General features: G+C 44.7%; 1 pseudogene; it reads right to left on the bottom strand.

Annotated features, from left to right (window-relative positions):
- Window positions 1–33,896: 33,896 nt before the first annotated feature.
- On the bottom strand, window positions 33,897–59,636 carry LOC116872975 (annotated as a pseudogene).
- Between the last annotated feature and the right edge of the window lie 12,453 nt (window positions 59,637–72,089).

Here is a 72,089-nt window from a genome sequence, read left to right as displayed (position 1 = left end):
GATATCACATGTATGTGGAATCTGTATTTAAAAAAAAAGCCAATTTCATAGAAACAGAGAGTAGAATAGTGGTTGCCAATGGCTGGGGGGAGGGTAGGAAATGGGTGATCTAGGTCAAAGTGTAGAAACTTCCAGTTATAAGTAGAAGTTGTTCTGTGATCTGATGTAGAGTCTGTTGACTATCGTAAATAGTGTGATATTATACACCTGTGAAACTTGCTGAGGGTAGGTCTTAAGCCTTTACATCTCTCTCTCTCATGCACGCGCGCGCGCACACACACACGCACACACACACACACACACATTAACTATGTGAGGTAACAGATGTGTTAATTATCTTGATCTTAGTAATCACTCCCTAACATGTATGTAGATCAAATCATCCCATTGTACACTTTGAATCTTTATAATTATGTTTGTCAGTTATTCCTCAATAAAGTTAAAACATTTTTAAAAAGAAAAAGAAAACAGGTAATGGAAGTCAAAGGATTTTTGTAAAACAATATGCACATGTAATTTGGCACCTCTTAATTTTTTTAAATCCCACATGCAGCCCACAAATCATCTAAAGTAATTATTGTTTGGAGAGAGTACGGCCAAGGGTGGACATAGGCTTGGTTCTCCTTATTCTGAATGACAGTTCTGCAGAGTTCACACCAGAAGGGAAACAGTAATGGTTAAATACTTTAACTTTTTAGAAGATATTTATTTATTTATTTATTGAGAGAGAGAGAGAGAGAGAGAGAGTGAGCAAGGGGAGGAGCAGGGGGAGAGGGACAAGCAGACTTCAGGCTGAGCGTGGAGCCCCAAGTGGGGCTCATGACCCCGAGATCATGACCTGAGTGGAAATCTAGAGTTGGACGCTAATTGACTGAGCCACCCAGGTGCCCCACAGTTAAATACTTTAAATGAGGTATATCAGGGATGCAAATATGAAGCTTCTGAACTTGTCATAGGCAACACTGGGAAGTACACACCCAGCTGGAAGGAGCTTTGGTCAGGCTTTCAGGCGGGGTTAGTAAAAGGGAGGAGGGGAGGAGCTAGCTCCTTGGCGTTCCTGTCTCTGCTTGTTTCATTTACCTTGTTTACCTTGACTTTTCAGAGGTAGTGATCCTGAAGATTTGGGGGCATGCTAGAACTCAGGAGAATATCCTTGGACAATAACCTGTTCACACCTGTAGGCAGGGCTGAAGACTGTACTGGGAGGAAGAGGAAGGGTTCACATCATGAGCAGAGATGCTTGTAGGATGTTTCTGTGGGTAAACAGAGTGGTGTGCAGAGTGCCCTGGGCCTCAGCTCCCTTTGACGCAGGCCTTTAGGACCACATGACATACCTGTCTGCTTTTTTAACTCCTTGCTTGCATGTCTCTTACACTGTGGGTGTAAGGCTGTGAGTTTTATGTGGTTAGAGGCCAACGTGATCCGTATCCTGGCACACTTTTAATGAATAAATAAATGAAAAGTGCTAAAATGCTCAGTCCACAGGTCATCGTTTTCTGTGGTTGTATCCTTGTGTGCGCTGTTCCAGGGGACCCATAGTAAAAGCAGAGAGGGAAGGGGAGAGGAGGGAAAGAATAGGGAGATAATTAAAGAAATAAGGACAATAATTCCTATCCTTCAGGGGTTTGCAGCTTCCATTGAGGAAATCAGATACACTCCTACAATGCTAACCATTTGCTCCTCCAAAACATAATGAGCTTCATCCTGAGTGTCTCATTGCTGAAGCACCCACAGCCGGCCTGGGAGCAAGCCTGAGGCAGCCTTTGGAAAAACAAACCCGGTGGTGCAAGGGCATTCTGGATGAACTTGAGTTGGGGTCCCTCAGGGCTCAATCTGGAGGGAGTGGGATTGGAGAGGGCCTGCAAGCGGGCACTGGCCCTTCTCTAAGCTTCAGGTACACTGGGAAACTGGTAAGACAGCATCTCTGCATCCAGCTAAGATCGATGTCTCTTCCTGCCCATCTCAAGCTGTCAGGGACCCTTTTCCTTAGAGCACATTCAGGCGGCACAGTCTTGCATTAATTTAGAGCTAATTGTCAGGTAATGAATTCGATTTGGCTCACCATATTGAAATCCCTTCTGCTCCCAGCTGAACACCAGTAAATCATTTGCATCACAAATCTCTTTGCTGGATGCTCAGCTTGGCCAAGCTGTTGCTCAGGCCCTATCCTGTCTCCCCACATTCCTGGATCTTTGAGAGCAGATGAAAATCATCACATCTCCGTGTTCAAGATGCAAAGCTGGATCCACCCAAATGGAGTTTGGTTGTGTATTTTTGAAAAGTCTAGAACAATGGTTCTCAAAATGGAGTCCCCTGAGCCAGCAGCATCAGCATCCTGGTAACTCATTAGACATTCAAGTTTTCAGGCTCCATCTCCCAAACTAACTGAATCGGAAACTGGGGTGGGGCCAGCAGTCCATGGTTTAAGAAGCTCTCTGGGTGATTCTGATGCACAAATTTGAGGACCACTAGTCTCCCTAGAACATTCCCTTGGTCCACCAGCATGTCCATGTCAGAATTCTTCTCAATTCACTTTAACTCTCTGCAAGGCCAGCTTCCCCTTCTTTATCTCTGGATTTTTTTTACGGGCTTCTGAATTTATTTCTCTTCCACTTCTGTTTTAGCTAGAAATAGATTCCATTATGGAGAGAAAAAAGGGACAAATATAAGTGAGTTAAACAAGATAGAAGTTCTAATGTAAAGAAGTTGGGGATAGTGTATAGTCAAACCCAGCACACTCTAAGCCTAAGGTGGGTAATGGTTTAGTGAAGACAAAGAAAAGACCAGAGATAGGAATCCAGATATAGTTTATTGGGAAAACTTATACACAGGGGGTCCAGGAGTTCCTGACTGGACAAAGCATCCACTGCTGGGATCTACATGCAGTAAGCTTTTATGGCATAGCAACCTCACCTTCTCCTCCTCAGGTGGCTGGAGTTCCAAAGAGATCAGGGCCTGCCAACTTGAAATTCTTCATTAGAAGGGAGATGCTCCGGGTTGGCCACCCCCAGCGCCCTTGACCTTGAGTGCTGAACAACATGTTCTTCTGCACCTTCTGCTTGAGGGGAATATAAGGGAAGATAGGATCCCTACATTCTCAAGATAGTGATTAACAAGGGTGTTCAGGGTGTGGTTGTACAAAGTGCTATCCAGCACGTACCATGCAGATAGGCAGTCCAAAACCGGCTGCTCTGCCATCGTTAGCATGCCATCTCATGGTCCAGGATGGCTGCTCAGGATCCAACCATCATATCTGCACTAGAGTTGGCTGAACAAGGAAGAGAGAAGGGCATAGTCATTCCTTTACAGACACTTCCTGGGTGGAAGCCATCTTATATCTCATTGGTCGAAGCTTAGTCATTTGGCCATAACCACCTGCAAGGGAGCCTGGGAAACGTAGTTTTTATTCTGGGTGTTCCTGTGCCCAGAGAAAAGTATTAGGAAATCTTTTTATAAGGAAATAGGGATCAGATATAGGCAGAGCCAACTAGCCACAAATACGATCTGTGCTACAACCTTTGAGACATGACTATGTTTCAGAGTCTTTGGGCAGGTTCTTTCCCATGTTTGTCACACACTTAAATGCCTGCTTCACAACACATGTATTTCAGGAGACAGTCCTCTGTCACCCTGAGCATTTCTTTCTTGACAACCCCCGTGCCTGTAGCCTACTACATTCAATCCCTACTGCCTACTGATCCATCTAATTCCCGTGAAACTGTGACCCATGGTTAGTCTGTAGATGCCTAGAAACCACTGTTTGGGCACTGTCTTTTGCTGATGGAGCTTGGATGAGTCCCTCAACTCCTTCAGTACCCAACTCCTCCCCTGTAAAGTGAGGGGATTAGAGATGGTCCCTGAAATGCCTCCTGGCTCTAGCATGCCATGCCGCTCTTTTTTTTTTTTTTTTTTAATTTCCTTTCCCAATGTTTATCACTGTCCTTAGGGTGAGAAGGCAGTGAGCCCTGACCAGCTAAGTACCAGATGAACTTGGCAGCATTGGTTACAAATGAAGGTATGGACTGCAAAGCTGGGAAATACAGCTTGTGGCCTGATTTGGCTGATGGCTTTTGAGAAATCAGTTCTGGAAATGAGAAATGTGATTTGTGTAAAAATTAGGGGAGGTCTTGCAGAGCACCTGTAAAAGGTGGGTGCTGATAGGGAGCTCATTGATCTGATGTTGCCCCCCCCTTGCTCCAAGCTCCATCCCTGCTTACTTCTAACTCCATTTTAAAGGTTTGAAAAACAAACAAAAAGTAACCCTGAAAATAGAGTTTCCCTGTGACCCTGCCATTGCACTACTGGGTATTTATCACAAAGATACAGATGTAGTGAAAAGAAGGGCCATCTGTACCCCAATGTTTATAGCAGCAATGGCCACGGTTGCCAAACTGTGGAAAGAACCAAGATGCCCTTCAACGGACGAAGGGATAAGGAAGATGTGGTCCATATACACTATAGAGTATTATGCCTCCATCAGAAAGGATGAATACCCAACTTTTGTAGCAACATGGGCAGGACTGGAAGAGATTATGCTGAGTGAAATAAGTCAAGCAGAGAGAGTCAATTATCATATGGTTTCACTTATTTGTGGAGCATAACAAATAACATGGAGGACAAGGGCAGTTAGGAGAAGGGAGTTGGGGGAAATTGGAAGGGGAGGTGAACCATGAGAGACTATGGACTCTGAAAAACAATCTGAGGGGTTTGAAGTGGCGGAGGGTGGGAGGTTGGGGGAGCCAGGTGGTGGGTATTAGAGAGGGCATGGATTGCATGGAGCACTGGGTGTGGCGCAAAAACAAGGAATACTGTTATGCTGAAAATAAAAAAATATATATTAAAAAAAAAAAAGTAACCCTGAGGTCTCCAGAGAGGGGAAGTATATTTGTTTTAAGTCTTACAACCAACCAATGAAAAGACAGAGTTGATAGTGACTTCCTGTTTGTGACCCAAGGGTCACCAAAAGGGCATTGGTACACACATATACATGTATCCTCACTCTTTTTATTCTAAATGAATCTGGCTGGAAGTAGTTATTTAAATGAGATACACTGGACCTCTGCAAACCTCACTTTTCTCATCTGTTAAATGGAATTAAAAACCACTTTCACAATTCTTAGGAGGATTAGCTGAAAAAAAAAGTACAAAAAGTCCTTGATACTTTTGCAGGTGTACCATAAATGTTCTCTCTTTTCTGGAGATATGTATTTAAGTGGACTCTTAGGTATGATGTCCATAAGCAGACCTACCACAGTTTACTTGAACATCTCCTTAGGTGAGCAATTACCTTTAGGACTCTACCCCCTCCCTTCCCCCCAACAAACACTGAGTCCAACCTGAGATAAATTGACCTTTTTGCCTGTGATCCGAGTAGGGGAGGACAAAGGAACAAAAAATGATTGATACTTCTATGTCTTGAGTGTGTCAGATGCTTTATATGGCTTACTTATCACAAAATTCTGATATTCGTTCATCGATCTGTTTGGAGCAAACTTAGCGCTAAGGTTGGGAGCAAGATTTGGATTCAGGTAGGTTTGTTGTAATCATTTCACAAATGAGGTCATGGAGGCCACGAGACACAAGCAATCTGCCCACATTCTGTGGGGGGTGTTGAGTGAACACCAAGGACATGTCCAAGTTTGACAGAGAAGGAAGAGTTTTGTTGTGGGCTGGGGAGGGAGGGAGAGATGGGGCCGAGTTGGGGGTATATGAGGGTGAGGGGATCCAGAGGGCCTGTGAAAGGGCAGGTGGCTACTTCCTAGCTCTGGTGGGGGCCACTCTTAGTCTTAATATTCTTAGTCATCTGTAAAAATGAATTGTCTTTCATAAAGCTTGTTTCTTGAAATTAAAAATTAATCTTAAGTAGAGAAGGGGAAATCCTTTCTTTGAGCACAGAATGCCCAAAGACACTTTTCTGGATATTCTTCAGCAAGCCTATTACATACTGCTAACCCTAAGAGATGGTGTATTCCTATAAAATATGTGGATAAATCAAATGTCTGCCAAAGTGTTCATTTCCCTCATTAATATCCCATAAGCTTCAGGATCATGTTCAGACCCTGAGCTGGGACCCGTGAGACTTCTGACTACTACATCAGCTGGCCACCTGCTCCGTTTGCAGTCTCCTACCCATCCCCATCCTTCATACAAGCAGTGACCTCTGCCCCTAGACACATCTTGTCCTAACTCCCGCTCAGTCACCTGGGGAGATCAGCCTTCCAGCTCTGTCAGTGAACTGGTGGTGCCTCTTCTCCGTGCCTACCTCCACTGGAGCACTGACAACTGCATCCGAATTGGCTGTTGGTGTCCTTTCCCCTTCCCCAGGGAGCCTGAGTCTTACCCATCTGCAAATCCCTAGTACCTGGAGCCCAGTAAATGCTTACATTGAATTTAATTGATTATTTTGCAATCTCTAATGTGAGTATCAATCATTTGCAAACTGAATATTATGGGGAGGGACATAGAAAATGTGTGGCAAGTTTCCCCTTCTCTGGGAATCTAGTCTTCATGGTGACGTGGAATTGACCAAGAGAGGAGGACCCACAGTCTGCCAGGTGTGTGGCCCAGACCACTGACACCTGCAGGTTTAGGGGTGAGGCCAATTCCCAGCAGTGGGAGCCATCAGATAAGCAGAGTCTTGGAGATGATTTGGGTTGGGTCAGCAGTGATGGGGGAGGCGCAGGAGTGATGGTGGTGAAGGGGAGAGCTGGTTGAGATCAGTGACTAGTGGCATAGTGCCAAGGGGTGGGAGGGTGCAAAGGCCTCAAAACCAGAACAGGATTTTGATATCATGAGAAACAGGGAGCCATGGAAGGTTCTCCAGCAGGGAGAAACAGGATGAAGTTGTGTTTTAGGCAGGTGAGTAAGGGAAAGTGGTGAGCAGAAGAGACTGGGAGGAAGAGGTGAGAGGGGCTGCTGCCATCTGACTTGCCCCACATCTGCTCTACCTCCTGCCTCTTCCACACAGCTAATGACTGCATGCAGCCCACCATGGGCCAAGGCACCTCTTCTTGTGTTCACTCTTTCTTAGATTTATTTGAGAGAGAGTAGAGAGAGCGTGCAAATGAGCATGGGGAAGGGCAGAGAGAGAGAGAGAGAGAGAATCTCAAGCAGACTCCCTGCCAAGTGCAGAGTCTGATGCAGGGCTCCATCCCATGACCCTGAGATCATGACCAAAGCAGAAACCAAGAGTCAGACGCTTAACTGACTGAGCCACCCAGGTGCCCTCACATTCTTTGAAAAGGTTTTCTGGTGCTACTTACTGTGCTCCAGTTCCTGTGCTGGTGCCGGGGTTGTAGACACCTGCCGCCGAAGACCCTGTGGCTGAGGACAGATACTACATAAATACATGTGGCCACCTGATGACTTCTCACCTATGCTCTTATCATTTAAAGACATCATTGTGTTATGTATATGAGCTCTAGTCCTCTGCTCCTCTACCCTCTGGTCTCCCCACTCCCTTTGATTTGCTAGTTTTCTCCAAGGGGCTACCTTCTAAACAGCGTGCACTGAGCTGCGGGAAGTGGAGGTGCTCTGAGACATGGTGGGGAGGATCCTTGAAATGCTGACGGGGTCAAATTCCTTACCCGTCTCCCTCCCCTGCCCTTGGGTGCCTGCCCACCGACTGCCCTCCACAATCCCCAGCTAGGACTGTCTGCACATGCTGGGCTTCAGGACAGAGACTCTGCTGAGAAGCCCTTTGAGGTCTCAGTCCCCAGGTGCTTGATGCTAATCTCTTGTGGCTCCCAGAGCCCACTGACTCCTTACCCTCCTTGTCCTTCTTCATTTGTCCTTTGGGCCTCATTCCTGAGACTAAGGAAGGAAGTCAGAGGCACAGAAAAAGATGCCAGGACCTCCTGTGCTCAGTCCCCTGCATGCCCACCCACCCAGCAGCACTCCCTTGAGGTTAAGACTCTCCAAAGAAGCTATGGTCAAAGCACACCCCCTCCCTCTAGGGTATCTTGACCATGTTAAGAGTCAGCCATTCAGTTACTGGTTGGAAACAATCTTTGAAAGAACTGGTTGGTCTGGGCAGAGACAGACACAGGTACCAGGGATGACTGAGCACGTCCTACTTACTAGGCTATGCCACAGGCATTGCCTGCTCGACCACCATGTAACCTGGATATAGTGTTCCTTACCCAGCCCAGAGGAATTTGGGAATCTGGGCTAGGGTCAGGATTCAATTCATTATATTAATTTTGTACATGAGCCATTGAAGGCTCAGAGAGGGGAAGCTACTTTGCTGTGTGCACACACATCTTGATAGTCTGGGCTTTGCTGCTCTGCTGAGGGCCTCACACTGGTGCAGAAATGCAATCTCCTAATGGCCTTCCAGCCTGAGAATGCTCCCCCAACTCTGCCGGGGTTTCCCAGTTTTACCTACACAATTGTGCCCCAGAGCACCTCTTTCCATGTGTGGCCCTCCTCCCTTGCAGGCGCTTGCTAACTTAAGCCTGCACGGAGGCGGCACTGGAACATTCTCTTTTCTGTGCATGGCAGTGGGAAATAGTGCAGAGCAAACATAGACCCCTGCAGAGCCACAGAGGAGACTCATTTAAGTTGGCATCAGTTTTGCTAGCTTTCCGCTGAAATATTTGCCAATCTGGCCAAGATTTTGAGCTGCCTGGAGTCCGGGAACACCTCTTCTCTTTAATGTTGTCCTTGACTGAGATCAAATTGCCAGAGGTTGCAGAGGCTCCATTATGTGGTTTCGGCTCCCTTGACGTTGGGGTCCAAGCAATGTGATACATGTATACCATGCTTTGCTTATGTGGTTCCTTGTTCTGTCCTTCAAGCTTCAAAGTTGCTAGCTGAGTTGAAGTCTGGCATGGCAGAAATGCTGTGTGCCAGGGTCCAGGCACTGGGGTCCAGGGGCTCCCTCTTGGTCGGCATCTTCCCTGGGGCTCCTGGGGCTGTTGACAAAGTATATTGTCTTGGTTGTTGCTTGTGGCTGCCATGTGTGGTGAGCCAGGCTGGGCCTTATCATCTCTAGTTTGTAGTTCATTGACATACCCAACTTGCCAAGGCCATCCACAGACCCAGGCCCTCTGTTCACAGCTGAGCTCTCTCCCCACTTTGTCCTCTCCACAGAGCCTTCCACGACCCTAGGTTCATGTACAAGCCAGCCTCTGTGCTCCCTACCACCTCTCGTTAAAGGGATCATGTAATATGACAGAGATAGGACCCCGAAGGGGACACAGGCTGTCTCTGCCATCCCCTAAAGTCATCTCATTTCACACAGGTCATCTTCGGAGCTGCCCACCGATGGCTTGCCTACCCTCACAGCATGCCTGTGTGGGCTTCTTGGTCTTTCTCCTCCCTGCTCTCCCTGAGCAAATCTTATAATGCACCCATCCTCTCAGATTCTACTGGTGACCAGATGAGCTAAGAAGGTGAGGTAAATTGTCCCAAAGACTACCCCTCTTGCAGGGGGTTGATGGTGGATTGGGGGCAATGAGCAGCCCCGGGCTTCTGTGTATACCCTCCAGCCCAGTGCCCGTTTCTACCCTGCATCCCCACAATTTATTTACACAAGTACCTCCATGCTCTCACCATCTTGGTTACTTCTGGGGAAGATTGGCCATTTTTGTAACTGTCATTGCAGAAGAACATCTTTGTGGTACCTCAGGGTATCTGAACTTGTGGTTGAAAAGCAGAGGGCCAGAGGATGGGGCCAATGTGCTCAGGCCTGGTCCAGTTATCCCTTCCAGCCCAGGCAGGCAGTGGTGCGGATTCTAGATCCAGGGTGTCTGGGTTTGAACCTGGCTCTGCCTCTCCCACGCTCCATGATGTTGGGAAAGTTACTCATCTTCTCTGTAGCTGATGAGTAAAATGTGGACATGCTAGTACCTGTGTCTGAATGCTGAATGAATTAGTGCTTACAAAGCACTTAGACCAGTGCCAAGCACATGCTAAATCCTCAAAACATCCTAAAAAATGTGAGCTATTGTTATAATTCTGATTATGCTGCTATCTTGCTGTTGCCATTCTTGGCCATCTTAATAACAACACATTGTATGGATGGTGCATCTCAGTTTAAAAAGTGTTACAGTATATATACTATCTCCCTTCTTCAGTGTGGGTGAAGGTTATGTGCAAAGTCAAGGTCACAAAGTCAGGGAGGAGGCAATGCCTCGTCTTAAACTTGGTTCCAAGTCCCCCCCCCAAATATCTTTATATTACTCAATGCTACCTCCTATAGAATGGGAGGGAAAGCTATGAATGACTCAGTAAGACCACTCCTAATTGTAAGAAAAACACCTCTGAAGATATCTCATTTTGAGGATAGCATGTTTGGAAAAAAAATAATTACAAACGAAATCTGAAGCCCATCCCAGAGCCAGCTGTAATTCTTTGCCAGCCCTTGGAGTTCAAAGAAGGAGACTTAAGGAAGGTCTTGAGGAGAATTACTTAATTTAGAGCATTGGAAACCCAACAATTATTTGCTTAAAAATAGAATTTGCTGAAACAACTTCCAGCTTCTTATTCTTCTCACTGTATAATAGAGTAATTAGTAATTTGTGTCACTCCAGTAATTTTTCTCCTTCTCATAATCACCAACAGTGATACTGTTGCCATGCCGGAGTTCTAGTACACACATACATACACACACAACACGACACACTCCCTCACTCCCACACTGACCCACTCCCACACATACACTGACACACTCCCTCACTCCCACACGGACACACACAGATGCAACTCCGACACACTCCCTCACTCACACATGGACACACACACACACACACACAACACTGACACAGTCCCTCACTCACACACTGGCACACTCACACACATACACTGACACACTCCTTCACTCCCACACGGACACGCTCACACAGATGCAACTCCGACACACTCCCTCACTCACACACACACACACACACACACACTGACACACTCCCTCACTCACACACAGACACACCACACCGACACACTCCCTCACTCACACACTGGCACACTCACACACACACAGACACACTCCCTCACACACACAGACACACTCCCTCACACACACAGACACACACACTTCTATCTGATTCCTGGAAGAAGGTAGATGTGAGAGTCTGTGTTGTGCTGTTGTGGATGTTGGAGTGAAAATTCTGTGACCCCCATAATTTATCCCTTATTGTATGGATAAGACACTCTGAGTGTGGTTTTCAAGAGAAGTAGAAACAAGAGCGGAGAACTGTCAGAGTATTTCCAAATATCATACAGAAGCTGTCATCGAGCACAGTGACTACCTACATTTGCGCAGCTAAAAATCAGGACGTTGGTCTGACAGATGGCTTTGTCCTGAACTATGGGTCTTATGAAGGTACAGAAAGCCCCCACATTTATTTGTACATTTGTTAGATTGAAAAGGATGAAACTATGTAAGAATATGGACACTCCAAGAAAGTCCAGAGCAGAATTATAAGGGAAACTTACATGAGTTTTAATACCTACCATGGACTACATCTATAATCAGCTGTTAGAAATCAAGCAAATAACTATTTGGAACAAAGCAACGATAATAGGGATTTTATCCCCAAGTTTATCTGACTGAGTTTTTAAGAGGCTTTAGGTGACTGTGGGAAAGTGGAGAGGTAGTTTGAAAGATTGTTCCTTTTTATGTAATAATCTATTGTATTCAGATTACTACACTATGTAAATAGTACTGTTGCTAACACTTATTGGCTGTTCATCATGTCCCAGGCACTGTACTAAAGATTTACCTGCATTTTATATATGTCCTTTAATCAATTTATAAGTTAGGTATTAATATTATTCCCGTTTTATATGAGGAATGTCACAGAGACCATGTTGCATGCCCAAAATCCTTTCTTCTCTTTTTTTCCATTGAAACAAAACCCAGGTTTTACTTAGTGTGGCGGTATGCCATGCGAATGGCCTGCATTTTCTGCCCTCACTTTGAAGCCATATGTAGCCACGTGACTAACTTCTGGCTGATAGGATAGAATGAGGACAGGGTCTGGAGTGTTGGAGAGCTTATCACCTAAGGTATCTGACTCAGGGGTGCCGGGTAGCTCGGTCAGCTAAGTGTCTGCCTTTGGCACAGGTCATGATCTCAGTGTCCTGGGATCAAGTCCTGCATCTGGCTTCCCGCTCAGCAAGGAGTCTGCTTCTCCCTCTCTCTCTTCCCGTCCCTCATTTCGTGCTCTCTCTGTCTCTCTCTCTCTCAAGTAAAAAAATAAAATCCCAAAAGAAAAAAAATGTATCTGACTCAGCCGGGAGGCGCACCCTTCGTATAGTCTCTCTTGTTTTACACTTCTTGCAGCTGGGACAGCCAACACAGTGTTGTTTCCACTAGGGGTCGAATTTCACAGTTCAGCCCCATTCCACTAGGGGTCGAATTTCACAGTTCAGCCCCATTCTCCTGTTGAGAATTACTAGAAAAGCTAGACAAAATATGTCTTTAAAAATCTGTTTGAAAAAATCTGAGAAATCACAAGTCAATGAAGAATTATTGGGCCATGTTGTTTGAGAAGAGGGAAACCCAGTGAGGTGAACCTGGATCTTCTGGCCAGTTTTCTCCTGTGAATGACCAATCCAGTCGACGTGGTTGAGGGCTAAGATGCTGAGCGGAACTTCTGGAAGACTTAGGGAACTAGGCGCCTGTCAGGGGTGGGAGGCTCTGCTAGAACCCCACGATCTAGATGAAGACCATGAGTGGTTACATCATTGGAATAACATGAAGCAGGACTAGTCTGTCCCTGGCGGGCACTGAAACCAGCTTTGGGTCACCTCAGTCCCTGTTTGAGTTGATGCAATCTAGGATTGGTAGTGCCCCACATCTCCTGCCGGAAGCAAATGTAAATTCTGTCTGAAGAAAACACATTAGTAGAAGCCTCAAATTTTCTCAATCAAACAAAGCAGGGGAAAGGATGGAGAAAATTTTGACTTCCAAAGTGGCAAAGTAAGAACCTCCAAAAATGTGTTTCTGCTTAACAATGATAAGAAGGCTGGCAAAAGCTGTCATATATTGCATCTCTTGCCATAGTCCTCTGCAGCACCCAGCAGCACCTCAGAGCCCCACACAGTGATCATTATTTAAGGCATATTATGTACCTTGCGGGGTGGATGGCGCACCATCGTTCCAGGGTCATGTCTTCGAGCTGGGTCTCAGTCAAACACTAAACAGGTTGTCCTTCTATCAGATCTCGGAGCTCTTGTGAGGTCTAGGTCCTTTCTTCCCTTAACTCAGCACTTTCCTGGAAGTGTACCTTTACTGGAAGTGTACCTAGCTAGAGACATTGCACCTTGTCTCTAGATATTGGTTTTGGGGGGGGGGCATGTGCTGTCTTATAAGAAAGAAGTCTGTACCATCTTCAGAATATCCTGCATAAGAAAACCCACAGGTCAACGAATTAACCACTAAAGAGGGTAGATTCTGTGTGGTCTACTTAGCTCCATCTTGGAGGATGGTCTAGGGAAGAGTCTGTGTGAGACAATAGCAACATGTCACAAAGAGGAAGAAAATGGCTTGGCTCTAAAAATGTCATATAAAATCCACATAGTCTATATAGTGTTTTGAGTGGTACCAGCCTGTTTCTTCTGAATTTGGTAGAAGTTACGGTTCTTAACATATACAAAGCATATATCTCTTACTGCATCTCCAAGGACTCCTGCTTGGAAGGAAATCCTGGATACTTAGGAAGCTAAGAGAAGGAAGATCCCCATGCTCACATCCCTGGTGCTCTGTTCAAGGGTTCATATGGATCTAGTAGTCCATTGCTCTCTCTGTCCTTATCATTTCCTCAGAGTTGAGGCCATGCAGAGGAGTAGAATAGAAGAGGGAGACACAGTATATTGCACTGTTTTCATAACAGTAATAATGTGAGTCTGCCCTAATAACTTAGCCCAAGGTATTTGGGATGTTTACTCATTCACGTTTATTCCTGTATTTCTGCTTTCCTTTCTAGGACGGGTACTAAAGAGGGGACGGGAGTGGAGGAGTATGGGCAGACTTAAATGAGCTTATACTTCGGTGGGAGGGAGCTTTCCTCATCTTCTCCTGTTCTCTGGGGGTGTGGTGACAACATAAAAAATATATGGCATTAGATCATAGAATAAACATCAACAAATAACAAAAGCAGACATGGTATAGGCCATATTTCCTTACCATAATGAAATCATCTCGGAGATCACAGAAACACTTCAAGCACTTGGAAATTTAAAAATTCTTCCCCCAAAATTACTAAGTGAGAGAGGACATTTTCAGTGTGCAACAGTTCAAAAGTAAAAACATTACCTTACATTTGTGGGATACAGTCAACACTGTTAATTCAAGGCATAGGCATAGCTTTAAAAATGCTTTTTTAAAAAATTAAACAAGAACAATAAGATTAATTAATTAATAAACTGAAGAAACTAGAAAAATAGTCAACTATTTTTTCTAGTCAAACTAGAAAAACAGTCAATCAGACATAAGGAACTCAGCACTTAAAAATATTTTAAAAATTCTTTTTTCAAACAAAACTAGTAGACAGATAAAACTAAGAATGCATGTAAATAAATCACAAAATAGACAATTTGTGGCTGACAGGATGTTGGCAAGAGAAAATGCAGAGGTAAAATACACACGAGAAAGGAAATGTATTAGCAGATACAATAATTTCGAATGATAATTAAAAATAACTTTATGCTAATGTGTTAAAAAACCTACCTGAAATGAATAAGACTGATCCAACAACAACACAAAAATAGATAATCTGATTTGATTAACAAGAAGAAAAAGAAGTGAGCCCCGAAATATGCTCTGCTTTTAGGTGATTTTGCTTTTAATTTTTAAAGGAGCAAATAGGGATGCCTGGGTGGCTCAGTGGGTTAAAGCCTCTGCCTTCGGCTCAGGTCATGATCCCAGGGTCCTGGGATGGAGCCCTGTATCAGGCTCTCTGCTCAGCAGGGAGCCTGCTTCCTCCTCTCTCTCTGCCTGCCTCTCTGCCTACTTGTGATCTCTATCAAATAAATAAATACAATCTTTAAAAAAAATAAAGGAGCAAATAATCCCACTGCCATTCAAACTATTCCAGAGTAGAGAAAATATTAAAACTTACACATTCACTCTACAAAACAAGCATATCCCTAACAGACTTCGAGAGACGTATTATAAAATAGAAAGTTACTAACCATTCTCACTCTATGTAGATGCAGAATTTCTGAAGTGCTCACAAATCAGTTTCAGCAAGTAAAGAAGGGCACTTTATGGTGATTCTGTTGGGTAATTCTGGGAATACAAAAATCATTTAATATTAGGAAACAGAAGATTATATCAGTCAGCCCAAAGAGAAAATCTCCATCATCTCGGTAAATGTCTAGAAAACATATCAGGAAAGTTCTGTACCAATTATGAAGGAACAGGTATAGTAAACTAGAAATAGAGGATTCTTTAAGTGATAAAGAATATTTATATTAAACAATGGCATATATCATAATTAAAAGGAAAACACCAGATGTATTCTAGTCAAAATCAGAAATGAGATAAAAATACCTTGTCACTATATTAATTAATTAATACTATTCTGGATATTCTAGCCAACACAAAAAAATTAGGAAACAGAAGTAAGATGGGTGACCAGAAAGGAAATAAAAAATGCTGCTGCATGCAGTTAATATAATTGTCTACCCAGAAAACCTAAGAGAATCAGACCACAAACCATCAGAACTAATAATAAATTGGAAAGACGGGTGACTATGAACAAATATACAGAATAAGCACTTTCCCATTTTAACATTGATAATCAGTTTAAATATATTATAGAGAACACAGTCCTACCTAAAACAATTACAAAGGTTTAACACTCTAGGAATGATTCAATAATGAGTAAGTTTCCACTGATGAAGATAAAGGAAGAGCAGAATACAAAACTTCCAGACCAGAAGACTGAATATTGAAGAGCGGCAGTTCATTCCCAGGTTCTGTTAATAGGTTGAATTAATCTTCAGCACAAATTTCAGTGGGAGTCATTTTCACAACTGAAAAATACCTGGAAAAATAATAGATGAACATAGTTAGCTGTATTTTTAAAGAAAAGTACTGATGGGCCTATTTTTCTTTCAGGGAGCAAAATATTTTGAAGTGAAGTGGATCTAAATTAGAGTTTTACTGGGAATTGATTTAGCCAGTTATATCAAACAGCTTTAACTCTATCACCCAGTAATTCCACCTCTAACCTAACAAAAATTTGAGAGGTGTGGATAAAGTTTTTTGTACAGGAATGTTCATCATGGAGGTATTTATCATACTGTTTCTAAAATCTGCAAAAATTAAATCAATGATGATCTCATTAAATCAATGATGAACACATGAAAAAATACACATTATTCCGCCATTGTTATGAAGAAGAATCTTTAATAACATGCAGCATATTGTATTTCCCAAAGACGGCCATCTTCCATCCTGCATGTTCTTCTGCTATACGACCTTGGAGGGATGGAGCCTATTTCTCATCTCCTGGAATGTGGTCGGGCCCTGATCCACAAAACTGCGAGCAAAATTAAATTATTTTAAACCATGAGGTTTTGGTGTGCTTTGTTATACAGCAACAGACAAGTGGGAAAATACGTAAAGGTGTTTTAGGTCTATTAAATGAAAAACATGTTACAAAACAATATACACTGTGTAATTCTCTTAAAAAAGTAAAGCATAGTACGAAGAATGATTCATGCCAAGATGCTAGCAGTAGTTATTTTGGATCATGGGATTAACTGTGCTTCTCATTTTCTTCTTGGAGCTTGCCTGATTTCTGAAACTTCTACAATGACTATATATTGTTTTATAATAAGAAAAAGAAACCCCAGAAGATAAAATCATGGTTTTGAAGACATTTTGATGAGGGATAGGCTCACCAAACAACATTGCCTGAAAAAATGTGCTGCAAACACTGCATGTGAGGTTTTTCCTATTCCTTGGACCTTGTGTTTTTAAGAAGGAAGTTTGGCAGGAAAATGCATTCAGCTTTTCTCTCCATGTTTTTTTCTCATTTGCTTCTCTGCATGAGAGAAGGAATGATTTACTTTGCTGGTGAGATAAATGCTCTCAGATTGCACTGCTCCTAATTCCTCCTTTGGTGGAGTGTGAGAGTCCAGTGGCTGCTCCCCAGTGGACAGACCTGGACAGGTGGAAAGTGTGTACGTGGGAGCTGGGGCCAGTTGTGCCTCTGAGATCTTGCTCCGCACCTGCTCTGGAGAGCAGAGAGTTCGAAGCAGCAAAATCATCCCAGGGGCAGCTAACTGGGGAAGGGTTGGCCTTAGGAAGCCCATTCCAAAGACTGGGGTGGGCATGGGATGAGAAGTAGAAGTCTTCTTTGTCCACAAACCCCAGCCATGTTCTCTCAGCTTTCTCTGCCAGAATCCTTACCTAAAGCCAATATTTATTCATCAAAGGGAAGAAGAGTGATTGATAATTAGCTTCAAAATGTAGCAGTAGCTATAAATGAACCCAATCTGCTTTTACATATTTAAAAGCTATGTATTTATAGACAGATACAAATTGTTTATATTACATATCACAAGAATTACGGAAGAAAGCACATAAAAATACTAAAAGTGATCTCTCTGGATGTGGGGATTGTGTATTTATTTATACTCTCTGTAATGTACAGTGCAGCATAGATGACCTTTATAATCAGAAAAAAAAATCATTATTAATTTTTAAAACAAAGTGTTATTCTCTGAGATTGCTTTATAATCTTGTGTGTCTGGGCTCTTGAGACAGTGGTTGCTGTGCTACCTTCAGGGTCATGCAAACTCTGCCTCCCAGCATCCTTTGGGAATGCCAATTTTCCAAAATAAAATCCTAGGATAATCAGAAGAGGCATGTAGGCTGGGCCTTTTATAGTTTTGGGAAATGAAAATGCTTTATCTTCTACCATCGTGTGAACCATTTACATCATTTGGAGAACATTTGTGTTGACTGGTTATATCAGTCTGGAAAACAAACATAATTAACAGAGAGAATTTAATATAAGGATTTACTTAAGCAGGTGTTAGAGAACAAAAGGCAAGAAGGGAACATTGAGGTAGCGCAGAGTTGTAATAACTGTGGAAAACGGCTGCCATCTCCATGGCTGGGGCAACGAGGGAAGAGGCTAAGAATTGGGAAGTAGGGATCTGCAGGGCTGGGCCCCCAGAGCACAGGAGACAGCATAATGCAAAGATTTAGGAAGTAATGAGTTTGGGGTACCCATTACCTTTGTTGGTTCTCAAAGTGTTTTTGTTTTTAAAAATTCTCTTATTTTCTTTTATCAAAGTAGAGTTAACACACAATGTGACATGAATTTCAGGTGTATGATGGTATTCAACAACTCTGGAAGTTCGGCTGTGCTCACAAGTGTAGCTGCCATCTGTCACCATACAACATGACTATGGCATCACTGACTCTGTTCCCTGTGCCGTGCCTCTTATTCCCATGGCTCATTCATTCCATACCTGGAAAACCTGTTCCTCCTTCTCTACTTCACTCATTTTTTTCTCATCCCTCTTCTCCCCTCCCTGGCAATCACCAGGTTGGTGATCTCTGTATTTACTGGTCTGTTTCTGTTTTATTTTTCATTTGTTTTGGTTTTTAGGTTTCGTATGTAAGTGAAATCATATATTTGCTGTCTGACTTATTTCACATCAGCATAATACTTTCAAGGTCTTTCCATGTTGTCTTGAGTGGCAGGATCTCGCTGTTTTTATGGTTGAATACTATTCCATTGAATGTATATATTATATAGATTTTATCCATTCATCTTTTAGTGGACATTGTGGTTGCTTCCAGATCTTGGCTGATGTAAATAATGCTGGAATAAATTAATGTAGGTGTGTATATAACTTTAGTGTTTTTGTTTTCTTTAGGTAAATACACAATAGTGGAATTAATGGGTCATAGGGTATTTCGATTCTTTCTTTCTGTTGTTTTTTTTTTTTTTTGAGGAATCTGTGTACTGTTTTCCAGAATAGTTGGACCACCAACAGTGCACAAGGGCTTCCTTTTCTCTACAGCCTCACCAACACTTGTTATTTCTTGTTTTGTTGACACTAGCCATTCAGATAGGTGTGAGGTGATTTCTCTTTGTGATTTTCCCTGATGATGAGGGATGTTGAGCATCTTCTCATATGTATGTTGGCCATCTGGATGTCTTCTTTGGAGAAATGTCTATGCAGGTCCTCTGCCCAGGTTTAATTGGAATAGTTTTTTTTTTTGTTTGTTTCTGTTGTTGTTGTTGTTTTTATTTCTTTTCAGTGTTCCAGAATTCATTGTTTATGCACCACACCCAGTGCTCCATGCAATACGTGCCCTCCATAATACCCACCGCCAGGCTCACCCAATCCCTGCCCTGCCAAACTGCACAGATGACATGATACTTTATATGGAAAACCCAAAAGACTCCACCCCCAAACTACTTAGAACTCATACAGCAATTCAGTAATGTGGCAGGATACAAAGTCAATGCACAGAAATCAGTTGCTTTCTTATACACTAACAATGAAAATATAGAAAGGGAAACTAGAGAATCAATTCCATTTACCATAGCACCAAGAACCATAAGATACCTGGGAATAAACCTAACCAAAGAGGTAAAGGATCTGTACTCAAGGAACTACAAAACACTCATGAAAGAAATTGAAGAAAACACAAAAAGATGGAAGACCATTCCATGCTCATGGATCAGAAGAATAAATGTTGTTAAAATGTCTATACTGCCTAGAGCAATCTATACTTTCAATACCATCCCGATCAAAATTCCACCAGCATTTTTCAAAGAGCTGGAACAAACTTGTATTTGTATGGAACCAGAAGAGACCCTGAATTGCTAAGGAAATGTTGAAAAAGAAAAACAAAACTGGGGGCATCACGTTGCCTGATTTCAGCCTACAAAGCTGTGATCACCAAGACAGCATGATACTGGCACAAAAACAGACACATAGACCAGTGGAACAGAGTAGAGAGCCCAGATGTGGACCCTCAACTCTATGACCAACTAATCTTCGACAAAGCAGGAAAAAATATATAGTGGAAAAAAGACAGTCTCTTCAATAAATGGTGCTGGGAAAATTGGACAGCTATGTGTAGAAGAATGAAATTCTACCATTCTCTTACACCGTACATAAAGATAAACTCAAAATGGATAAAAGACCTCAACGTGAGGCAGCAATCTATTGAAATCCTAGAGGAGAACATAGGCAGTAATCTCTTCGACATCAGCCACAACAACTTCTTTCAAGATATGTCTCCAAAGAAAGGAAACAAAAGTGAAAATGAACTTTTGGGACTTCATCAAGATTAAAAGCTTCTGCACAGCAAAGAAAACAGTCAACAAAACAAAGAGGCAACACACAGAATGGCAGAAGATATTCACAAATGACACTACAGACAAAGGGCTGTTATCCAAGATCTATAAAGAACTCCTCAAACTCAACACACACAAAACAGTTAATCATGTCAAAAATGGACAGAAGACATGAACAGACACTTCTCCAAAGAAGACATACAAATGTCTAACAGAGCCATGAAAAAATGTTTGTCATCATTAGCTATCAGGGAGATTCAAATGAAAACCACATTGAAATATCACCTTACACCAGTTAGAATGGCCAAAATCAATAAGACAGTAAACAACAAGTGTTGGTGAGGATGTGAAGAAAGGGGAACCCCCCTCCACTGTTGGTGGCAATGCAAGTTAGTGCAGCCACTTTGGAAAACAGTGTGGAGATTCCTTAAAAAATTAAAAATAGAGCTTCCCAATGACCCTGCAATTGCCCTACTGGGTATTTACCTGAAAGATACTGATGTAGTGAAAAGAAGAGCCATCTGTACCCCAATGTTCATAGCAGCAATGGCCATGGTCACCAAACTGTGGAAAGAACCAAGATGCCCTTCAGTGGACGAATGGATAAGGAAGATGTGGTCCATATACACTATAGAGTATTATGCCTCCATCAGAAAGGATGAATACCCAACTTTTGTATCAACATGGACGGGACTGGAAAAGATTATGCTGAGTGGAGTAAGTCAAGCAGACAGAGTCAATTGTCATATGGTTTCACTTATTTGTGGAGCACAAGGAATAACACGGAGGACATTGGGAGATGGAGAGGAGAAGGGAGTTGGGGGAAATTGGAGGAGGAGACAAATCATGAGAGACTGTGGATTCTGAGAAACAAACTGTTTTTGTTTTTAAATGCCTTTTTTATTTTGAAATAATTACAGACTTACAAGGAATTGCAAAAACAGTACCCCTGTACCAATTGTGGCATATTCCAGCTTTCCCCAGTAGTGACATTGGTACATCATTAAACCCAGGAAATAGATTGGCGTGATATGATTAATTTGATTATAGACCTGGACCAGTTTTTGCATTTACTAATTTTTTTATGTCTTTGTATATAATTTTATGACATTTTATCACCTATAGAGATTTGTATAACCACCACCACCACAATCTAGATATGAAACTCGCCCATCATCGCAAAGAAACTCCCTCTTGTTGCCCCTTCATAGTCACACTGTCATTCCCCTTCTGTAGCCCCTGGCAACCATTGTCTGTTCTCCAGATTTCTATAATTTGTTTAATTATGTTACTGATTGAATTATGTGTCCCCCCCCCCCCAGCAATGTATTTTGGAGTTCTTACCTCCAGTATCTCAGAATTGACCTTATTTAGAGACTGGGTCTCTACAGAGGTAATCAAGTTAAAATGAGGTCAGTAGGATGAACTGTAATCCAGTATGACTAGTGTCCTTCTAAGGGGAGGTTTGGAGACATACATGACCACAGGGAGAATACCACATGAACATAAAGGCAGACACTGGAGTGATTCTTCTCTAAGACAAGGAATGCCAAAGATTGCCAGCAAACCACCAGCAGCTAGGGGACATACACAGATTCTTCCTCCCAGCCCTCAGAAAGAACCAATACTGAAGACACCTTGATCTTAGACTTCTGGCCCCTGGGACTGTGAGAAAAGAAACTTCTGCTGCTTAAAGCACCCACTTTGCAGTGCCTTGTTACCACAGCTCTAACAATATAGCTCTGACTAATACAGTAAGTTTATGGAATTTAATTTTTAATAATAATCATGCTTAAAATTAGCTTGCAAAATTCTTGAAATTCTCTTGAGCGAGCTGGCTCCAATATGCCATTGCAAATAAGGGAGCACAATGAGGCTCATTCTGGGAATGTGGAGAAAACTGGAATTGGAACCAAGCTGCCACTTCCAGAATGGAGAAGCTCTGCTGGCGAGACAGTGATAGGATCAGGAGATGGACAAGTAGGGTCAGGTCCTACTTCCTCCTGCAGCCACCCAGAGTCCTTCTAGCATCCCCTGTCTCCTAGTCTATTGAGGATCTAGCTGGCTAAGCAGGGAAGGTGGCTTTGGGAGCCCAGGCACCCTTATCACAAAGCATAGAACAGAGAGTAAGTTTGGAGCTGAGAGATAAGAGCTGAATATTCAAACACTGGATCTTTTTTTTCTTTTAAAGAAGACTGTTCTAGAGACTAAAAGACTGGAGAATAAAAGTCTCTTTTATTCAGCTCAGCTATCATTATGGGTTTTCTCTGGACCATGAAGCTGCTGGCCAAGGGGACAGATACTGCTGTCTCCTTACATTCATATTTTATAATTTATTTTGAGAAACTTTATCACATGTACCTTATTTTGAGCGGCTTATTAAAAAACACTCCTGTTTCAAAAAAGAAGTGTGCTGCCTTTCACCTTGTGTCATATTCCCAAGGGCGGATTGACTGTATTCTCTCAAGAAGTTTACTTATTTTGATAATAAAAAAGGTATGGGAAAGTAGGATTTGGTATATGAAAATTTAATTTGCTGAAAACAACTTTTTGAGAACATATGTGTTCTTTAAATACAGTGAGATTGCCTTGTGATGCCTAGAAATCCACCACTCCCCTTGAAAGGAAAAGTAACTTCTTAGCAGAGTTTTGAGGGCAAGGAAAGGACTAATTCACTTCTTGGTAGGCTGGCTCCCCGTGTGGGTTAATTCTTTCCTTACTAAGTAGCCTGAGATGAGTGGAATTGCTCTTCCTGGCTCCCCAGGACCAGCCCAATATCTTTCCTGCCAGCTCTGAGCATAGAGCAGTCCCCCAGCACATCCCACTAATGATCCAAACCGCTACCACAGCATCTGTGCTTACGACTTTTAGACACACCAGTGAGAAGGATTCCAACCTGGGAGAGGCATTTCTGCAAAAGCCCACATCTTTCTTATTGCACACCAGCCACTTCATTACCTTCTCGGGCATCTTATTTCCAGCTTGTCCCTGAAAAAACAAATGAAAGTTTAATACCCATCCCCATTATACATGTAATGCAGGGTTATTGCAGAAATCTTCAGAAATATAGAAAATTCTGGAAAATAAAATGCAATTTGAGGTCATGTGGCTTAAGTTTCATAGGAAAAGGAATCAAATTTATGTGTTTGCTCTAAAGATGATGTGATCTCCACCCCCCCCCCCACCGCCCATAGAAATGTATATCTTGAGGGATAGTGAGCAAAATGTGATTTCAGTAGCCTTTTTGCTCCCTACCTTTGTGCCAGGGGAGAGCTTAGAACTGCCTCATGGACCCAGCAGGGAGTCTCCAGGTAAGCCTGTGAGACTTACCTCTCCTTCCTTATTCTCTCAAGACTCTGGTCTTTGACAGTTCAGTTTTGGAATGGTGGCATCTTTTGGAAAGAATCCTGCAGGTGGCCATGATGCCAGGACAAAACCAATTAGAGAAAGTGGAATACTTTGTCATAATGGTCACCACTAAGATCTTGGTTGGGATGGCGAGCCATAAATATCACTCCAGTGGGTAATTTGGGGAAGTACAGTGATGGGGAACTCATTGGAGAAAGGGACTGTGGGAGTGTCCATCCCTGCCAGTGTTTTCTACCTCCCTTACTGGGGTCCTGGACTGTAGGTGTGGTCCCTAACTTCCCTCCTCTCTCCCTTTCTTCCTTCTACCCCCAATGGCAGGAATTAGCCCTTCTTTGGTCTATCTCCAGGCAGGACCCACCATTCATATGTAGATCTGTTCCCCTGTCAAGGCTGGCTTGAGACATCACCTGCCTGCCTCACCTAAGAGAAAACTGGCTCTGCAGGAAGGGGAGGGGAGGAAACAATAATTAACATGAAAAAAATATTTTTTTTTTGGATGGGATTACTAACTTTTTTTTTTTCCTTTTCAGTGTAACAGTATTCATTGTTTTTGTACCACACCCAGTGCTCCATGCAATACGTGCCCTCCCCAATACCCACCACCTGGTTCCCCCAACATCCACGCCCCACCCCTTCAAAACCCTCAGGTTGTTTTTCAGGGTCCATAGTCTCTCATAGTTCACCTCCCCTTCCAATTTCCCTCAGCTAATATGAAAATTTTGACGGAAGTTTTTTGGTGTCTTGCTCTTCAGCAAGGGATTGAGAGATGGTATAACAGCTGTTAAAGCAACGACTTTGGGTCTAGACATGGGGTCCAGTCTCAGACCTGCCAGTTACTCGCTGGTTGACATTCGCAAGTTATAACCTTCTCATGCGTCAGCTTCCTCATGTGTAAAAAATGGGGCAAGTGCCATTTTTGCCGTGTTTTCAGTGTAAAAGAATAAAAGTTGTAATATGCGTGGTATTTAATCCCGCGCCCCCACACAGAGCTCGTACAGTAAGTGGGAAGCAGTATTTAGAGTGGGATTCCAGGAAAGGAAGCGATGTCAGCATTTACCCACACCCTTCGGAGGGGTGGGGTGCTGGGGCAAGGTGACCAAGGGTGCAAGCCCAGGAGATCCACCTCTTGTAGAGAACCTGAGAAGTGACTGACTGGGTTTGGAGCTGCTGAATGTCATATGGGCACATGTCCTGCCAATTTGTCTTCGGCTGCGTCCCTGAGGTCTGATTTCCCAAACCCCATTCCCAAGCCTGAGCCATATCCCTGGGAGGGAGGCTGGAAAGAGGAGAAAAAGAGATTATGGGAGCAGATACTAGAGAGAGATCAGAAATTCAAAGGGCAGTGGGGTCCTAAGAGGCAGCAAAGTCCTGCGAGCTTCCAAGGTAAACAGCCAGTGCAGCCCAGGGTGGGAGGTGGGCAGATTTAACTCCTGCTCTGCCTTCACCTGGTGGTGTGACCAGGAAAAGTACTTCCTCCACCCCTTGCCTGTGAAGTGGGGATGATGCCATCCCTGCACCTGCCTTTCGGGGTCATTCTGAAGATGAGAGGGGAGGATCGTTGTGAATATACTTTAATCAGAAATGTCCTATAAAAAGTTTTGTGTTACCATAAAAGAAGTGACTGGTGTGAATAAATAGCCTCTTTCCTAACTTTACACCTAAGCTAGGTCCTTGGGCTTCTCTGAGGAAATTGCTGTTATCACCCAGAGATGCAGATTGGTTTTAAATGTGGTATTGAGCTCCCTAGTAGCTTGAGAAAATGAAGAACAGAGGGCAGGGAGGAGGAGAGAGCAGAATGTAATATGTGCAATGTTTTGTTCTTTGTAAAATATTTGTATTTTATAATATTTTTGTTCTTTGTAAAATATTTGTATTTTATCAAATGTTTGCTGAGCACCTACTTTGTGACAGGTGCTCAGTGAAGCAGGCACTGCACACAATGGTAAAGAAGGGGCTTATTCCCTGCCCAGCAGATGAACCAGTAAGCAAAACCACAATACCGAATATCCTCTTTTATTCCATCTCAATCACCCACGTCTGCAAGTACAGCCTAGACATTGGCATCATCTGAATCTGCCCCACCTTCAAGAGCAGTGATTTAAAACTCCTAATCTTCAAAGTCACGATAAATATTTGATCACTAAACTTCGTGGAGCCCTGACATTGCCTAGCAGTTACCCTGTACCTCCTGGTCCATTTGCCCTTCCCTCTCTCAGATGACCGTTTTGTGTTTCCTTCTCTCTTCTCTGTCCCCCTTCTCCCCGTCCCTCTCTTTACTCACCACGGATGCTCTTTTTTCGCATTTCACTGAGAAAATGAACACCCTTGGCAGAGAATTTGCAAAAGCTTCCACCCACATACGGACCTGCCAACCCACATTGCTGTCTTATTTCCCACGTTATGGGTCTCTGCCAGCCGCACACCAGCCCTCCCACCTGAGGATTTGCTCCCTTCCCCTGTCCTACTCAAGAACAATACTATAGCAGTTCTCATCCCTTGGTCCTGAATTACTCATTTGTACTCACTGTATTCATTTTGTTTCTCTATCTTGCTGACCATTCCCATCCATGTTCATTTATGTTGGCACTGCTTCCATTTAAAAAACCTTCAAGTCTGTTTTGGGCCGCACTCTCCTTTCCAGCTATCACTCCATTATCTTCTTTGGTTTACAGTGAAATTCCTAGAAAAGTTGTCTATACCCACTGGTTCCCATTTTTCTCCTCTGTGGGGTACTGTGCAAACGAATCTTCTCAAGGTCAACAGTGATGTCCACACTATGTCCACAGTGATGTCTACACTGTGTCCACGGTGATGTCCACACTATGTCCGCACTATGTCCAGTGGCCATATTCTTTGGTTGTCATCTAACTGGACCTATCAGCTGCATTTATTGTTTTTAAAAGATTATTTATTTATTCATTAGAAAGAGAGAGAGAGAGAGAACAAGGAGGGAGAGTGACAGGCAGAGGCAGAGGGAGAAGCAGGTTCCCTGCTGAGCAGAGACCGCCCCCTCCCCACAATGTGGGGCTTGGTCTAATGACCCTGAGATTATGATCTGAGCTGAAGACAGATGCTTAACCGACTGAGGCACCCAGGTTCCCCTCTCAGCTTCATTTAATTTGGTGGTTACATCTCTCCACCTTGAAGTGTTTTCTTCTTTTGGCTTCTGGGGCAACCCCTTTCTTTCGGCTCTCCTTTTTCCTCGCTGGTCCCTTCTTCTCAGTCTCCTTCTCTGGCCTCTCCCATCTTCTTGCCCTCTAAACCTGGAGATGTCCCAGGGCCTCATACTCAGACCTTTTCTTTTTTTAACCCTTACACTCAAGGTGACCTCATCTAATCCCATTGGCTTTAAATATCATCTATTTAAGTATCACCCCTGTGCTGATGGCTCAACATTTCCTACCTCTAGAACTGACTCTCTTTGGAACACCTTACCCTAGGACTTAGGCACCTCCAGCTTAACAGATTGGAATCGAGGTAGTGATCTGCACCCAAAACTTTCTCCTCCCACAGACTCTTACAAAGATAAACCTCACCTTCTCAGTTCCCCAGACTCAAAACAATGGAGTTCACCTTGAATATAAGGCCACTATTCCTATTCACGAGGGCTCCGCGCTATGAGCTAATCACCTCCCAAAGGCTGTATTGGGATTTAGGATTTCAGTATATGAATTTTGGGGAGACACGAATATCCAGTTCTTTGTCTACACATCAGTGAGTCTTTAAGTTAGAGCTTCTGCTCACATCCTTTGCTGGCTCTTGACCCAAGCATGTGATACCCCTGCTTCTCTCAATCTTACCATATTTCCATTTCCATTTCCCAGAGATATCTCAGACTCAACAGGTTAGGACCAACTCATGCTCCCTTCCCTCTGGGAGCCCCTGCCCAGTTCATGTCTAATTTTCTGTTTTTCATTTTTGGTGTTCTCTGTTTCAGTGAGTGATCCTGCAGTCCACTAAGTCAGAAATCGAGTTTTCCTTGAGACTTCTTCTCCTTCATTATGTCTATCAAATCCACCATAAATTCCTATCGATTTGATTTCTGAATCTCCTCCCAGTGTGTCCGCTTCTCCCCATATCTGCCAGCCCCTGAGCCTGCTGTCATCATGGCTCCTCAGGCTAGCCCCGAAGTTCCCTACTGGCCTCTCTGCTCTTCCGTGACCTCCCCAAGTACTGTGGTTAGAGTGATCTTGCGCAGAAGCAGATGCCATCATGTGAGTCCTGACCTCTAACCCACCTCCTACTTACGACCTTGAACAGCTCGCTTTTCCTCGCGGGATTAAACCATGTTCCTTAGTTTGGCCTACGAGGCCCGGACATGGTGTTTCCTGGCTAGCTTCCTGACATCACGCACCTCTCTGCTTCATTCTCTGCCACCGCTGCCCTGACCATCCTAGAATTTTGCTCTGCCTTGCTGAAAGATCTTTGCATCAGTTTTTCCTTCTGTCTGGAAAGCTCCTCTCCTCCCTTTGCCTGGTTAACCCCTGCTAGTCCCTCAGATGCCAGCTGGAGGATCCCACATTTTAGTCCAGGGCTGGCTTCTTAATTATATTCTGAAATAGAGCTTTCTGGGCACCTGGGTGGCTCAGTTGGCTAAGCGTCTGCCCTTGGCTCAGGTCATGATCCCAGGGTCCTGGGATTGAGTCCTGCATCGAGCTCCCTGCTCAGTGGGGAGCCCGCTTCTCCCTCTGCCCCTCCCCCCTGCTCATGCATGCTCTTTGTCTCTCTCTCTCTCTCTTTCAAACAAATAAATAGATAAAAATAAAATTTTAAAAGAGAGAAATTTCTTTGTAGTACTCATGCCACTTTGTATTATACACTCACAGTTGTGATTTTTTAAAAAGAAATTTATATATGTTTCCTTTACTCCAGTAAAAGCTCTATTAGAGTATGGGCTGTATCTGATTTTGTTTACAGCTACATCCCCTGGGCCTACCTTAGTGTCTGACACAAAGAAGGTGTAAAAAGTATTTTCAAATGATCAACTGAGCATAAATTATAATACATGCTAAGAAAGAAATTACCAGAATGCAGAGGTAGAAAATGTAGCTAATTAGGATGGTCAGGGAAACCTCTCTAAAGCCATAACATGTAAATGAGTTCTGAAGGAGGAGGAGGAGGCAGCCAGGGGAAAAGTGGGTGAGTGTATGTATTTCTGGGGAAAGGGCTGAGTATAATCAAAGGCCATGAAGTAGAGAATTCTGTATCTTCAAGGGAAGAAGGAGGCCGGAGTGGCTAGAGTGTAGTGGCGGGGGGAGACAGCCACAGGATGAGCTGGGAACATTAGGCAAGGCCCAGATCGTCTAGGATTTATTGGTCATGATGAGACATTTGTGTTTCATTTGAGGAATAATGAGAAGCTATTAAAGGTTTTAGGGAGGAGACATGCCCCCTGACCTAATTTCTGCAGAGATAATAGACTGTAGATGTGGAGGACCGGGAGCAAGAACACCCAGCGAGGATACCCTCCAGGTGAAAGCCGGGCTTGGGATGAATCACATATTAGGAAGCAAATGAAAGAGAGGTGGATGGAGTCAAGAAATACTTTGGAGGGAGAAACGAAACCAGCAGGACTTGGTAATGGATTGAATTGGAGGCAGAGAGAGATTATAATTAAGGAGGTGTCCTCCTGTCCTTACTTAAACAGTTATGTGGATAGTGGTACCATTTATAGAGATGGAGGAGTGTGAAGATTTGAGGGGAAAAATCGAGGATTGAGTGTCAACTTTATTAACAATGAGATGCCCATGAGATATCCCAGGGGACATTTTCAGGAGGTGGTTGTGTATGTGCGTCTGGAACTCAGAGGACCGCTGTGGGTTGCAGATCTAAATTTGGGGGTCACCAAATTATGATCGTCATACCAGTAATTTTTTTATATTAATTTTGGTAATACCAGTGAGAACGCATGTAATCACCTATGAGCATGTGAGGACCAGAGCAGGAGGCTAAGCCCTGGGAAACGCTAACGTGTGAGGGTCAGGTTATGAGATGCTTACAAAGAAGACTGAAGAGTGACCAGGGCGGAAGAAGGACACCCAGGGGAAGTCAGGCTTGTGTCAACAAAGACGACGTTATTGCCTGAGCCAGAGGAGGCTGAAGGGCCAAGTTCTCCAATGTACTTAATGCCACTCAACTGTACACTTAAAATGGCTCCCATGATAAACCTTAGGTACATTTTACCACACACACAGACATGCAAAAGTAGCGATTTGTGTGAGTTATGCTGGCTGAGAGTGTGTTGTGTCAGGAGCTCAGAATGCAGAAGATGAAGGGGCTGAATGGGGCCAGGAGTTAAGGCCACAGTCCTGGGCACACTCAAAGACGAGAGCCTAGCGCAAGTCCATGAGCAGCCGCAGGGCGGAGGGGGAGCCCTGGACACTCTGGTCTTGAACCCGGAGAGGTACCCGGCCACTTTGTCAAGGCTCCTCCCTTCTCATGGCAGTCTGCTCTCTTGATGCCAGGATAGGGATGCCAGCCTGGGCTGCTGTCCCCTCAGAGGCCCCTCAGGGAAACTGCATGGCCACATGGCCGGCCCGTGTCTGATGACCATGAACCCAGAGCAGTGAACAAGCCCTGAATTTTCTCACCAGCTGCTCCATCATGGCTTGTGTCGACTTGAAATAAATCTGCATTGCTGGTGCCCAGAGACTAGGGAGGCCTTCCAAACTAGACATGCCTCCCACACAGTGAGAGGTGGGATGCGGAGAGGGGTACGGAGCCTTCCTTCTTCACTGGATCCGGAGAGGCAACTTGTGTTTCAGAAAGGAGACAGACTTATTCACTGATTCAACATATATTTATATTATATTTATATTATATGAACATATATTCAACATATATTTACTGCAGGCCGACTCCATACCTGGCACTGCCAGGCACTGTCAAGATTCCTGCCCTTAGGGAGCTTATATTCTAATGAGACAGACAGACTACAGTAGGCAAAATACATAAATGAGTTACACCACCCGGGTGTAAGTGCTATTCAGACGAATAAAGCACAGTAAAGAGATAGGAACTGTTAGGAAGGTATTATTTTATGCATTAAATTAAAATTGCATAAAATGAATATGCATGATATTAATTTTGCACAAAATAAATATCATGCATTAAATAAATGCACAACTAGTATAATTTCATGTAGTGATCAGTACTTTCTTAGTCTGTTCTAGCTACCATAATAAAAGGCCACAGACTGGTTGGCAAAGGGACCACAGAGATTTATTTCTTGGCGTTCTAGAGGCCGGAAGTCCAAGAGTACGGTGCCTGCGTGGTAGGGTTCGGGCCAAGGCCCTCTCCTTGGTTGGAGATTCTTGACTTCTTGCTGTGTCCTCACAGGGCAGGAAATGCAAGGGACTTGGGGGCCTCTTTCATAAGAACACTAGTTCTGTTCATGAGGGCTCCGCCGTCCTGATGACCAAGCACCTCTCAAAGGTCCCACTTTCTGATACCATCACAGTGGACATTAGAATTTCAACACAAGCTTTTGTCAGGGGGAGACAGACCTTCAGATCATAGCAAAGACAGTGAAGAAATTAAAGCAGGGCAAGGGACTAGGGAGTGCCACTGGGGAAGGGGCATCTAGGGTAGATAAGGTGAACTAGGAAGGACACAGTGGTACATCTGAACAGACACTGAAGTGATAGGGACATCCGTCCCAGTGGCAGGAATACCAAGGAAAAGGCCACGAGGCAGGACAGGTTGTAGTGTGCCTGGGAAAAGCGAGGTGGCCACAGAGGCTGGGCAGAGGGTGGGGAGGGTAGGAGGAGGATGAAGAGCTGTGGTAGGGAGAGGCAGGGGCTGTGGAGAGCAGGTTGGCTTTATCCTGATGTGTTGGGAGTTTTAAGTACGCATAATCCAACTCACATTTGGAAAGGCGCCTTCCTTCTGCTCTGTGCAAGTTCACGGTGGGGAAGCAGGAGCAAACGTAAGCAGGCTCTTAGAACAATGTGGCAAGAGGTGGTGGAGACTTAGTCTGAGATATTCATGGTGAAAGGGATGAGAATTGGTCAGATTTAGGCATGAAACAACTGCAAGAAAAAAAATATAAAAAAAGGTAAGTTGACATCGATCGAGCCGTGCCCCTCACCAGCTGCTCCCCTAAACCCCTTAATTCTCGTAACGACTCTGAAAGAAGGTCTCCTTATCCCTGGTTAGTGTCTGGGGAAGTGGAAGCTTATGAGGGGAAGCCCTATGGCTAAGGATGCCATGTGTAATTAGTGCTGTTGTCACTGAAACCCCCGTTGTGTTGACTCCAAAGCCCATGACTTTGGCTTTGGTACTGCACTGTGTAGTATCCCTGACAGGTCAGTGCAGGGTGGAAGTGAGGCGGGAGCCATACCTGGCACAGCAGAATGGGCGTAAGGGTGAGGAGCCAGATGAGGTGTAGGCAGACAGCTTGGGGTCTGCTCCTCCTGACCCACAGACTGAGGTCTGCAGCCTGTGGCATGGACTGAAGTCCTCGGGACAGTTCTCTCCACGGGCTCTGTGAGGTCACAGTACTCACAGCCCTGCTTGGGTCCCCAGGTATTCAGAGTGGACGAGAGAGATGTTCTCCCCATTTTTACTTCAGTCAGAGCACCATGAGGGCTCTGGGGGCATGGGATACCTGGTAGATGATTCCTTGGGTCTGGATTTCTAGAAACACTTGCCTAGGGGCATTTGACAGTGTTCTGAGCTTCTGAATAAACTCTGGTCAGTGAAATTTGAGTCACTACTGTTTGTATGACCTCAAAGCCAGAATATAAAATAATTTTCAGGTCACATGGTCAGAGTGTCAGATTGCTAATGGTGGTTTAAGATCATTTAACACCACAAGGTCAGGGGTGCCTGGGTGGCTCAGTAGGTTAAAGCATCTGACTCTTGATTTTGGCTCAGGTCATGATCTCAGGGTTTTGAGCCCTGTGTCAGGCTCCGTGCTCAGCAGGGAGTCTGCTTGTCCCTTTCCCTCTCCTTCTGCCCCTCCCCTCCGCTGTGCTCTCTCAATTCCTCTCTCTTTCTCTTTCTAAAATATACAAGTAAATCTTTAAAAAAAATAAATAAAACCATGAGGTCAAATCCACACACATATATGCCTGGAAAAGAAGGTCAAAATCTTTTTTAGACCCAATTGCATTCCACACAGCAGAAAGGAGGGGGTAACATTCAGGCGACAGCCCCCCTCAGTGACTGGAAACATGTGTGCAAGGCTGTTACAAGAATTTACCCCTCAATGGCTGAAGTCATGGGAGTGGCTAGGACTGGCCCACAGGAACAAGACGTCTGCCATCTCTTACCGGCCGGATGCCCCAAACCTCCGAGTAAAAGTCACACATCAGTGCCTTGTGTGGAAGCATCATCTTAGTAATAACTTGCATTGAGCATTACCAAGTCCATTCACATCCCCAGTGTCATGTGCCGCCATCACCGAGTCCCAGAGGAAGCTGAACAGGTAGCTGTTACTGATTTACAGCTCTGCAAAGGTGCCCAACAGCATTCGTCATCAGGGAACCATAATCAAAAGCACAGTGAGATCCCGCATCACCCCATAGCGTGACTATGAAGACAACAGCAATAGCAGCAGGAAACCACGTGTTGGTGAGAATGTGGGGAAGTGGGAACCCCGATGCCTCGGTGGTGGGGTATAAAATCGTGCGGCCACTTTAGGAAACAGTCTCGCAGTTTCTCCAAAGGTCAGTAGAACCCACTGTATGAATTCAGTAATTCCACTTATACGTGTGTGTCCAAAAGAAATGAAAGCAGGGACTCGAACACAGCCTTGTGCCCCCATGTCCACAGCAACCAAGAGCTGGAAAAAACCCAAGTATCCACTAATGGATGGATAAACAGAACAAGGTCTACTCATATAGCGTGATAATATTCAGCCATAAAAAATTACAGAAGGTTCAATTTATTTTTTTAATTTTAATTTTAATTTTAATTTCTAGTTCTCTTTTCGTTGACTATCAACACTTAAAAACAAGGAGGCTTGATAAAAACAGGCAGAGAAGCTGTTTCCTGTTCTCTCTCTCAAACATGAGAGACATAACGAACAAGGTCCCATGTGTCCATCATCCCAACAAGTCTAGGATCACAAAGCACCATGATGAAGGGTATAACCCAAAGCCACAACAGTGTTCTTCAGTCACTTTTTTTTAGGTTATCAATGCATTTCTAGGGTCTCTTGATTTCTTAGCAATGATTCAGAATCCCTAGAAGAGAAATGCCACATATAGTGAGAATGTCCCAAGCTTCCGTGCCATGTCATTTTTTTGTTTGTCCAACATCAAAACTTGTCAGTGCCAGAAGTTTGCCTCCAGAGCCAAGGTCTGTAGAGACTTTCTCAGACTGGCTGAGGAGCGACCTGCGTTTGCTGATAATAGGGCCTCATCATCGCAGTCAGCTTTTCTCCAAGTGTCCTGAGAGCACTTAGTATCTCCACTTTCTGTTGGGCGTTCAGGCCTCTTTCCAGCTTCCCTACCATGAGATCTCCATCCATCTCCATTCACCTTGTCTGGAGCCGACCCGACCATTTCTTTGCAAGTAATCTGATGATGTGTGGGGTCTTAATGGCCTGGCTGACAGCTGCTGGATGGCAGTTGCATTCCACTTGGCTTGTCTACTGGAGTCATATTTCCAGACATGATTTTCTTCAGTGACATCATTAAAGTGGCTTAGTTGTTCCAGAGTTTTCTTCCTATTCATATACATCAAGTTCCTCTCTTGTCTTAGTATCCAGTGCTGACCGGTCCCAAAGTGCATGAAACTCCTACCATTCACGTTTCAAGTGTCTTGAACTTGAGGAAGGTGAAATTGTTCATCAGGGCTACAAGAGGCTCGAAGTTCAAACTATTGAGGGTGGAGCTGGCTGTGGGTTCCAGCCTGGTGGACACTCCCGGTGGGAGAACTTCCCAGAAGGTACAATTTTAAAATGACTCTATTTCACTTTAAACTATTTAGAATTCTTGGGGTGCCTGGGTGGCTCAGTAGGTTAAGCCTCTGCCTTCGGCTCAGGTCATGGTCTCAGGGTCCTGGAATCGAGCCCCGCATGGGGCTCTCTGCTCAGCGGGGGATCTGCTTCCCCTCTCTTCTGCCTACTTGTGATCTCTCTCTCTCTCTGTCAAATAAATCTTCAAAAAAATTATTTAGAACTCTTATTCTTAAGTAGAAAGCAAGAAATTGGTCAGAAGTAATAAGATCAAGTACCAGCTTCCTTCTTACTCCTTCAAATAATTGTTTTCTGGCTTGTTCTTCCATGATTGCCCGTCTTCAGAAGCACAGATCACAAGTCATTGAAAGGCCAGCGGCTTTTGCATGGTGCCAAATATATGTACTGATGGGAAGTTTGGAAGGGCTAAGAATTAATCAGATATAGTAAGCCTACTAATTAAGACAATCAGAAACACCAATTTAGAATTAGACACTTTGTTTCTTGCCACCTGGAAATGGCTGGGGATGGAGCTTGGGACTGTCAGCCACAGGAGTTCCAAGTGTCCTCAAACTAAGGAGCCCTTTTACAAACTCTGTTCACCCTCTGAACCCCTTCTGGTGTCCCACTCCCATGTCCCCTCCAGGGGTATTTGATGTCACCGTGCTGAAGCAGGACCAACCACTGGGCCAGGACATCTTGTCTTCTCTTACCTGGTGGTACCTCAGTTTCCAAAGCATCTCACCCACATCTCCATCCCGTCCCGCTCCATGGAGAAGTCCAGTCAATAAGGGATGGCCCATCTGAGCTGGTTGTTAAAAGTATCCAAGGATACTGCTTCATACTTCATTGTGAATCACTGTTTTGTCCCAAAGGTGTTAGATATCACAGGGATGTTTTGTTTTCAGAGGGTATAGCTTGGTAACTCACGTCGGTGAATGTTATGGAGGAACCTGAAACGAGGATTTTCTCTCATCTTTCAGGTTTCACGTATTCATTCAACAAGCATCTCAAAAGTCCCTTCTCTATGTCAGAAACTCTGTTAGGTGCTGGAGTTATAAATATTATAAAGAAAATGGCTGTCAGTGTCGGGGATAGACCATGGTGATACATCTTGATGAAGGCTATAATAATGACATAATGTGAACATTTATCAGAACTTTTATTATAGGGGATGTTAAATGTCCTTGTCTTTTGAGTCTCTTGAATTTAGGAACTTAGGAGGAGAGCAGAGATCATTGGCCTGTCTGCACTGTGTACTGGGGAGTGCCTAGAACCAACCAGGCATGTAGAGGGCGTTCAGTGAAAATCCGTGGAATGAATGAATAAATGAATACATTTGAACAGAGGGCCCAGGTCCCGAGCTTGGTGAAAATAGATGGGACTGCAGTTTTGCAGGGAGTCAGGACTTTCCGTGGCCTGTGCACGTGTGCACTCGTTCTGCCCGTCCCCTCCACTCTAGCAAAAGTTCCCCTCGCCTGTGGCCCTGGTGCTTTGCCCTTTGTTATTTTCTTCCATGTGCCTTTCCGCTCCTGCCCATGTCCCTTGTCTTTGCTCCCCTTTGCAGCAAACCTCAAGTAGGTTGTCTACACCCGCTACCTCCACATTCTCGTTTCCCCACTCTCTCCGGTTCACTTCAGTCTGCCCGCCAAACCTGCTCTTGTAAAACCCACCTCTGCCCTCTGTGTTGCTGACTTGTGACTCTGAGCATGCATCTTGCTTCCATAATAGCAGTGTCGACAGGGATGATCTCTCCCTCCTCCTCGACACCGCCTCTCCACCTGGCTTCCACTCTGGCCTCATTTCTGGCTGCTTATCGGACACTCCTTGTAGACTGCTCTCCTCCTCTGCTTCCCTCCTTCCTTCTCTTGAGTTCCTAAAACTGGCCTGTCCAATAGCCCCCTTCCGTCCACCCTTTCTCCTGTCCCCCTCAACTCTCTCTGTCCCTTTTACCCTTCTCTACTTTTCCCTTTTTGCACACACTTAGCCAACCTCTAACATGTTACATAATTTACTTGTCACTGTGCTTGTCGTGTATGGATACCCTCTGCCCCTTGCTAGAGTGTAAGGCCACGAGCATGGGCACATTTGTGTGTTTTGCTCACTGCTGTATTCCAAGTATGGAGATCCGTGCCTGGCATATAATGGGCACTCAGTAAATAGTTGTTGAGTAGTATTTATTACGAGTGGCCACTTATTAGTGAATGTTTTCAGAAACGGTGATTTTTGCTCCTCTATGTCTCAGATAATATATACTAGGCATCAGGGAAGGCTTCACAGAAGAGCTGACATCTGAGCTGAGTCTAAACCAGTGGAGGAGAAATTCATGGGGCAGGGAAGGGCTGAGGGGAGGCAGTCCAGGCAGAAGTAACTCTTTCTGGGATGTAGGGAAGAGTTTGAGGCATGAGTGTTAGGGTTGGCTTTAGTTTGGCATGGGCCAAAGGGCCATGACGGGGAGAAGCTTAGAGTGGGTCGCCATTGGGGATGGCCGTGCTGTGAGGGCATAGAGGTGCCATTCACAGATTTCCGGGGATTGAGGAGACAGCTTTCCACTCCGAGTAAAGCAGACTTGCTTCTGTCACATCATGCCCAAAGGCTTTTCAGAGAAGTAATACAGGATCCTCTGTACTTTTCCTAAATACTTTTCTCATGACTGCCCCACCAGAAATAGCCGAGCTGCCTGAGATCTGGCATGTCTGACCAAGATACTCTGGGCCGCAGTGCTTTCTAGAGGCCCCTCAGGTGGCAGGTCCTAGCCTGTGCTCCTCAGCCCCAAAGCTGTGAATAACAAGATGGTGAGATTCAGAGCCGCAGAACCCCACCCCAGCAACACTGGTGCCCTCCTGACCCCTGGAGGCCTCTAAGACCTTCCTTCCCTATACTGCCTGGGGGAATGGCTGAGACCTGGGAGCACAGAGAAGCGTTTACATTTCTCCCCACCTAAGGTATGCAACAGCTTTATGGGCCCTGAGTAATGATGTACGCAAGAAGCTTCTGGTCCAGGAGGAGAGGGTGGTCCCCTGCACTAAGCAGCATGGTGATAATACCTTCAAAGAGGGGAAGGAGTCCGGAGGCAAGAGTGTCCACTTCCAAGTGGAGAGATCAGGGAAGACTTCATGGAGGCAGTGGCATTTTGTATCATTCTTCATCAAAAATCAGTGGGGAGATGGGAAAGAAAACTCCACAACAGGAGTGTGTGGATATTTATGGGCAGATGGCCTCTAGATTAGCACCACTGTGAGCAATCTATTAATTGTATAAATTAACAATTGTTTCTCAGGCCCCCAAAAAACCCAGCCCTAGCAGATGTTGTCAAATATATCCATTTTGTCCTATAATCTTTAAATAATCTTTTCATAAAGTGCCAACTGAAGTAAAGACCTAATCCATCCTCCCCCGGTAGGAGGGGAATTATCTTTCTGATGGTATAAAATAATCCTTTTAGGTGACATGAAACCAACTCTCAGCCTAAATCCTTTCTTTTTCCTCCCCCACAGGTGCCATCATTACTGTTAAGAACTCCATTTAAGAAATAAGCAGGGAGACTGGAGGGGTTATTTTGAGTCCCGAATAGTATTTAGTTGGAACACAAATCTTCTAAAATGACAGCCTGGCTTCTGAGTGGCCCTGCTGAGGATCATGCTGCTCCCCATTGGAGGGGAGCCCCCATTTCCTGGGGGAAGAGCCAGGGGTCCCGGCCCACTCTCCAGAGACTGGGCCCTAATGGGCCCTAATAGGGGCTTGGGACAGTGAGAGGTTAGGTGTGGGAAGTGATTCTAGACGGCTGCAGGGGAGAAAGTATTGGCACTAAAGCGTTTTAGAGGTGGTGGTAACAGAGATAATCCACTTACTGATGCGCTCTTTGGAGGGGAAGATGGCCCAGCTGGGTGAGGAGGACACGCAGCTTAGAATCAGAGACTCCTAGTTGAAGTTCTACTCTGCTGATTACCAGTTGTGTGGTTTGGGGACATTCTTTTCCTTTTTCAGAATCTGCACAATGGGAACAGCATTAGGAAAGCCCTTTCTTATAATATACAGGTGGGAGAAAGCTACATAAGCAGTAAATGAGGACTCCCGGGACAGGGAGTTTAAGAGTCATATTGGAGGTCAGCATACTGGTGAGGTCTGGAGCTAAGGGCTCCTTCAAACCTGGGATCCTCTTCCTGTTACTCCGGGCGTGTATCCACTTTGTAGGGTAGCTTTATTAGGGCAGAACTGAAACTAAGAGTTGATTCTACTGTCTTCTGCTTTCTTTTCCTGGTCGTATCATGCAGACTCCGGATGGTAATGTAATTAGTCCATCTATTATTTTCTCTCCTATACCTAATACCATCTGTCCATCTAGTCGCTGGAACGAGATTATTGAGCACATGCTATGTGTCCGTGGGGAAGGACATGCTGTGTGAAGTATTGGGCACTCAGAGGAGAAAGGCTGCTTGTTCAGACCTTGAGAAGTGCATAGATGAACCTGTACCCGAAGAGCATATGGTGCCATGTGATCTTGTAAGAGAGGTTTGCATCAGGCATATCATTAGAGCTATTTTCTTGTTTTCAGGAGGAGGGTGAGGAGGGTGGGGAGAGGCTACACACAGCACTGAGAGGGAGAGCAGCAGAGAAGGCTGCTCTCTCACTCTCAGTAGGTGGGTCCTGATGGGAGTGTGTGCATATGTGCATGTTCCTTAGTGTGAGTGTGGGGAGGCGAAGGGGGGAAGGGCATTCCAGGGAGAGGGAGCAGAAAATGCAAGTACATGTTGGATCTGCTACCCTGGCTCAGTGTGGTCGAATGGGGTGAGGTATCCGGCCATGAGTGGCAGACATACTGGCAAAGTGGCAGGTGCCAGAAGGCAAAGGTATCTCGTGGCCTCTGAGGAGTTAAACTTTATCCTGAAGCTCCTTTTAAATCCTTCTAAACAGGGGAGTGACATTATCAGATTTTAGAAAGATAATTCTGGTGGCAGTGTGCAGCACAGATGGGAGGGGAGAGAATTGGAAACAGGGAACCCTGTTCTGCAAAGATTGTGATAATCCAGGCAACGGATGATGAGGGCCTGAGTGAGGGCAGGTGCGTAGGAATGAGGATGAAGTAGATTAGAGAAAGATTTAAAAAAGAGAATCAGCCTGGCGACTGATTGGAAATGGAGGAAATGGGTGAAGGGGAGGTATGGAAAAGTACTTGAGGAGTTTGGTTGGGGGGATAGGGTGAGGGATGGAGTCATTAATCAGGAATAAGATGAGGACAAGGTTGGGGTAAGAGAAGAGGGGACAGAACTATGAATTCTGCTTTGGGTCTCTGGAGTCATGAATTCTGGGAAGAGGAGTCCAGTTGGCAGTTGAAACTGGGTTTAAAGTTTGGGTGAGACTTTTACTTATTCATGACACAAATATTACTGAGTGTATGTTATGTGTCTGGTAACCTTGTAGTGTCTGGAGATACAGCAGTGACTGTGATGGACAAGATCTCTACTTTCATGAAGTGCTCATTCCCGAGGAGGGAAAACAAATAACAAACTAGTGGACAGATGCAAAATAAAACAGGATAACATGACAGAGAATAGCTGGGGGACTCCATTAGATAGGGTTCAGGGCAGGCATTTCTTAACAAGCTAGGATTCAAACCAAGATCTGAATAATGAAGAAGGGCCAGCCATGTGAAGACCTCAGGGAAAAGCAGTCCGGGCAGAGGAATCCGTATTGTGCAAAGGCTTTGAGGTGAGAACACACATGGCATGTCCAAGGAAGAGAAAGAAGTCCAGGGCGCTTGCAATGTAGCGGGTGAAGGAAGGGAAGGTAGGAGATGAAATTGGAGAAGTGATCAGAGGTTGGATCGCACCATAGAATATGTCAGTCAGATGAGGCTCCTCTGAATGGTAACAAAGAACCCTCAAATCTCAATAGCATCTAGTAAAGATGGTTATTTATCACTCATATTACATGTCTATAATGGATGGGCTGCAAATCTTCACTCCAGGACTCCGTTAGATGGGACAGCTCCTACCTGGGACATTTCTTGTCTTTTCACAGAGGGAAGAGAGAAGGTACAGGATCACGTGATCCTTAGAGCTTCTGCATGGAAGTGGATGGGCCCCTTCCACTGGCCAAAGCAAGTTACGTGGCTGAAAGTGATGCCATCAGGGGTGGGGATGCACAGTCCTTCCATGGAGAGGAGCAGCAGGGGTTGAGATCAGCAGTGCAACCTTCCATGTAGACTATGGTGAGGAGATTCGATTACAGTATAGAAAACCATTAGGATTTTTAATTTTATTTTAAAGCAGAGGATATTATTATTGGTTGCCAAAGTAGGGTAAAAATAGGTCAAGAGTGAAAATAGGAGATATGAGAAGCCGGGCAATCTGGGAAAGTCCGTGTCAGATATGAGCACATGACAAGGGAGTTCTTTAGGGTAGAGCCTTAAAAATACTACCAGGACCAGGCCCTCTGCAGGAGGCACATTGTGGGGATGACTTGGCCTTGTTGGCTTTCCATATGTATCAGGCACTCAAGGATGGTCTTTGGACAGGGGACCCTGGGAAAGGCGTATTCTGCCCAAAATCACAGCATTCCTCCCTAGGAGTCTCCTAGAGAAAGATGCATGTGATGAAACTTGTAAAGGGAAAATAACACCTAAATGCTAGTGAGGGTGGGCCCTGAGCCACAATAAGGTGAGTTTTGTAAATTAGGCCAGAGGAAACAGAAGCAGCCGTGGCTTTTGCTTTCTCCTCCTCCTCACACTGAATACCATAGGAAAAGACAATCCCTTGTCAGGAATCTTCTTTCTTTTCCTCTTGGAAAGGAGAGAGAAGAGGGCAGGATGGGTGGTGTGCTCAAGACCAGTGAGCCCCCAGGGCAGTATGCCGCTTCTGCCACCAAGCTGAAGAGAAAAGAGAAAGAAAAAAGAAGATGCCTAAAAGCTCCCGGTGCTGTGTGGACCAGGAGCAGACCCCCAGCCCACCTGTAGGGTGGAGCGCTGTAGCTGAGTCTGGGTCAGTCTTCCTCTTCTGCAGGGTGGGCTGAGGAGGGGATGAAAGGAGAGCTTCCCTTCCCTCAAATGCTGTCTCCTGAGACCTAATGCCTCCAGTCCAGGAGGGAGAATGGAGAAAGCCACACAGAGGAAGAGAACTTTGACTTTTTAATTTCTCCTGCCAAAGCTCCCCCTGCTGGTGGCTCCGTGGCGGTTACTCATTGCACACTTGAAATATACCAAGGGGTCCAGGAAGTGAGGGGGGACCCATGGCTGAAATAGCCAGGATGATTGATTTTGCCACCTGGGGTTTTCTCTGAACACCAAATCTTGGCCTCTGTTTTTATAAGAGAACGTTACAGTTCTTCAACTAAAATGATAAATGTCTCATGGGCAGGGCCCATAACTTAGACTTCTTTGGACCCCTTCCTTCCTCACAAAGTCCAGCACAGGCCAGTGAAAAACAAGTTAAATACTTCTGTGAAGGAATGAATGAGTGACCAAATGATTTCCCAGAAGGCTTATCCAGAAGCAACACTTGTGTTCCAGTTCTCCCACTGCCCATGGTGTCCGTGATGAACTACGAAGTTCCGTATGAGAATGCAGATGGAGAGAAGGAAATTTATTATGCTGTCAGAGAGGGAAAGCAACAGTGTAGGCCTTCTGATTCTCTTCCTGCTTGCTGGGCCCTGTGGCCAACAGTTCTCCGTTTCCTCTAGGGCTCAAGGGACCACAATAGGCTCAGGCCATTACCCATGGAGCTGGCCAGGGAGAGCCTACCTGTCAAATTGGCCAGAATGTAGCAAGATAAACTCCTGGTGAGTCCTTCTGTGACACCCTGGGGCTTTGGTGACAGAGTTAATTAATCAAGACACCAGCGTCAAAATTAAAGTGAGGAGGAAAAGTCAATTAGTGATCGAATAGCTATGAGGAGACATATTCTAATGAGGTTCCCTCTAATTTGGGCTGTTCCTCGCCCCTCCTCATTAGGTGTGGTCACGCTTCCTTTTTCTGAGCACTGTGAGGGTCAGGAAGAGGGAGGGACGAAGGGTGTCTCTCTAATTTACTCAGGGGTGGATGGGGAGAGACTTCTCTGCTGTCTGCAATATGCCAGGGCCCCATAAAGCTATTCATCACCACTCTGAATTCTTTACAGCTGGATGTTCATTTCGATTTGTAGTCACCTCCTCAGCAATCCTTCAGCAGGCTTGGCCAGGCTCCTGAGAGGAGATCTGAGCCGAGAGGGGGAGACACAAGCCGGCCAGGAAGGCCGGAGCTGGGCTCTCCAGGGATGCATCTGCCACCATTCCACCCTCCACAGCCTCCCTTAACTCTATTTGCTTCTACAGGGAGACAGGGAAATTAGGATGTCTCTCAGGCTTTCCAAGCCCTTGTCACGGTTAATAAAGGTCTGGCATGAACCACAGCTAGGATGGCTTAGCAGGCTCTGGTGCTGGGGACTCGGGGAGGGAACGTAGGTGTAGCTATTGCTCTAGCCGCCTAGGTGACAACAAGGAGTCCAGGAACCAAGAGAGACCAGACTGAGGGTCCCTTGCTTCCTGCTCTTACTTCCAGTGGGTGGGGCAGGGAGGCGTGTGGACAGTGTGACTGATGGGTGCAAGGTCAAGGGACAGGAAGTGGAGCATGGATGGCTGGAAGAACCGCTGGTGGGGAAGCTTCTGGCTGCATTTCCCCCCTTGAGTTGGATCAGGCTCGTGTCCAGAGCTTCAGGAGGGCTTGAGCCTGAAATTGGGATCTAAGTTTACCATTTCTTTTTTGTCACAAAATAATACAGATTCGCTGTAGGAAAAGCAGACAGAGAAAAAGCAGTTTCACCTTATCTCACTACCCAGAGACTAACCTCTGCTAGTCTTTTCAGATGCTTTCCAAGTAAATAGATTTAATGTTTTACGTTAATCAGCGTAGAGTTTAGCTCTATATCATGATTCCTTCTGGTAGGTGCAAGCATTTGGGTCATTGGGAAGGCCCATCCCATTTGTTAATTTGTTATATTCACAAATGAAGTCTCTTCCCATTTATTTTCTAGAAGCTAAAAACTGCTGGGCAAAACTGAGGTCCTTTTATATACAGGAGAAACCATGAAAATGTAATCATGGGTTTCCCGTGCAATAAAAAAGCAATTTAAACAAAGAAAATGATGGAAGGATGTAAATGATAAGAGAATCACTGCAGAAAAAAACCTTATTCCTGGATAGGAAAATGTAATATTGTGAAGATAGGAAGAAAAAAAAGGAAAGCTAAAAAAACTGAAAACATTTTAAAGGGAAGAAAAATATCAAGATGCTGATAACCAAGCTGCAAAGAAAAAAATATTTCCACATGCCCAACATAAGAATGACTTATCATTACAGTTTCTCCCTTTCCAGTGCTTTTCTCATGTGTGTGTTTTTTCAAGGACATGAAGGCTTACAGCATAAACATGTCTTCAGCTTGTTATATAGTCACGATAGTTTAATTTAATTTAATTTAATTTAATTTATTTTATTTTTTTAAAGATTTTATTTATTCATTTGACAGACAGAGATCACAGGTAGGCAGAGAGGCAGGCAGAAAGAGAGAGTGAGAGAGGAGGAAGCAGGCTCCCCGCTGAGCAGAGAGCCTGATGTGGGGTTCGATCCCAGGACCCTGGGACCATGACCGGAGCCGAAGGCAGAGGCTTTAAACCACTGAGCCACCCAGGCACCCCATGATAGTTTAATTTTAAAATAAAGATTTATTTATTTATTTTAGGGAGAGAGAGGGTGTGCAGGGGGTGGGGTGCAGAGGGAGAGGGAGAGAGAAACTTGAGCAGACTCCACACTGAACATGGAGCCCAGTGCACGGCTTGGGCTCGATTTCACCATCCTGAGATCGTGATATGAGCAGAAATTAAAAGTCGGATGCTTAACTTACTGCTCCACCCAGGTAGGCCATGATGATATAATTTCCGTGGCTAAAATATATATTTATTGCACATTGTTAAATTATTATCCAGTGTTGGATTTCAAAGTGCTTCTGATTACCCTATTATAAAAATACTGTGCATTACATTATTGGGTATGTTATTTTTTTGTTGAATTAGTTCTTAAGAGTATATTTGCCTAAGTGAAATTGTTGAGTTAAAATGTTTGGACATTCAGTAATTCTTGATTAATATTGCCCAAATGCTTTCCAAAACCATTGTCCAGTTTACAGGACTATTGGTTTCACTATGCCCTCAGCAGCCTAAGATATTATTAAAAATTTTTTTTATTGAGGTATAAGTGGTATGACATGAAAGGCCCATATTTTAAGAAATCAGTTTGATGGGGTTTGATAATTATATATACCTTTAAACCCTTCCCCCATTATAGAATATTTTCATTACTCAAGAAAATTCTTTTACCTGTTCTGGACTTCATAAAAATGAAAACTGTAATAATGAATTATATATGCTCTAAACTCTTAATTCATTGTTATAATTTTTGTTTTAAACAGAATTAGTGGTCTTTTAAGGAATTAATAACATGCCCATTTGGTTCTTTTTTATGGTTTCCATCTCTCTCCAATTTTCCCATTTGTTCATACATACTTACTTTGTTTATTCCGCTGTCACTGTCTAGATAATTCTAACATCTGAGCCATCTCTGGGCTCGTATCTTTTGGTCTCTTAATTCTTTATTTATGTTGGATGTTGTGTGTAAAGATCACTAGAGACTGATATAAAGAATATTTACCCATAGGAAAGGTTATGTCCCTTCTCCGAGGCTGCTAATGTGAGGGACGGAGACCATCGAAGCTCTGTCTGAGCAGGGTATGGACGCATTTAATCTTCAGATCCCTTCCGTTCATCACTGGTCAGGTGTTTTGAGAATGCTGTCAAGACTCTCTCCATTAGGGCTTGGGCCCTGAGCACCAGTGAGACTCAAGAGATCTTTTTAGGCTTCGCAGCTCTGTTGCCAGCTCTCTAGACCATGGGTGGCTTTCTCTCTTTCTGCTTGGTAGCCAGCTGCCGGCTTGAGTTTTAGGTCCTTCCCCCAGGATTCTGCAACTCAAGAGACCCCTCCTCATCTTCTGCCCCATTCTGTGTCTTAGGAAGGCCACTGTGCTGCACTTGGGGGAGGCCCAGGGTCCTTTGAAGGGGTTTCCCAGCTCTCTGTCTTACTCCCAGTCTTCAGTGGGTCTTGTCTTGGGAAACATGCCGCCTGCCTCAAGGGAATCCTCTGGGTTCGATCTTGCCTTTTGCCTTGGGTCTGTTACCTGTGTGCTTGAGGAAGACCTGTGTGAAAGTTTTGGTATGTGGGTGGGTGTGCACTTGCTCTGTGACTGGGGTTCTCAGAATTCTGATCTGTCGCAGGAGCTCACATAGACCTATTAGGTGTTGTTACGTGTTGGGCCAAAATTTCTTTACCTGGGTTTATGGCAGATCCCTCTTCTTCCTGACACTTCGTAGATAAAAGCAGCCAGGGATCTCTTCTATGTTAGGAAGACCTTGTCATTTCTGTAGTTTAGTTTATTTAGGTTTCTTTTCCATCCTGAGCACTCTGATGGTTTTGAAAACTGCAGTTTTGTGGCTTCCTCAGCTAGTTCTCCTGGCTAAGGCAGGTTTATCAGTCACTTGTCCCTTTCTACATCCTCACCAGAAACAGAAGTCCCAGGGGTATTATTTTTCAATTTATGCTAACTTAACAGAGGGAAATGGTAACTTAGAGTTTTAATTTATATTTTTTATTCTCTGGGAACTGAATGTTTCAAATCCTTGTTTGCTAGTTACATAACTTCCTTTGTGAGTGTCTTTTGCCCTCTCTTTTAGAGTCTTAATTTGTTTCTGACCCATATATACAAGGTCTTAAATACTAAATATAGTGCCTCTTTGTTACAATATTTTTTGTTTGCCATTTGCTTTAATACGTTACTTTTTTTTGGCAGTCAAACTTAGAGATCTTACTCTTTTTTTTTCCTTTTTATTCTTTATGTTGCTTTTGAGCCTATAAAGTTCTCTTTCCTTTAGAGGTTTGGAAAATATTCAGTTCTATTTTTCCAAGATTTTGATGTTTTAAAAAACCCATGTTTAAATCTTCCACTCAATTGGAATTTGTTTTAGTGCATAATATAAAGTGAGATTTGAAAATTACTGTTTCTCCAAATTGCTAGTTAATTGTCCCAACACCATTTATTGGGTAATCCTTGCTTTCCCTCATTGAGCTGCAATGAATCTTACATCTTTGTACATAATCGGGTCCATTTCAGGGCCATCTGTTCTGTTACACGGATCTTTCAGTCTGGTCCTGGGCAGATACAGATGAATTTTTGAAACTGCAAAGCTAAGGAACTAACAGTGTTCTTGATAGGTCCTCACTGGGGGCCAGGAGTCATTTGTCTCTGAAAGCATTTGATGACAGTTCTGCAACTTTTGTTTATTTAATTATTTGATCACTTAATTATTAAGTCCTCAAGAATTAAAGCTCTTCAAGGGTTGTGATCGTCTTTGACAAGGTCAAATCCTACCTGAGCCCTGTTCTCTTGGAAAACAGCAGTGGGCAAGAAATCCCCCACTCCTTTGTGTTCCTGGAAATGCTGACTGCAAAGAACCAGCCTATCCAGTATGAGCTGGATAAGACTCAGGACAACCCCCTGTTTACCTAGGACTTAATGGACATGGGCCCACCAGATTCCCATTCTTCCCATTCTTTGTCTCCTAATGATTAGCTCTGCTCTTTGCTCCTGAGGAATGTGGACAAAATACTCACTTGTCTTGGCCTAACTTTAGTTAGGCTTTTTCTCCACCCCACCCTCCACACCCCGAACCTTGAATTTTGACCCATGCTCAGTCTGAGCCAGCAGTGGACTTTGGAGTCTCTCCTTCACAACCCTCTTGCAAATAGGCTGACCACAATGAAAAACAGTCCCTCATCAACCATCTGATCACACCCTTTGCTCATTGTCTCCCCTCCGCCGCCCCCCACCCCACCCCGCTCCAGTTCTTTACTCTTCCTTATAAAAGTTCTGCTTGACTTCAGGCAGGCGCACTCTTGCCATTACTGTAGTCTCCCCTCATCCGCTTGCAATAATCCCTTTCACTTCACATTATTATTTACTACTTGCGAAGTAATGTCTATCCATTCACCACTGCATCCCGAGTGTCTACACAATTCCAGTAATAGAGTAGGTTTTTAATAATGTTTCAGTTAATGGCTCAAGTTTTTTTTTTTAATTACAAGAATAATCATTGAAAGAAAAAAATCAAACAGTTCAGAATGATATAAAAAAAAGTATAAAATCCCTGTTCCCCTCAAGTTCTAACCTTTGGAAGTTGCCACTGTGTATATTTCTTTTGTGTCTTTCAAGACATTTTCTATTTTTATGTGAAAAAAATATATATGTACCCACGGATGAGACTATTCTTAAGTTTCTCCATTGTTTTGTAGTCACTCAGCAGTCAGTATACCAACATATCTTGGGCATCATTTTTCCATATCAGTGTACGTAGAGCTACCTCATTCTGTGGAACAGCTGGTCGTAGTCCATTGTGTGGCACATTCTGGAAGTACCATTCCTTATTTGTTATATTGTTCCAGGTTTTTGGTATTACAAACAGCACTGCTGTAAATTCCCTACATGTTTTTATGTGCCTGTACAAGTATTTATACAAGGATAAATTCCTACAGTGGAAATATTCCAGGATTTAAGATGTTGGTAGATTATGAGACTGTCCCTCAGCTTTACAATTCCACCAAAAATGAATGAGAACAATTTAAAAAAATGTGTTTTTTTTGCGGGGGGGGGGCTTTGCCTATAATATAGATGAAAAATTGAATCTAGCTGCTAATACAGTTTACATTTCTTTGTGTGAGACTGAACATCTTTCCACACGGTTATTGGCCTTTTTAAAATTGGGTTGTTCTTTTCTTATTGATTTTAAAGAGTTCTTTTATGTCAAATAAATTATATCATATATGCTGCAGATAATTTACCTGTTTGTCTTTGACATTGTAAGTGTTTTTTTTTTTTTTGCCATAGACAATGTTCATATTTTTATATAGTCAAAAGTGTTCATCTTTTCTTGTATCGCTTCTGCGTTACTTTCAATTTGATGTACAGGCTTATCCGAGTTGACTTAAAGCCCACATTTATGAAGATTTAAGTAAGTTGTTTTCCAATTTTAAATTATTCAAGGGGCGCCTGGGTGGCTCAGTGGGTTAAAGCCTCTGCCTTCGGCTCAGGTCATGCTCTCAGGGTCCTGGGATAGAGCCCCCGCATCAGGCTCTCTGCTCAGCAGGGAGCCTGCTTCCTCCTCTCCCTCTGCCTGCCTCTCTGCCTGCCTCTCTGCCTACTTGTGATCTCTGTCTGCAAATAAATGAATAAAATCTTTAAAAAAATAAATTATTCAAAACAATATTTGCACATACAAAGGTATCCTCATTGTTGACTATTTCCTGTGGGTCAGTTCCTAAAAGTATTATTTTGGAGTCCAAATGTGTGAACATTCTAAACACATAGTAAGTGTTGCCAAATCAAGGTCACCAGTTTTCACCCCCTTTTGGGTACACTGGTCTATCCTCTTGGAGGATGCCCTTTTTTTGCCCAAAAAAGTTAGATGCTGGAGATGAGAAGGGATGAAGATCAGGAGGACAGGAGCCCAGGAGAGACGAGCATTTTAAAAGAAAATATGAGGGACTACATCACAGGTACAAATTCCTGCTAGCATTGTTATCCCTGAGCTTCTACTTCTTCTGGCACGGTTTGCTGGAGGGGTTTATTTGCCGGTCTTGTAGCTTTGGGGGGGAGAATGAGGACTAATTAGAACCTTGCCTTGCAGTCGGGTTTGTACTCAATCATAGTGACTTTTGTTCTTGTTTTTAAAGATTTTATTCATTTTTTTGACAGAGAGCACAAGCAGGGGGAGTAGCAACAGAGGGAGAGGAAGAAGCAGCCTTCCTGCTGAGCAGGGAGCCTGATAATGGGGCTAAATCCTAGGGTCCTGGGATCAGGACTTGAGCCCTAGGCAGACACTTAACCGACTGAGCCATCCAGGCATCCCTCGTGGTGTGACTTTTGTATCAGCAAGCAAGGAGAGACCCTTTTCTCTGCGGTTTCCTGCTACATGTGAGCTCACGGTCAATGTAGTTTACATATCTCCTCTATGATTTTCTGTGGCCTTTAAAGCTAGATTGGAGCAAGGGGCAAATTCTGTTGTGGATAATGAATTTGGAATAAATGGATTTCTCACTTTTAAATCTAAATAAAAGGAGAATTCACAAATCGTAACTATTTTTGCTAGTTCCACCAAAGGTAAATTGCACACTGCCTTGCATACTTATAGAAAAGCATGAAGCCAGAACTTCTCTATTTTCAGAACCAAAACTGGTTGAGGTGCTTTAGTTAAAATGACAGGGGGGCTGATTTGTCTGATGGTTTCTTTTTTATGGACTCAAAAGGATATTATATAAGCTCACACCTAGAAATGTGGTTGAACAGATCGATGTCCTACATTAATTTCAGGGTTCACACTTCTCTTTATGCCTCTGCCATCATCCCCACGGGACCGTAAGCTTCGTGAGAGCAGGCTTGCTTTGTGTTGAGGACAGCGCAATGCCCAGAGAGGTGCCGAGGAGAGCTTTGTGACGTCACCAAGTGTAGCCACACGTAACTTCCTCTGGAATTCTTACCGCTGCCAGTTACTCAAGGCAGGGAGTTCTGATCTGATGCAGAATTTTCTCCCCCAGATAAGAACCGACAATTTTCTGGAGCTTTCTGCAGGGTGATATAGTGGAGGCCATGGGCCTCATGTACAAAACCATTTGCTGTTTGTACAAAACCCAGAGTCGGTGGCTCCCCTGCTCAGTTCCTGTGTACCTTTGGCAGGAGTACGTTGAACAACTTATGCCTTTTTTTCTTAATTTCCCTGAAGTTTCTGGCAGGTTTTCAGTCCCATGCCTTCCCCCCAGCCCTCCTTTAGGGTTTTGCAACAGACAGGTGCCAGTTTTGCTTTTGGAGCTTGTGTGAGGTGGGAATGGCTTCTTGCCAAGGGAGAAGGACAGGAGGTTGATCGAGACTAAGACTGGGGAGAAGGATGTATTAATGATGAAACAGGGTTCTTGGTCTGCCAGAAAGTGCAAGTAACCCCTGTCAGGCACAGACACGCACAGACCATTAGGCGACCCCAGGTGGGGCTGGGTGCGATTTTACCAGAAATGGGCCTCGGTGAGTGCCAGTTTCTGTGCCCATCCTGGCCTCCTCACCGTGCTCTGTGTCCACATTGCTGACAGAGCTGCTAGCTGAAGAATTGGCCTTTAAAGTCCCTGACCCTTCTGGGCAGTGAGGCACAGTCTGGGCTGTGGGGTTCAGGACTTCTCCCTTCTGCTCTCTGTTCTCAGAGTTGCTCCAGACTTCCTATGTGATACAGCTGAGCCCCTGAGCAGGGCTGGCCTCAGTTTCCCAGAGATGAGCAGGTGGGAAGATGGTGATCCACGGTGAATCAGTGTTTGAGAGGGGTCAGAGACAGCAGATTAAAAATAAGCACTGGGGGGTGGGGGGAGCCAGAAAGCACAAAATTAGAGTTGGCGCATGAGGGGAAAAGATTAAACGGAAAAAGAAAAATCGCCGGCAGCTTTGGATTTACCCAGCCAGAGTTTCTCTGGTGGGCAAGGAAAGCTTAAATAATCCAAATTAATTTCTAGTTAAAGGCAGAGCTCAGAGAGCAATCAAACAGGTGACCACAGCTGGCACCAAATTTCACTGGGAGATAAACTACGAATGCTAAAAATCAGCTGTGTGTGCCGAGAGACAGACTGGAAACAGCCAACCCTGGGCTCAAGGTGGAGGCTAGAATGTTCCAGTCGTTTGTTCAGTACTTGGTGCTTGGTGCTGGGCTTCCAGTGTGTGTCTGAAACATGGTCACTGCCTTAGAGTGGCTCATGGTCTAAGGTGAGAGGTGCCCGAAGAGAGCATTGCAGGACCACAGGATAAGTAATGCATGACAATATGCGAAGGGAATAAAGAAGGAAGCTGGGAGAGTAAAGAGGGAGGGGGGAATAAAAAAGGACTTTCTGCAGGATCGGACACCTCATTGGAGCTCCAGGGACCAGCAGGGATTATCATGCTGCTGAGGAGGTGGAGAAGGGACCTACAGGCAGGTGGAACAGCAGGTGTGGTGTCATGGATGCCAAGAGGGAGCCTGGACCTCCCCATGCAGTCCTGTCAGGCTGCCACATGGGGTGCCTTCTGTGATGTGCCAGAGGTGAGGTTATGGTCAGATCTGATTTAGGCTTTTGGAAGATTGCTCTGGCAGCATGGCGGGGTTAGATTTGGGGTGAGAAGAGAGGAAGAGGGGTGATCTGCACAGTGACAGCAGTCATCTAGGGAAAGGGATGGTGGCTTGAACTAAGGTTCTGGCAGGACAGAGAAAAGGCAATGGATTTGGGATATAGCAAGGTGTGGAATTTGTATCTTGGTGATTGGGTGACTATTTCAGTGCGTCTTGTCAAGAGTCTTACTTGGTAACTAGGTGTGGTGCCATCCTCAGGTATGGAAAGGAAAGAGGACAGGGAGGGCTTTGGGTGCACAGAGGGGACCAGTCAAGACTACAGGGGGCTTGGGACGCCTGTAGGACGTCCAGATAACAAGCAGTTTAGAGTCTCACCCCATTCCCTCTGCTGTGAACTCCCACTTCCTAAAGTGGGCACCCTCTGGGTCCTGCCCAAAACTTCCATCTGGGGCTCTCCCCACCCCCATTCCCAGCAGTAGTCCCCCAGCTAGTGTGTGTAGAGGATGGCTGGTGGTGGCTTTTGAGGATATCCAGTTTCATGATGTGAGGGGGTCTCCATCCTGTTGGCTTGGCCTTTGAGAGCTGACTTTGAGTGTTACTCCTTGGGGGATGAATGGGACAATGACTTTCAAACTATGTTCCTTTGAGCCCTGGGTTTCTGACTGGAGCTGCTCCCAGGCGGGTCAGGCTTTCCGGTCCCCACCCTTCTCTTGTCACCCAGCCCCCTTCTCTCCTCGTGCAACCCACCCAGGTGTTGTGAGCATTTCAACCTGTACCTTCTGGGTCACAGTCGCCTCCCATAAGCCAAGCAGGCGATTGTGCAGAGACTCACTCTTTTCATAACCCTGAAGACTTCTGTAGCACCAAAGATCTGTTGTCTCCCTCCCTCTCTTCACAGAACTTTTGCTTAAACTGAGTCCCTACTATGGGACCTCTGTCCATTCTACCATCCTGATGGTTACCAGTGGCATGAATATCATTGGCCTTTGGACAGTGGCTATAAAAAGAATTGCAGTGGTGACAAATGGTAAGAAAGAGATGTATGTTAGATTCAAGGCAAATGGGCTCTACCCAAGTTTGGAAGGAGAGGACCGGTCTGAGGCCTCCCGGATGAGGAGTTAACCATGTGCAGATGGGAAGAATGGGTGTTGCAGGTGGAGTGGGAGTGAGACGGGGAGATGCTAGAGACGGCGGACGTGGGCAGATGAACCGAGGGGGAACTGTGTTAGTTCCAGAGAAAGATGCTTGTTTGGATTAGAGTAATGGCAGGGGACAGATTTGAGAGGATTTCAAGAAGTAAATAGAAAGTACTGAGGGGTGGATGGGTGATAAGGAGTGAGGACAGGGCTGTGAAATGCGCTGTCCTTGGTTTCTGGCAGATGGGACGAGACAGAGGATGGCAGCATTCACTGAGATACGGAGCTGTAAGGAAGCATACGCAAGAAAGGAGGACAGGTTCATCCCCTTGGAGTTTGAGGTGACTTCCAGACATCTCAGAGGAGATGACAAAGACACAGTTGAATACACAGGTCCAGAGCTCTGAGATGTCTGGACTTGAAAAAGGGCTGTCTGTTGGGGCACCTGGGTAGCTCAGCCGGTTAAGCATCTCACTTTTGATTTTGGCTCCGGTCATGATCTCAGGGTTGTGAGACTGAGCTCTGCTTTGGGCTCTGCACTGGGCGTGGAGCCTGCTTTTCCTCCCGCCCTTCCTCCCCCACTCGCTCTCTCTTTCTGTCTCTCTAAAACTAAAAATCATAATAAAAAAATAAAAATGGCTGTTTGCTACCAATCCACTGACAGTGGGCTGCATACAGGCCTTTTGCATTCTCCCATCTGGGCAGTTAGCATCATTCAGTCTCTCGGTGAACATTCGTTAGACACTTCTCTGGTGGGCATGGGTGATATAGCAGTGAACAAACAGATGCAATTCCTCCCCTCAAGGTACTAAGCCATGGGTTTGCACAAAGTGTGGATGTGATTGGATTCCCTCCAAACTGTCTACTGCCTTACGATATTGGGGTTATTAAAGGTTGGTTGGGCGTGTGCTCTATTCCCCCTATCTTGGATTGTGGTTAACTGTTTAGAACAGATTTACTTGTGTTTTCACACTTCATAGCTACCTTTAGATAAGAGTTTCAAAGCTGTCTGCCCTTACTGCTTTGACAGTGGTCTACTTGGTATATTTGTCTCTCGACATTGAGTGTGAAGGTCTGCATTCTTGGAGATAGGGAGCCAGACCTCAGGTGCCTTCCTCAAATATTAGGGCTGATCTCCTGGGCTCTGAATGAAGTATTTCGGATACTGTGAGACTTAACCTTTTCCAATATGCATAGCCAGAAGAAAGTAAATTAATCATGAACGTTGATTTGCTCATCCTGTTTGCTGATTTGTCTCCTTTTCTGAACTTTAAATATCTTGAGGCAGGGACTGTGTTATTCAACTTTGTTATCTCTAGTACAGTCCATGGCACATAATAGGCAATTGATGAATGTACACGCTAGATGAATAAACCAGTGGGGAGCATCTTTTGATGATTGTCTTGTTCTTTTAGTTAATTCTTACTTTATTTGAACTTGTATGTTTTTTCTCATCTCCTCAAGCACAATTCAAGTTGCTGTGGCTAAGAACCGTGGTTGCTCGGCGTTGCTGGACTTATGGCAGATGCCCACCACTTCTCTGTGGGTTGATTGCTTAGAATGAGAACGAGTTTGCCCCTCTAATCATTGCCCCTCTAATCACTGTCCTTCACCTGTAATGCTCTTAATCAGTGAGTTTTCTCAATTCCACCTCATTTGTGGGAGCAAAATCCAACAGGTGTCTGAGCCTTGCCTACCACATTGGGGCACTATATTCAGGTTGTGGATGGTGGGATGGAGGTTGACAAACGTAGATGAACTCCTCAGCTTTCACCAAGTAAGCACTTCCTCTCTGTCTGTTCCTGATGTCTTAAGAGTCAGGGACTGTTCTTATTTTACAATAGAAGAGAACTGAAGGCTGAGGAGGTTAGGCAACTTGCCCAAAGTTAGGGTTTGAATCCAGATGGTCCTGCTTCTGAAACCGGCGCTCTAAGTCAAAGGTTGTACAATTTCTGTAAATGTCAGAATCATCTGGAAGCCTGGGGATGTTCCTGGACTCCACTGCAGGCTGCATTATTGTTTAGAGGGTGGGCTGGGGCCCAAGAATGCATGTTTTAACAAGCAAGCACCCTAGAGGATTCTGGTAGTGGTGGCATTGTGCCATCATGGACATGGGACATAGTCACTCAGAGGCTTAGACTGTGGCTCTGACATACCCATCACTGCCCTTTGGGGGACAAGGAATATGGCACTTTCTTGCTCTGTGTTTCCAGAAACCCATAAGCCTGGAACAAAGCTGTGCTGAGGGTGTGTCCAATAGAAGCTTTGACATGAGTTCCTCCTATAAATTGGAAGGTGGTTAAGCACCAATAAGCAGGAGCTCCAGCCACTCTGCATCCACCCAATCAATGAGATTGTCTTTTTTCTCTCAAAGGCACCACCTTGGAAGTAAAACTAATAAGAGCCAAAGAGGGGCAGGTAAAGAGAGCACACATCCAGCCCCTGGCCGGGGTGGTGTGGAAGCTCAAATTCACGAGGGATCATTTGTGATGCTGGTGGTAGAGTGAAGCCCTTCTTGGAGCCCAGAGTAGAGGGAAGGAGGGGAGGCAACCAGACCTAGTAGAGATCCGGGATCCTGCCCAGAGGGAGGGCACCCAAAGGTGGAGTCCTCTTGGAGGAAGAAGCTTGGATGCTCATCACAGCTGGGACGTATCCCGGCTTCTCCACCTGCTGACCGCATCACCTTAGGCCAGCTGCTTAGCTTCTCTGGCCTCGGTCTCCTGATCTGTACAGGGAGAATACTAATACCTACGTGGTGGTATGACATACAGCTTAGACGTACCGAGGACACCTTGCCTGGCACACTGACCTTCAACAGAATGTGCTCATTAGCATGGGTCTGAGGTTTTCAAGGGCATGGCAGGGGAAGAAGTTGGTATTCAGCTTTCTCCAATCCTGCACTAAAAACCCTCCAGGGGAGGCCCTGGCAAGAGTCCTGGCTCCAAGGCAGACTCATCAGCTCATCATAAATATTTATGGAAGGTCAGACAACCTCCTCAAATGTCTTCCCTACCCTTTGGTCCTGCCCCCCTCTTTTCACAGTCGGCATTTCTGGTCTTTGGCAGGGAGGGGCTCCACATTTAGAAGGATGTGGTGGACAGATGGGGGGAACGTGGAAGAACTTGGATGTGAGTGCAGGGCTGAAAATGCTTCAGAGCCTGAAATTGAGTAACTATTGAGATTTGCTTCGGAGCCTTTGATTTGCTGTTGGCATATTTATAGGAGACCCTGGACTGTGAAAGGGTGTGTGGGCTGGGCTACCTGCCAAGGAGGCCCTGGCTTGGTTCCTTCTGGAGCTTGCTAAAGCTTTTGCTGCCCTAGGTGGTAGCCTTGAAGCCAGGGACATTCAGAGGCCTCAAGCAGCCCTCGGAAAATCCTTTCAAAAGTGATAGCAACCCGTATTTAGAAAAGTACAGTGAGAAGTGCATTATTTTATCCCTGTAGGAGTCCTATGAGTCAGGTGGTGGTGCTGGGGTGGCGTCCTGTAATGACCCAGCTCCGGGAACTCTGGGGACAGGACTGCAGAACCCAGAGTCCTGGCTTTTACTCACTGGGGGATTGTGGCAAGTTCTTAGCCTCTCTACACCGGTTTCCTCACCTGAAGACTAGGAAGAGATGTATCTATCTCATATGGTTATTCTGAGATTTTTTTTTCCCAGGTAAAGCATATGGCCAACATCTGGCATACAGGACACACGTTCGGTAGGTACTAGGTATTGTTATGTCCACTCCGTGGACGGAGACAGAGGGATCGGTGGCCGGAAGTCGCATAGGGAGGGGTGGAGGAGTTGGGACTCAAGCTCAAGTAGGTGGGACCACAGTGCTTTCATTTTTAGTCACTAGGTATTCTGCTTGAGCTGAAAGATTTTTCTCGGGAGGTCTTATTCAGCTGGAGTGATGGGCAGGGGTTTGCATCCCAATCGGCCTGCCTTCTTCAAAAGGCGAGAACCTGCAGGCTGGAAGGGAAGTGGCGAGGGGCACTGGGGCAGCCAGGCCTCACACAGGAGGGGCTGCTGCTGAGGACGAGTGTTTTCAGGGCTAGTGCACTACCTTGCTTTGGGCTATCTGGGTAGCCACCCAGAAGGGCCTTGCCTCCAGTGTATTGCCTTAATTTTGATTTGCCCTGTAGCCATAATTTCAGTGCCAGAAAGGACTGGATTTGCTGCGCCACCTTAATGGCTGTCTGGGCTCAGGGGGAGCAGGCTACACTGGGAGGAAGACTTGCCCTGTAGGCCAGACTGCCTGTCTCTTTCCTCTCTCTTCTCTCTTTCTCCACTCTTGTGATCTCTCAGCACTCCTAGAAGACAGCAGGTAGGCAGGGGCCTGGAGGCTTCGAGGCTGTATGCTCGGAGCAGGGACCTATATCTAGACCTATGCTTCTCAAACTCTCTGGGATGAAGGAACAGGGTTTTTCTTTGACAGTTTCTTGCCGAATGATATTTTTATAAAATCTATATTTTTCTTTAAAAATGTATTCCTTAGAATACATTTCTGGGAAAATGAAATAAAAAGATATGAAAGTACGAGTCCTCCTTTTACTACTAGAATAAACCTATTAAATTACTCTATTGCTATAAAAGTCTCAAAACACAGGCTTGGTTTCTGTCCTTACCTCACTGCGGAGCCGCAGTAAAGAATTTGCAGCTTGACCCTAAGTCAAGTGACCCTAAGTCAAGTGGGCCTAAGTAACCTGGAGTGGAGGCATGGACTTCTCCTGGGGGCCTCTGGTGCCCTTGCAGCCAGCAGTGGGCGTGGCTCTTCCAATGGCTGTCATTGTCAAGTTCTGGTGCCCAGCACCATACACAGGGTGCGTGGGAGAGCCGCTCCCGTCCCTGCTGAGGGCTGTCCCCGCCGCCGGAGGAGTTTCCACGTGGTGCTTCCGCAGTACCACGTGCTGATGAGGCCCCCAGGCTTGAGGCTGAGCGACTCTGCGGAGCTCCTGTAAATAATCGCCTCCAGGTTTAGGCGCCGGGAGCAGGACTCAGAGTCAGCTTCTTATCTTCCTCTCTGATTGGCACACCGGGGGGTTATTTGGGGAGGGGAGCGTAGGAAAGCCATGGGCCCACTCTACACAAGCCTGCCTGTCATGGACCTGAGAAGTGTGATAGCATATCAGATCTTCTCTCCCCTTAACCTTGTCAGCCCGCCTTCCAGCTCAGGCAGTGCCAGCAGTTGACAAGAGGAAGGGAGGATGACGGGAAATCCCTCTCCTGGCAACAGGGAATCTGCGATGGGGTTCCCGAGGGAGGGGAGCTTGCTTGAGAATCGTATTTGCCAACACCTTGAATCCAACATGCCCAAGAGCGGGTCCCCACCCATCCACCGGTCCCGCCCTTGCCCTGAGCTGCATCCTCTTGTGCACCCCGTGTTACCTCATCATGGTGTTTACAACAGTACAGCCTGATTCCTGAAAAAAATCTCCTTGGAGCAAAGACAGGGACCCTTGTGGCGATGGGTGTGTGTGTGTGTGTGTGTGTGTGTGTGTGTGTGTTTGGCTCCAGGGAGGTCTCCAGGCATCTGGCGTTCTGCCTGCAGCCTCTTTTCTGTGTTCCTGTCTGAGGAGTTTCTTCCCACTTTCCGTGTATTTATACCCTAACTGGTGACCAACAGGTCCTAATTCAGTTGGGCAAACACAGCTTCTGACCGGGGCCTGCGGTACGCCGGGTAGGGCCGCTCAGGTCCCGCCGTTACCATTTGGCATTCCAAAATGCCTTAAGCTCTCAGAAACAAGAGACACAGCTCCCTCCCAGAAGAGGGAGTCTCCCAGGAGTCAAGGGTGGGATGCGGTAGTGTCTGCTGTGCATTTTTTTTAAAATTTTTATTTATTTTTATTTTTTATTTTTTATAAACATATATTTGCTGTGCTTTCCAGCCAATGCTGGAAGGGAGTTGGGGCCAGTGGGAAAGAGCGACGTGTTTCTCCCACGGTGGGAATGGCTGCCACTAGCCTCCACGCCGCTCTCCTCTCAGTGCCTTTTCTCTTTTGCTCCTGTAACGCCAAATGGCATCACCTGCCGCTTTTCCCCTGAAATAAAAAAGTGGTGAGGATCAGGCAGGTGGCCGTCAAAGGTCTCGAGTAGGGACGGTACAGAAGGGGACACTTTGGCCTTTAAAGGTACGGAAAGCTGGAAAATTTAGGGCTGGAGCTGTAACATTCCAATTAAGGAATGCTAATTCTAATTCATATCAGTTAGGAGCTCCTGGTTTGTAGCTGCCAGCTCGATCTGCAAGTCACGTTTGCTCCCAAGATAGTAGAACGGAGTAGCTAAGAACAGGGCTTTGCAGTCAGACAATATTGGGCTTCAAACCTCTCTCTGTGTTAAAATACCTCTTTTCCAGGGGGCTTTCTGGGATGACCCTGTTCACTCCTCAGCAAGGGTCCTGTGGGCTTGGCAAGTCATCAGGTACTCGTGTCATTTTTGTTTTGTAGACAGGGGAGGAAAGCTAGTTTTCTTCCCCTAAACAGTTGTTCGGGTGCAGCCTCTCAGGGGTTAACCAGTTCAGAAAGCCATCCCAGAGTGTGCAAATACCCAGGAGAGAGCTGGAGAGTAATTGCTACTAGCTGGGAAGCCACTGTGGCTCCACGAATACCTTCTGAGCTCGACTGGAGGAGCTCCGCGAGGGTAGCAGTGCAGCAGTGATGCTGCCCCTTGGCGATGAGCAGGACTCTCCACCTACCCACGGCTTGCAGCCCGAAGAAGCAAAATCCCGGATGCTGCTTCTGCATGCCGTCCATAGCCACTGGCCTCCATTTTCTGTGGTTTTGGAAAAGCACTGCTTACTTGGGGGATTGGGGGTAGATTTGGGGGAGGAGTGAAAGCCAGCTGACTTGATCTCAGGCCTCAGACTCACCTTCTGCCTCCTTTGCTCAGAGGAAAGGATGTGCTCACCACTCCTTTCTTGCCCTTTGTCCTTTCTTCCTCCCCCCTCCTTGCTCTGGCCTGACCTGGAAGGGACGTGGCCAGGAAATAGCTAGTCCTGCCCTGGGCCTGTGCACTGGGCCCAAGTTAGCTATGGGGTAATTCTGGGGTCTTTGCTTTGCCCTGGGGGATCCAATAGCCAAGGACAACACATGAAAACTTTACGCAGTGGTAAAATGGTGGCCCCTGGGCAGGTTGAATGAAAAACAGCAGCAAAGATGACAAGACCCAGGGGGAGGTGGGGGGGAGGGTGTGCAGACTGAAGGAGGATACCTCCCCTCCCCTCTGCTTCCCAACCCTTCCCTTCCTCCCACCTGTTTCCTGTGAGGGGCCTGGGGGTGGGACCCACAGACTCAGTGAGGCCCCACGGGTCACGCAGGCTGGGGAACTTGCCATCCTCTGGGTTAGGAGGTTTCTTTGGATGGTCCCTCCCCAGAATGGTGTAGGACACGGACAATTTGTTAGGAGTTTTGTAGTCATCATTCTCTGTGGTTTCCTAGAATGTCTTTAAGGCGTAAAATCAATTATTGTCCGTCTTTGCCATAAAAAATAAATAGCAAGCAGAGTCACATTACTGCTGATGCCCTCTTTCTACCCCCCTTTTGAGGAAAAGTTGGCAAATACAAGAAGGCCTAAATGAGAAAACAAAAATCTCTTGTCATCCCATCACTGAGAAATAACTATGGTTAGTGTTTTGAGGTAAATTATTTCACTCTTCTCCTTCTGGAAAAATATATTTTTAGCAAAACTAGATATCATACTGTAAATAACCTACTTCCTACACTTAACAATACCCATAAACATTTCCCAGCATCATTGGATAGTTTTCTACATCTTTTTTATGGCTGCAGTGAATTTCATCATATGGTTATAGCATAATTTATTTAATAATAGCAAATATTTATAAAGTGCTTCCTATGGGCTATACTTCACAAGCATCATCTAATTTATTCTTTACTAGAGCTCTCTGAGGTAAATCCTATTACTATCCACCTTTTATAAATAAGAAAGTAAATTTTTAGACAACATTTTGCCCAAGGTTGCACAGGGATTGAGCAGAAGAGCTGGAGCTTGAACCCCCCTGCATTCTTTCTGGCTCCCAAGTCCGGGAGCTTCTGTGTCACACAGCCACCTTGGCCAAGTGCCCATTGCTGGCTCTTAGGTTGTTTCTAGCTTTTAAATTTTATTCACAAAGCTGTGAGGAACATCTTTCTAGCTATATGTTTTATATCTGCCATTATTATTTGCAAGGGCAGATTTCTAGAAATGAAGCAGAGAAGTCAAAGCAAATACACATTTTCCTGGAGTTGGAGCATTTGTTTGGGGCAGAGGCAGACGGCACATGGATGGATCCCATCCTTGCTCTACAGCTAGGCCACCCCCAAGCCCTCTTCCTAACCGCTGGGAAGCCTACTTCATGTTGGATTCCCGGCACCACTCTTAAGAGCGACCATTTCCCAGCACCCTTATAAACCCAGAGATTTTACATTTTAAAACCATTGCCACAGAGTTAGTGGGGAAAATGGTATGATTTTTGTTTTATGAGTCTTCAGTTGTTCATAAAACCAAATAAACATTTAGAGTTTGTTAACAGGCCATCTGAATTTCATCTTTGTTGACTTTTTCCATGTCCTTTGGGGTGGGGCATGGTTTTGACATCCAGGAACCCATGGCATTTGAGTGTTCTTGCTCCCGTTTCTTTACTGGGGTGGATGGATGGATGGATGGGTGGATGGATGGATGGATGATGGATGGATAAATGGAAAAGCTGCATTTCCTGGAATTTCCCCCTAAGAGTTCCTTATTCCTTAATACAGAAACTGATAGTAACTTTCCCCTCTGCTTTATTGACCTGGCAACTCTTCCATTAACTGAATCCTGTTTTTATTTACTCTGCAATGTCGTCCTTGATAGGGTTGGTCTGAACTACAGCTCTGGCTGAGAAGTTATTCTTAGAAAGCAGACACAGGAGCTACCTTCCTGCTTCTGAGCTCCTAGGAATAACAGTATTAGCTACCATTTATTAAGTACCCGCCAAGTGCACATTGTTTTTGTTCTTACCACAGTCATGCATGGCATATGACCTTGTCCTCATCTTACAGATGAGCAGAGGGCTCAGGGAGGTTAGGTTATTTGTACCAGGTCACACAGCTAGTAAGTGGCAGGAGAAGAACGCCGTCAGTCTCATGCTTTCCATCAAGGGAAATTATGAAGGGGTTTAGGCATTCTCTTGTTTTCTCTCTTCGTCACTGACAACCTTTATTTATTTCATGACTCTCAAAAATTTAGACAATTGAAACTTAGGAAATTGTTATGGCAGATTTCATATCGAAGTATTGGAATAATGATTTCTAATATGTCTTCCAGTTGCTTGCACCGGTGATTGAAGTGTACATCCTTCGAGAACCAAAAGAAGCCCATATTGGACTCAGGATCCTCCTCCAGCTGGCCCTCCAGGTTTGTACACACCCCTCTTGCCCTAGTGCAGGCATCTTTGGTGGTATCTTGATGTTCCCTCCCCCTCGTTCCCTGGATGCTTATTGATTGAAGGGTAGAGTCCAGAGCCTCGGGGTCGCTGGGGCAGAAGTCTTCCTGAGAAGCAGAAGAAAGTGGGAATGGGGGAGCTGTGGACTCGGTGCCACCCACCTGCGGTGTCTGCTGGGATGGGCTATGCCTGCCTGCCTGTTCCCCAGACAGGCCTCAGACAGAGGGATGGAGCAGCACTCCCCTCCGTGAAGCCTTCCCAGCCCTCTCTTGGCGATGGTCACTGCCTTCTGTTGATGGTGCGTGGACCTCTGCTGGGGCCCTGCACATCCTCTCCCAGAGTCATGTTCCTGTATTTCTCCCCAGCTGACTGGGGAGTGCTCGAGCATGGGAATGGGGTTCTTAACCTTGGAACACAGAGTGGATACTCAGGAAGTGTTTGAATGCGTGCTAATGCCCTGAGGCGAGGAAAGCTTCTGATATACATGTACTGTTTGGGTTGGGCAGGCTATTCAAAATGACTTCCTGAGACTCCTGGTGAGCTCCCACGGCCCAAGGTGGAACTGGCTGCTTTGACTTTTCTTTCCAACCGGAAGGCAATAAAGTCTGTTCTCTGGGCAGAACTGGGTCTGCCCACCCCTGCCATGACCACTAGTCCCCCTGCCTCTTCTGCCTCCCTGGCCCAGAGCTTCCTGTTCCCCTGCTGCGGTGGTTTGGAAGGTAACGATGTATGGTAAGGACTCACTTCTGCATCTGTTCTTCCCAAGAGGCCACAGGCTGCTTCCTCAACACTCAGAAAAGGTTGGGCTTGAAGAAGCCTGGGCAGAGCCCCCCGGTGGTTGTTGGGATTGTGTGTGTGTGCCCGAGGTGGGGAGACAGCGTGGAACTGTCGGATGCACTGCTCTCACCGGAAGGCTCGTGGCTAAGTGAGGGGGCAGAATGCAAGCAGCACCTCTGGATCCTCAATCTCGAGAAGTCACTTTCTTTCCTGTCTTAACTGCTGAAATCCACTGTATCTGAGAAGTGGGACTGACAGGGCTGGTTGGTGGCAGGTCAGGCATGACTCTCCAGAGAAGAGAGCTTGGAGGAGAAGAGAGAAGAGATGAATCTTTAGAATTATTTACCATGAGCAAAAATAGGGATCCCCAGAAGGATCGCTTAGGGCAGGATCAAAGGTAATTAGAAGGATCCTGAACAACTTGACAGCTCTTCAGCAAGGGTTGGGGGCATGGGAGTGGAGATTTCTCAGCAGGGAGGAGTCAGAACTGCTCTAAAGTGAAGCCATAGGAAGAACTTGGTAACTCAGGGTTGGGCAAGCCCTGCAGACCTCTGGACCACTCTGGGTCTTTGTGGTGTCAAAGGTACGTGGTGGAACCTCTGGTGACCTTTGCAACTATGTGGGGACAGTTTTTGACTTCCAGATAACTTAGAGTGTGCATCTTACTTCTAAAGAGTGAAGACCAGGCTTGCTAGCCTTCCTGTAATAGGTAGGACAGTCCTAAACCATCCAAGTTTTCCCAGCCCTGCAGGCCACAGTCCCATTGAGAACACTGGATCTTATCTCAGATGCTTCCAGGTCTGATCATCTGATCATCTGATTCTGTCCTGGGTTAGGGTTAGTCAGCTTGTTTTCTTCAAAGATAAAATGAGGGGAAAAATTTTTGATCATCTTTTTCTTTTTTTTTTTTAAAGATTTTATTTATTTTTTTGGTAGAGACACAGTGAGAGAGGGAACACAAGCAGGGGGAGTGGGAAAGGGAGAAGCAGGCTTCCCACAGAGTAGGGAGCCCAATGTGGGGCTCAATCCCAGAACCCTGGGATCATGACTTGAGCAGAAGGCAGACCCTTAATGACTGAGCCACCCAGGTACCCCAAAATCAATCATCTTGATAGATGTAGGAAAAGGATTTGATAAAACTCAGCACTCATTTGTGACTAAAACATGATCTCTTAGCAAGTTAAGAGTAGTCTCTTCATCTAATAATTATATCTATTACTCATAGCAAATACCATAATTAATCACAAAAGTTTAGAAACACTCTGATTTAAAGAAAGAAGAAAGCAAGAATGTCCACTAACAATTATCGCAAGTGTGAACATTGTGTTAAGGTTGTGTTTAACAAAAGCAATTAAACACAAAAATCAAATGAGAGGATAAGAACTGAAAAGTTAGAGATGTAGTTGTTATTTACACATTATTTGATTGTTTCTACAAAAAACCCAAATGACAGATGGAGAAATTATCAGTAGTTTTTTAAAGTCAGGTTTGCTGGGTAAAAGATCAGCATATCCAGGCTTATTACATTCTGCACATCAGTATTGACCAAATTACAAAGTTAAATTTGAAAAAGCTGCAATTCAGAATGGCAAGAAAACCTAGAAAGTACATGTGAATAATTATAATAAAATAAGTATTATAAAAATTTAAGTACTGTAGGAAGAATTGAATAAGCTGAGATAGAACATGTTGATGGATGGGAAGTTTTTATTATAAAGATATCAGTTCTCGCAAAGTTAGGCTGTAAATAATAAAAATTTCAACATGATTTATCTTCATAGTTGACATGTTGATTCTAAAGTTCATATGAATAAATGTACAAAAACAGTCAAAATAATTCTGAACAAGAAGGGATTTGAGTCACTAAAAAAAGAGATATATTATAAAGACATGATGATTAAGTCAGTGTAGTATTGGTATAGGAACAGACAAATATATTAATAGAACATAGGAGACCAAACACAGATCCAACCATATATAGGTCCTTGATATTTGATAAAGGAAACGTTCATTACAGAATGATGACAGAAGGACGTCTGGTTCTTCTGGGGTGGCTGAGCTCAAATATTTGGGTGTTCTAGACCAAAGAGTCATGGGCTCTCAGCAACAACTTTGGTGTTTCTATTAGAACAGTTCTGTGGTATACTGAAGTATTTCTCCAGATAGGGACATCCTTGGCAATATTGCCAGTCTACTTTTCTGGTCTTGCAAAAATTCAAATAAGCCATTTAATCTTCAGTTAAGCCATTTTTTGTTTATGCCAACCCAAGTGAATTCTGTTGTATGCAACCTAGGAAAATTTGAAATAGATATACAGTTCCATGTCTAGGTATATATCCCAAAGAAAAATTCTGCAAGATGTGTATAAGCAGTCATACACGAGTATCCATAGAATTTTTTATTATAATGCTAAAAGATTGGAAACAAGTATGTCCAGTAGGGATGGATGAAGGGATAAGTAAACTGTCCTATGGTCATATGATGAAATATTATTTAGGAGGCAAAATGAATTAACTAGATCTGTGTATGTCAACGTAGATAGGTATCAGATGCATAATGTTGAGTCGAAAATACAAGTTGCAGAATGCTGTGTTCAATGATACCATTTACATAAAACCAGTTACATATACCATTTACATGAAACTTACACATATTATGTATAGATATATTTACTTATATTTATATTTAAAAATCTAAAAACAAGACTGAACAAATATACACTAAATTGAAGATAGTGATTGCACCTGCAGGTCAGGGAATAGGAAATGAATTGTGATTGAGAAGAGAAGCAGCTTCCATTGTTTTCCTCTAAAATTGTTACATTTATCTTCTTTTGGAAAATATAGCATAAATTACCTGTGGGTATTGAGTGGGTACATATTATTCTATACTCTTCTGTACTGTTCTGTATTTCATAAACCAAAGAAAGAAGAGAAAGAGGAGAAGGAAGAAGAGAAGAAAGGAAGGAAGGAAGAGAGAAAGAAAGGAAAGCAAGATAGCAAGAAAGAAGAGAAGGAGGAAAGAAATACTATACTATATGTCTCTTCCATATGAATAACCACAGGGAACATTTCAGTGACATCACATGCACACACACACACACACAGAGTTTTTAAAAACTGTTAATTATTTAAAAAATTATTATCTGTCAGAATGGCTAAAATTAACAACTCAGGAAACAACAGATATTGGTGAGGATGCAGAGAAAGGGGAACTCTCTTACACTCTTAGTGGGAATACAAGCTGGTGTAGCCACTCTGGAATACAGTGTGGAGATTCCTCAAAAAGTTAAAAATAGAGCTACCCTGTGATTCAGCAATTGCACTACCATGTATTTACCCAAAGGATACAAAAATTTTGATTTGAAGGGACAGGTTTACCCCAATATTTATAGCAGCACTATCAATAATAGCCAAACAGTGGAGAGAGCCCAGATGTCCATTGACTGAAAACTGGATAAAGATGTGGTACACACACACACACACACACACACAGAGGAATATTACTCAGCTATAAAAAAGAACAAAATCTTGCCATTTGCAGCAACATGGATGGAGCTGGAATGTATGACGCTAAGTGAAATTAAGTCAGAGAAAGACAAATACCATATGATCTCACTCATATGTGGAATTTAGGAAACAAAAGAGATGAACATATGGGAGGGGGAAAAAAGAGAAGGATTAGGAAACAAACCGTAAGAGACTCTTAACGACAGAGAACACACTGAGGGTTGCTGGAGGGGACGTGGGCAGGGGATGGACTAGCTCCATGATGGGTATTAAGGAGGGCACCTGTGATGAGCACTGGGTGTGGAAAGTAAGTGATAAAACACTAAATTCTACACCTGGAACTAATCTTACACTGCGTTTTAACTAAGTGGAATTTAAATAAAAACCCCAAACTACAAAATACATAAAAAATTATCTTCATTAGGAAACAAGATGGGATCGGGAGGGAGACAAACCATTAGAGACTCTTAATCTCACAAAACAAACTGAGGGTTGCCGAGGGGAGGGGAGTAGGGAGAGGGTGGTTGGGTTATGGACATTAGGGAGGGTATGTGCTATCGTGTAAGCCTGGCGATTCACAGACCTGTACCCCTGGGGCTAATAATACATTATATGTTTATAAAAAAATTAAAAAATTATAATAAAAATTATCTTCATTAGGTAGTGAGAACCATGTTTTACCTGTTGGGAAATGCAGCTAAATTTTGGGCTCAACAGTGATAATTAACTCATCTGAGGTGCTTAATAATCTCCATGTACCTGATCTTTTGAGTGCCTTTTTTTTCTAATCTTATTTCATATACTATTTTATTCTGAAAACCATCTAAAATGAACTTGGGAAATAATAAGGGTGCAAACCCTTCACTTTACTCACCACGCCTACCATTTCCGAGTTGAACAGCATTATAGAAGGGTGTCATTGGTATAATGTTCAAGTTTGGGTCCTTGCATGCACTTTTATATAACTGCTCTTTAAATGTCTTTGTTGTGTGCCTTGGAGCCCACCAGGCACTGGGAGAGGGTGGGGACGTGGTAGGAGGTGGGCGGAGGGCTTTCCCTCCCCTCTCTGGCACTATGAGCATTTTCTGGGTGACACTGAATGGGCCTGGTTTGTTTATAGTGAGATTAATTTTTTTATTTTTTTTTTTTAAGATTTTATTTATTTGACAGACAGAGATCACAAGTAGGCAGAGAGGCAGGCAAAGAGAGAGGGGAGAAGCAGGCTCCCCGCTGAGCAGAGAACCTGATGCAGGGCTCGATCCCAGGACCCTGAGATCATGACCCGAGCCAAAGGCAGAGGCTTAATCCACTGAGCCACCCAGGCGCCCCTATAGTGAGATGTTGACAGTTATGGCTTGTCACATGGAGCTCAGAACCAGGTGTTGGGTATTGGCAGAAACTGCCCCTGGGCCTGATTCCATTGTCTATTGCTCTGTGACGTTGGTCAACAAACACAATAAAGTCAGTGGGAAGAGGATGAGATTTGAGGTCACATGTACTTAGTTTGGAATCTGGGTAACACTGTTACTGCCTCGCTGATAGTGGGCAAGCGATCTTCTTGGAGACCTACTTTCTTCCTTTACAACTAGAGATAATATTTCTTACAAAAACAAAGAAAGCTTAAATGAGTTCATTTGTCCTATGCATGGTTACTGGTAATGTTGGAGGCCAGGTAAATATTAGTTCTTATTTTTGCTCCTCAGCTTACTGTATCTACCAGATAATGGTGGCTCTAAGGATAAGATACCATAAGGACAAGCAAAAAAATTTTTTAAAGGAAGAAAACTACTTTACAAAAGTGAAGCATTATTATATGATGAATAGTTTCTATTCCCAAGGTAAAACTTGTTAGCAGTTCTTGTATATCTGTCTTATGGATGCTGCTGCCTTCATTGACTTTGAATGATTGAGCAGAGGTATGACCCAACTATGACGATCTATCTGTCACCCACTTCCAGAATTCTGAACTTGCTCACCCATGGTTAGGCCCAAACTCTGGAAGATGTGTACTGCCTTCTGACCTCTCTATCCTGGCCCCATTGCCATGCCCACTGGGTCGTAGAGCTCAGGCTCGCCACAGTTTCCCTTCATTTACATTTTACCTCTTGGGCCGTGCATTCTTTTCTGTCTTTACTCTGAAGACCATTTGCTGCTGGTGTGACCACCAGGCTAATGATTTGCCGAATCAGATATATTTTTTTGCCCAGCAATTGGGTGGTAGTGGTTGGGGGGAGCAAGAATAGGATCCATGCACATTTGCCAGAATCTCAGCAAGATAATAAGAGCATTCCCACTGGGGGATACTGAAATTAAGTACATAAGAAATTCCAATGTTCCCTTTTGCTTTGTTACTGAAGATGGAGGGAAACCAACATGTTTTTATAGCTCTGGTAAGATTGTCCCCCGAAAAACGCCATACAGTCTCCCTGCCGGAAAGGCGTTTCTTTCCTATACAGACCATCTTCAGGTCTGCCTGGTAGCATCATATTCTGAGGAATGGTTTCTGAGTTGGTGCTGTACCCCCTTTGCCCAAAAAATCCAAATTCTCTCTGACAGCGCCCCCCCCCCTCCGCATCACCACTAGCATTACCACCACCACAACCAGCTCCAACTGGAACTTAAAATCTGATTGGTCTCCTGGGCAATAGGCTTAATGACATGGCTGCTCTGGGACTCTCTGCAGGTGATATTTATGTAGATTAAGAGAGAAATGTATTAGAGGGAAAATGGGAAAGATTTGGAGATGGGAAAGGCTTTAGGGTATCTGTTCTGCAGCCTCTTTCCAGTTTTTTGGCTGGGCCTTAGAGGTCCAAACAAAGCTCAAGGAACTTTGTGTCAGGTTTAAGCTAAATTGTGCTGAGGGCAAAGATCTCAGTGGTTGAACACATAAAGGTTTATTTCTCACTAAGTCAGTGTTGGCGGCATGTCTCCAAGGCTGCTCCCCTCTAGAAAACGACTTGGGAATACAGGTCACTTGCCTCTGCTGTGCTCTGGTACATGTGGCGTCCCTGGGGAAGGAACAAAGGGCGTGGAGAACTCACAGCCCCTCTTTGGTGATTTGACCCAGAAGTTGCACACACATTTCCCCCTAGAGGGTGTTATGCTAAGCGAAATAAGTCAGTCAGAGAGAGACAGTTATCATGATTTCACTTACATTTGGAATTTAAGAAACAAAACACAGGATCATAGGGGAAGAAGAGAGGGAAAAAGAAAACAAGACGAAATCAGAGAGGGAGACAAATCATAAGAGACTCTTAATCATAGGAAACAAACTGAGGGGTGCTGGAGGGGAGGGAGAGAGAGGATAACTGGAGGATGGGCATTAAGGAGGGAAAGCGATGTAAATGAGCATTGGGTGTTACATAAGACTGATGAATCACTGATCTCTATCTCTGAAACTAATTATATTCTATATGTTAATTAATTGAATTTAAAGAAAAAAAGTAAAAAAAAAATAATGGCAGAACTGGTCACCTGGTTTCAACTTCTTTGGCAGAGAGGCTTGGAATTGAAGCCCTGTGAAATGAAAGGGACATGTTCTCTGCAATGAGATATTTAGGGCACAAATGTGCCACAGTAGGACTCTGTGACAAGGGGGATCGGGTGGAAGAGAGAGCGATTCTTGCCTTTCTGTGAGGAAATAATCTCTCTGGGAGGGCTGAAGGGAGTGCAGCCTTGTTTGGCACCTTCAGGGTTTCGAAGCGGCAGTATTGTGGGGAAGCAGCTCTTGGCCAGGAAAGCAACATCTTCCAGAATATACCAGCAAGAATAGCTGTGACAAGAGACTACCACTGAGTGGTTTGGGGTGCACGAGAGTAGGAACATCAACAAGGAGAGAACCTTGTAGAAGAACATGAGACCCATGTATAGACATGTGGAGAGTCCCCCAAATATTTGGTCCTGAATTTATAGCCCAGGGCTATGAGACAGTAGATTTGGTTATCAGTGCTTATACTGTCCCAAAGGAATCCATAGGCTGGTGGAGCTTGGGGACATTTGGTTTACACTCCAGCTGCCTGTCAGATACAGACATGTATCATCTATATGGCTGTATGTCAGCACTGAGGAAACATTTCTCATCTGCATCGAGTCAAAACATTTTAGATTCATACCCTATTATGAACTTCTAAATACAGTAACTCAGGGGTCCTTGAAGTATGACCCTGGGACCAAAAGCATCAGTGTCACCTGGAAATGTGACTGAAATACAACTTCTGGCCTCCACCCCAGGCCTGATAAGTCAAAGGTACTGGGAGGAAGGCCCAACCGGGGGTTTAATAAGTCCCCCGACTCCAGTGTGATTCTGTAGCAAGGTCAAGTTTGAGAATCACGCATCAACTCATTGAGTCTTGGCAACAATCCCTAGGAGTGTTCTTTTTCCTTTATTATGGTCTAGGAAATGGAGATTCCAAAGAGAATGTAAAGCTTTACAGTTTGAATTAAGACTTAAACTCAGTCTCAAAGTCCTGTACTCAAATCTGGGGTTACAGTTTTTTTCTTGGCAGAAATTTAAGTCCCAGTATTTTAGGTCCTAATTCTGAGCTAAAAGGGATGTAGAGAAAATGTCTTCTAAATTTCCCATTTTACAGATGAAGAAAACGAAGCCCAGAGAGGTTAGAACAGATACTTAATGGCAGTGCCAGTAACTGGCACAGTTTCCTGAAGCCTTGGGCGATGAACTTTCCACTAGGGCATGAAGAAACCATAATTTAATTTTGTCTGAGGCCATGTTTCTGCTTAATTGATCTGATTAAGTGTCTGAATTGGGACAGGCCACCTGCGTTTTCTGCATGTCTTCCCCCACCCGCCTCCTCTACTCTGGCTTGGAAGAGTCTGTGAGGCAGCCATGGATCTAGGTGGAGGGAGCCCTATGGTCTGGTGATAGAGAACCCCCAAGACACGTTTCCAGTGTTGCACAGAGCCCACTAGGAATCAGTCTCTGAGTAACGAGGGACTCACTGGGGCTCTGGGAGCACTTGGACTCTTCCCTGACTTGCAAATTCTCCTTGGGGTCATGAATTCCAGTTTCTAAGCCCAAAGAGGGTCTAAATCCTAGCTCTCTTCTTCTTGGATTTTGGGGGTTATTACTTTGCTCTCTCGATAGTAAATACTTAGTGAGAACTTGAGCCTAAGATTCAGGTCTGGAAAACGAAGATTTGAGGTGACTTGTGGGCCACCTGAGTCTGTCCCATCTTTTCTCCGTGCCTCCGCCACGCTTCATTGGAGGGAGGAAGAAGGCATCACCTACTTCACACATGGATGTTGGGAGAATCAAATGGCATAAACCTGTGGGAGTCCTCCGAACAGGACTGAGAAGGGCCAAGTTACCACCTTCCTCTTGGTTGGAATGTTTTATTGAAGTATAATATATAAAGAAGAGTATATAAATAAAAAATGTACAACTCAATGAATTTTCACAAACTGAGGACTTGGTTTAAGAAACAGAAATGGGGGCGCCTGAGTGGCTCAGTGGGTTAAAGCCTCTGCCTTCGGCTCAA

This window comes from Lontra canadensis, unplaced genomic scaffold (genome assembly GCF_010015895.1).
Source record: "Lontra canadensis isolate GAN:19392208 unplaced genomic scaffold, GSC_riverotter_1.0 scaffold2, whole genome shotgun sequence".
Lineage (NCBI taxonomy): Eukaryota > Metazoa > Chordata > Mammalia > Carnivora > Mustelidae > Lontra > Lontra canadensis.
Note: the sequence above shows the minus strand (reverse complement) of the source record. Positions and strands in the feature narration are given on the sequence as shown.